Source organism: Pyrgilauda ruficollis, unplaced genomic scaffold, assembly GCF_017590135.1.
Source record: "Pyrgilauda ruficollis isolate IOZ18807 unplaced genomic scaffold, ASM1759013v1 scaffold85, whole genome shotgun sequence".
In the NCBI taxonomy this organism is placed as follows: Eukaryota; Metazoa; Chordata; class Aves; order Passeriformes; family Passeridae; genus Pyrgilauda; species Pyrgilauda ruficollis.
The window spans coordinates 1,766,111-1,831,632 of NW_024530488.1; the positions used below are offsets into that span (position 1 = coordinate 1,766,111).

At 40.7% G+C, this 65,522-nt stretch overlaps 1 protein-coding gene across 1 annotated transcript; it reads left to right on the forward strand.

Moving 5' to 3' along the window:
- The first annotated feature begins 9,412 nt into the window (after positions 1-9,412).
- On the forward strand, positions 9,413-60,660 carry MAOB (monoamine oxidase B). The gene is made up of 16 exons (XM_041487936.1): positions 9,413-9,520; positions 27,362-27,456; positions 28,336-28,473; positions 39,915-40,019; positions 40,731-40,822; positions 44,087-44,228; positions 45,503-45,652; positions 46,287-46,446; positions 47,203-47,299; positions 48,048-48,101; positions 52,067-52,124; positions 53,045-53,142; positions 54,240-54,351; positions 55,885-55,947; positions 56,349-56,510; positions 59,131-60,660. Exons 1-15 carry the CDS (start codon positions 9,475-9,477, stop codon positions 56,502-56,504), a joined length of 1,566 nt encoding a protein of 521 aa, XP_041343870.1. The 5' UTR covers positions 9,413-9,474; the 3' UTR covers positions 56,505-56,510; positions 59,131-60,660.
- Positions 60,661-65,522: the final 4,862 nt, after the last annotated feature.

Genomic DNA, 65,522 nt, shown 5'->3' on the forward strand with positions numbered 1-65,522 from the left:
CAGAAATACAAAATACAAAAATATATATGCCAAATATATTTGATAATTAATCATAGTGTGTTTACTTTGCTTATGTCTACCATTTTCATTGGCCAGTCAATCCCAGGTGAAATGCTGACTTTTCTAATGAACTCAAGGTATTTGAAATCACTAACCAATATTCAAAAGGCCAGCTCTTTCTGGTGTTGTCTATACACATTCTTCAGGTATGAAAGTATGCAAATACACTTGGTTTATTAAAATCTTACCTCAGTGCTAAGGCACTTATGACTGTGAATTCAGAGGACTTGACTGACAGAACTGCTTCAATTGCTTTACTTGACTGACATAGATTAAAAGTCATATTTAATTGTAAAAAGAATTACCAGGTGAGATATTTCTTGTACCTTTGTCCAGGTATTTCTGAACAGGTACCAGTTCCAGAAAACACTGTGACTTAGACAAATGTCTGTCTGTTTGCACATGTTAAGGTTCTTTTCATTTAAAATCATACCTGAAAAGAAAAATAGGTTTTTTTCCACACCCAATTGTTTTAGAATAGCAATAAAAACTGTAACAGAGGCTTTCAGAAAGCAGTCCCTGACAGCAGCAAGAATCGCTCCACTGACCCTTGACATCACCAGAACAAGATTGCAAAATACATCAGTGATCTGCAACACGTCAAGCAAAAATACATGGCAGAAGCAGCAAACAAACCAGCCCCTCCCACCACAGTCTGCAATTCTAAAAACCCCCAACAATGAAACTTATTTTGTGACTTATCTCCAAACTGGTGAAAACATGGAGGATGAATCACCCCTCAGCTGAACAAACCACAAGTGGAAGAACAGTAAGGAGTGTCACTGCTCCCAGCAAAATGCCACAGCGGTTTTCCCAATCACTGTGCTTATGTTGCAGATACATACAGGGAATGAGAGCAAAGACTGAAGGAGTTCAGGCTCACACAACAAAAGGAGAGAACGGCAATAATGTGGAACCAGAAGTAAATAATGCAAAGCAAAACAGACCAAAAGGATGCTAGGGAAGCAGGCAAGACTTCAAAAAGAGCACAGATCCAAACCAGTGCATTGTCTGATCCCAGGGCATCATTTGGAGTTTTGATGGAATATTAGACAATGCTCTCAGGCACATGGTGGGATTCTTGGGGCTGTTTTTTGCAGGGCCAGGAGTTGGACTTTGATGACCCTTGTAGGTCCCTTCCAACTCAGGATATTCTACAATTCTAAGATTTAAAATAAAACAGTGTCTGAACTAGGAAAGTGGATGGAAATAGCCCTGCAGAGTACCCTACTGCTGAGTGCCTGCACACAAAGATTTACAAATACCTGACACATCCCCAGCAGGTATCAACCATTCCCTAGACAGGCATGAGGGAAAGCCATAGCCCCTCCATGTAGAAAGGAGTCAATCAGAAAAATGCACACACTGGCTCAGGACCAAGACTTTGATCCTATCAGAGGAAAGCAGAAGACTCACCTTGATTTTTTTTTTTTTTTTTTTTTTTTTTTTTTTTTTTGCCATCTGTCATGAAATGCAAATTGCCAGAAGATGGAGGATCTCTGCAATTCTACTCCCAAGCCTGAGGACAGTAGGGTCAGGTATTTGAACACGACAAACTTCTGTTTTCACATTGCAACCTAGATGGTTGATATCAGAGATCCTAGGTGATATTCTGGATTCTAGGTGATATTCTGCTTCAAGGATCTAGGTCATGAAGATAGAGCCAGGGCCAGGTGAGGTCTTTAGGTAAAATAGTCAAAGCTGCCCTTGGCCCTGGCAATTCCATTCAATGCAGTCACCAGCAACAACAAGAAACTATATGTCCTGTAGCTGAGGAATGGGACAAAACAAGGGGCCCAGATGCTGTTTGGCTTCTTGATCACATCTGTAAAGTAGCAGCACTTTAAAATACCCTGTTTGGTACTGATCATCTCCTCTAAAATCTGCTATTTGTAAAATACAAGCCACAGTAACACTAACTATGTGCTGGCTACCTCATGAAACCAAAATACTAATAATGAGAAATGTGAGAGAAGATTGAATAATATTTCAATTTGAAAACTATTGTTCACTGTAGGGACAGTAGTTAAAATTCTGATGTATCCAAACTCATTTTTATCACACTGATACTAGAAGATTGGCTTCAACAGGAGATGTGTAAACATAAAATGAATACAGCAGCCTCATTTTGCAGAAAACAAAGAGACTTATGTGTGATCCTAGCTGCCCAACACAGAAGTGCTAGTATAAACAAAGCCCCTTTGCAAGTTCAGCTTATCAAAATAACCAAGCACCTCTAAAGGAGACACCTATAAAATGGAAGACATTAAGCAAAGTTAGCCCTAAATACTTTGAGAGACTAAAAATAGCACGAATATGAAAAGCCCTGCTTATTGTCAGATCCAGATTCTATGAATTTTAAACTATTGTACATCTAGTAAGAGGATATGTATGCAATTTTTAAATTGTTTAGAGGAGGTCTGTGTTTATGGATATGAGTTTAAGAAAGAAGTATGCAAGGAAAATTTGATGAGGAGCTGGACTTTGGAATTTATAGGGTAATTAAAGATTTTGGATGAAGTTTAGGCCTGAAAGGAATGAAAACCGTATATAGAATAAAAAATATAACGTGCATGGAAAATCTAAACAAAACCTCAGAGAACAGGATCAAGCCCTGACCTCAGAAGATTTAGCACAGAAAGATTTGGATTAAAATCAGCACTTGGCAATGCTGGGATTTTGAGTATTTAGAAAACAGTGTCTAAAGGGCAATTATAAGATAAAAACTTGATTCTGGTCCAGCACACAGCTCATGTTGCTTGTGTCTGTGGCTGCACAAAATCTGTGCAGTGACATTAAAAAGGTGCAAGGCTCCAGCCTTTCCATGCTTAAGGGTCCTTTGTGCCCATCCAGGAAGATGTTTCAGCTTTGTCCCAGGGCACTGAGGGACACTGAGGATGAGCAGGACCACACAGACCTTTGCAAGGCAGTCCCAACCTTCCTGAAGGAGAAGGAGCCACGTCATCTTAAGCTCACAGCCTCCTGCTGCTTCTCAGGAGCAAAGATCCTATGGTTTGTACAAAACAAATCCAGTAGTAAGTTTCCAGGAAAGCTTTGTGTTGGTTTCTCCCTTTCTCCTAAGATAGAAGTATAAGATACACTTCTGTCACCTTCACTGGAGAATGGTATGAGTAGCTCTTTGCTCCCCAAGCACATAGCTGGGGTGGGACTGAGTTCACTGGTTCTAATCATCTCAAAGTTTATTCAAGCCAGGTCAATTAAGTGTCCTTTGAGAGAACAGAATCTCAGGAGGAAACTCACCCTGCCTGTCTTGATTAACTGCTCTAGTACAGCATAAATCAGTCTCCAGAACTACCTGTCCCTCCCATGGCCCAGAGAAGGGATCTTGAGAGCCAGTGCAGATGAGCAGCATAAGATGAAATGAATCCCACTGTACAAACAATAACATCTTTACCTTCTCCTCTTTAAATTTTGATTTTTCACTAGCAAGCATATTTCCTAATCTATTAATTATTTTCAGGGCTTTTCACTGAAGCCATTCCAGCTTATACAGGGCCATCTTGGACTGTGGAAATGTGCAGGGAACAACATCCCCCCACTGTTCACAGCAGCATTGCCACGTACACACATTGTAACACCTAATACATGCACAATAACCTCCTTATCAATACATGATAGCCTGTGTCCTGTTGTTCATTACTTTAATTCTTTCCCAAGTTTGCACTGTAGGAGATTCTGGAATATCTTCCTGTATGTTTTTTTCCTTCAGGATAACATGAGGTTTGCTACTGATGATGGGCTATTTTGTCACAGCTAAAAATTAGGGAGTGAGGCAGAAGAAACATGGGGGGGGGGGAAGATAAAGAGAATGAGGAGCCAGAGGAATGCAAACCTAGGAACTTTTGACTCCCATAAAGGTGAAATAAATCAGCAATGAATTAATAATGAAGGCTGGTGGTGGACAGACTGGAAGGGGGCTATCTTTCAAGTGACAGATGGAAACAGTGTGCTGTGACTTCCATAGATGCAAAGCAGCAGGACCATCATGATCAAGAGAAAATAAAATGTCACCAGCCATTAGTCACAAGAAAACATTTGGCATGAGCGAGATGCATAACTTGTCTCTTCAGGAATTCTTCAGATTAGGTTATTGGTGAAGAACATGGTAGATTTTTTTTGCTAAAGGGATGAAAGTGTTCTGTTTCCTCGTGTATTCTGAGGCATGCCAGTGCATTTGCACAGGACATTGTCTGTTTAGAGGTAGGAGATGGAATTTCACTGTTCTCATCTGCCTTGCATCTTTAGGTTTTGCTCATCTAGTTCAAGAGAAAAAGAACTAAGCTCAAACAGATTTTAAACAAGGGTCAGTAAAATAATAGGTATTATATAGCAAGAACTGTTGGCTTTCAGTTCAGAACATGTCTTCTGGTCACTACTTTAAAAACACTGATTATTTTTGAGCAACACTCTTTGATAAGTCTGTTCTTAAGTCCGTCTGAAGCGGCAACATGGTAATTTCTAAGGTACTTTAATTTTTCTAACTGCTTTACTTCTATATAAAACCTTGTTTTCCATTCTGTCATTATCCTTGCCTGTATGGGTGACCTGCAGACCCATTCCCCAGGAATTCTGCATGGCAGGACTGACATTGCCCATGAACAAATGTGAAGTGTCTTTAGAAATTGGCACAAGTCCACATCACAGATGCCATGGCAGCGCCAAGCACCTCTGCATGCAGGTATTCATGCTAATAACAATAGTGAACACTACCACAAACCTGAAAATGAAGTTCTTTTGGAGGAAAATTTTGCAAAAAAAAGAGAAGCAATAGGAAATTGGATCAGCCTGAACTGTAGCTAATTGTCAGGAAGAAATTAGCTGCAGTGCAAGGATGAGCTTGACTTTGGGGAATTAATTTATGTTAGTTTAAGGGTTTTCCCCTGTTTTTTCTTTGTTGGTTACATTAGTAAGTATGCACGTATTTGCATGATTACCATTATTGTTTTTAATCCTTCCATCAGAATGGTGGTTACACCAGTCACAGATTTATAAAAGTGGGCTCATTAGAATAAACAGATGGAAAAGAAACCAGAAGAAGTAGGATATCTGGAATGCTTTGAGACATCACATCAGTTTTCTTCCACTCCTTCTTGGGGTAACATTACACAAACAGTCTTGATGAATGGCTTCTCTGTGAGATCTAATAAGGGAACATGTGACTGACTCCTTGTTGTCTTAGAGCCTACATGGCCTCCCTCCACTGAATGGGAGGCTGCCTCTATACCCTTTGGACCAGGAAGATCCTTAAATCCACAGACAAATGGTAATAATAAGAAAGCTAAAATTATTTTGTTCTAAAACCTTTGCACTTGTATTAAATAATTATGGCATCAGTAGGGACCTAATTTTGGGAGCTGCTCCTGCCTGGGGGTGGGACAGGCCTGGGATTTCACCCTCCCTTGGGGGTCCCCATGATCCTTGTCCCCACCCCCAGGGAACTTCAGGCTGGCTGCGTCAGGGTAGTCAGACCCTTGCTCTGCTCTTGTGCTGCGGCTCTGTGTGCGCTCAGAATGTGAATGTTTGCATTCACTCATTGCTTCTACTAATAGGCTTAATCTTGTAGGTTTTACATTTAATGATCAGTCCTACTTTGAATGCAATCTGATTGATAAAATATTCAATTTTTGCTTATTAGCTCTAGGTGAATGTCAGACTGTGTATGCTGGATTAAAACTCTTCGCTGTTAACATTTACTTCTCCAGTTAACATTCACTTCTCCAGTCATCTTTTTCTTTTTTCCAAGATACATTTCAGTCATGGCTGATGCCACTGTGGAGTGCAGGGACAGAGCAGACAACCTGCTGAGACACCTTGCAGCAGTTTTTCCCTAGTGGAAAGCCTGGCATGCAGCTTATGCTCATTTAATTGTGCAGTATTTCAAAAGCACTGACATGCTTTCACAATTTCTGCACTGATTGCAGAAATGAGGGAAATTTGAAACTGTGTAAAATATATGTTTAGCAACATATTTAAATCTGCCTGTCTTCTGCAACCTCAGTATTCAGCAAGCACGAAGGCACTAAGCAGGAGAACAGCATGGCTTGGTTGCCATGAGGGAGGTGTCAATCCATGTTCACCCCTCCTTTGAGGGATTGTTCACCAGGGATGAAGTGCAAGAACCAGATTCACTGGGGGCCTGAAAGCTCCAAGGCTCAGAGCACGCTCAGGTTATGTCAGGACAGGGGTGGAAAAGGGTGGGAGGAGGATGAACACCCAGAGATCACTGACAGGGACCTGGCACAGTGGGATTTTGCATTCAGACCAGGAATTTAGAAAAATTCCTGGCTTCAATCACATCCCTGCACCTGAAGCAGGTGCTAATACAGTCTGCAGGTAACAGAGGAATCCATTGTGATGCTTTGACTGAAGGTGATGTTAATATCCATTTACTTGCCAGGAAGTTTCAGAGATGTGAACCATCTTGTCCTGAAGAAGAGACTTTCCCTCTGAACATGTTGAAGAAAAACTGTAGCACATAAACAACAAAAAACTGGGTTTTTATAATGCACTACTATTTAAGGAGTAGAAACTGAGAGTATGTGTAATTTAAAAAGCTGCACAGTGGTTTTACCAGCCACTGACCAGTCAGTGATGAATCATGTGCCTAAATTCTACCTCTTACACTTTGTAAATGTGGAGATCTTTGGCTGTGACTCCTACTCCATCAACTTTCCACTAAGTCCTCAAAATTTAGTCCCTGGCTGTTGGTACATTTTCTACCAGAGAGCATAGCTATTGTGCCATTTCATTGCCACAGTGTCAGAGAGCCTAAGAAAATTTATGAAAACAATGTATTTTATCTCAGACAAGCTCTAGTCTGAGGTGAGGAAATGTGTAGGCTCTCAGCTGCTGTGTTTTCACAGAAAGTTTGCTCTGCTTTTAACATCATCCATTCAAAGGATAATATGCCAAAATCCAGGCAGAACACACTTTATCTATTTAATTAGTTAGAACTACATGGGATGAGAGAAGTAATGGAACCATAAAAACCAGGAACTGAATCTTAATGTGATTAGATGTGAGGGTTCCAGACCAAAAAAAAAAAAAAAAAACCGAAAAAACTTTATGCCATTAGAGAGGCATAAAGTTTGTTATTATTTTATTAGAGTTTTTTATTATTTTATTAGAGTTTAATTATTACTTTATTAGAGTTCTGTACACCATTCTGCTCATACCTGTTGAAGACAGATACTTTTGGACTGGGATCTGCATATAAAATTGTTATTAGGATCAGCAAAGGTGTATCCCAATATTTGAGGATCCTAAAGTGCTTGACAAGCATCACAACATTGCAAACAGAAAAGCAAAGAGGGGGACACAGAACCTGTTTAAATGTACCATGGTGTGCTAGCTTTTGTACTGGCTGGGGTTACCATCACATATGGTGTAAACACTTCAGAAGCAGAAGCTACTGAGATGAAAAAAAGAACCTTTGAACCAGACTTATTGCAGGAGAGAGGAGGGAAAAAACACCAACCTGGCTTTGGGAGAAGTTTGGCCAGATCTGGACAGTGCTGGATTTATTCACTAGCAGGATTATATAATGTGTCCATGAACATACAGAAACAGACTTAATGACACTGATTTTTGCTCTTAACAGGAGCAAAACTGTGTCTTAACAGGAGCCTTTTGAGGGCTTTGTGTCCTCCAACACTTCCATGGACCTTCATGGGACGTGCACCACATTCCCTCAAATGCAGGCAACACAGCCTTCTGTTTCAAACACACCATTTATAAAGTTGCTCTAGACAGTGCTGGATTTATTCACTAGCACGATTATATAATGTGTCCATGAACATACAGAAACAGATTTAATGACACTGATTTTTGCTCTGTTGTGTCTTAACAGGAGTCTTTTGAGGGCTTTGTGCCCTCCAACACTTCCATGGACCTTCATGGGACGTGCACCACATTCCCTCAAAGGCAGGCAACACAGCCTTCTGTTTCAAACACACCATTTATAAAGTAAATTAAAAAAATATATTGATTCTTAGAGCCCCAAGAGAAAAATAGGAACCAGAAGAATCCCAGGAATAAGTGTTATATTTTGGAAACATTAAGAGGTTGTGGCACCTGGCATTAAGTACATAAATATAACCATAGCTAACCTTGACAAGAGTCCGTAAAATTACCCATTTCTGCTTTTGGAATAGCCTTCCCCAATTTTCAGTGTTTCATAAGGGATTTGAAATGTCTCTGCAACCATTATTTCTGATAATTTGATAATTGTGTCTCTCTCAGGATAAAGAGGTCTTGGAGTTTGATTTAATCAGACAGATTCTTTCAGAGTAAGAATATGTATTTCAGTTTTAATCTATTTTCTGTACCTTTAATTTTCTTCCCTCCCATTTTGCCTAAAATTGCAGGACTGTACCCATTGTAGTCAATATTTGTGACTTCCATCACAGATTCCTGTCTCTGAACTCCATAAACTCCCACTTGAGACATTATGGAAGAGGGACAGGGAGCTCTCTCCAGACTCTCCCTCAGGGCTGCTTTTTGCAATGTACATCTGGAGGACATGGAGAATGACAGAAATTGAACAAGTGTCTTTGGCTCAGAGGATGTCCTGGAGCTGGGAACTTTGGCTCAGAGGATGTCCTGGAGCTGGGAACTTTGGCTCAGAGGATGTCCTGGAGCTGGGAACCTTCTGCCTTGAGCCTGCTGGGTGTGGGAGGTCAGGTATGACTGACGTGACTGCTGGATGGGATCCCTACAGATAAACCAGATCAAACTTATTTGCATGCTTTGAGCATCCCCAAAGCCACTTCTCCTGGTGCCACCCTCACAGTAAAATAGAAACCTGAGCAGTGGAAGGCCCATTTTAATATATATTTTATTTTAAAATTCGATATTATTTTATAGATTTACATTTTATTTTTCTGGTTCTTCCACTGTCCAGTCCTGGCATCCCCGGAACCTGTGCAATTTTTTCCAGTACCCCTGGGTGTGTAGGGGACCAGCCCGGCGGATTTGATGACACTGTGGCTTCTGGACGAGCCAGTCTTTGCCCTGTGGGGCTGCGAGCCCCTTGGGGGTCACACTCCGCTCTGTGTTCGGAGGCCGGCCTGCAGAGCACGGACACACCTCAGAGTGCCCACCTCGGCAGCCACAGGCCCCAGGGTGGCTGCAGAATGGATTCCAACACAGCCAAGCAGCGAGCCCCCGCCTGCCGCGCCTTGGCAGCCGCGCTGCTCCACCAGGGCCCGATTCCCTGCCCACGGTGAGGGCAGCAGCAGGGAGCCCGGCAGGGCGGTCGCTGGCCGCGGGTCGGTGCCCGGCCCAGCAGGAGCCCCGTTCCGGCCGGGCCCCGCAGCGGGGGCGGCGCCAGCGCGGGGCGGGACCGGCACAGCCCGGCCGGAGCCGCCGCGGGAGCAGCGAGCCCGGAGCGCCATGGCCGAGACATGCGACGTGGTCGTGGTCGGGGGCGGCATCTCAGGTGGGTGCGGGGGCGGCGGGGAGGGCGCGGGGCAGCGCGGCCGGGGATGCGCGACCCCCGCCCGGCCCGGTAAAACCGGCTGAGCACAGCCCCATCGCTCGGGCGGAGTGCCGGGTGGTGCAGGCAGAATTTTATTGTTATTATAAACTATTAGTAATGGCAATTGTAGTGTTATTTTAATTAAATTTATCTTATTTTTATTGTATAATTTACTTTATCTTTGGCTGTATTAGTATTCATTTTTATTCTTATTTATTTTTATCATTATTTAAATTATTATTTATTTCTATTATTATTTATTTTTATTATTATTGATTTCCATTATTATTATTTCCATTATTTTGGAAATACTATTTTTATTTTATTCTTTTATTATTATTCTTTTATTATTTTATTATTATTTCTTTTATTTAATTCTTTTATATTTTTATTATTTTATTCCAAAATTTTTAATTTTTAAATTATCATTTATATCCATTACCATTCATTTTTACTGCTGTTGTTCATTTTAATAATTTTTTTAAAAAATTCAATTTCATTTTATAGATTTACATTTTATTTCTCTGGTTCTTCCACTGTCCAGTCCTGGCATCCCCTGAACCTGTGCAGTTTTTTCCAGTACCCCTGGATCTTCTGGACAAGCAAGGCTAGAAGCACTCAGCATCCTCTGCAGCCAGTGCAGGGGTGTTAGGTAGAGGCCCTCGGTCACATGGGATTAATTTGAATCCTTGGCTGCCTTTTGTTCAGCGCAGGTAGAGGCATAAAGGAAAAATGCCTGAAATCAGCTGGGTGGATAGGAAGTTTCTAGCTCCCCTTTCAGCACAGGTATGGGTTTGAGAGCACGAGCAGCCTGGCAGAATGGACAGACAGCGCTGGGGCCCCGGAGCCTTCTTGCACTTGAGTGACAATCAGCTGTTTTTAACCCAGCCTGGGCTAGAAAACCTCTGTGCCTGCCCACAGTGAATCTCTCCCCTGTGCATTTTGTTCCGAGATACATGTGCTACATAAATTGTGCATGGGCAGTAGATTTTTTTTTTCCCCTGTGCCTTTGGCATATCAACAGTTGCATTTTGGTCCCTTGGTATAGGGAGGTATGGAGTGACAGCTCCTGTGCCATTGGTGATCTCCTCAGAGCAGAGAGTGTGCACACATCCACAGATTCAGCAGTATCTCTGCCAAACCACAAATTACTTATGACCTGTTACAAAATGTGATTTTGTCCATCTGTTTTTCATATGGCTTTTAATTTCCACTATTTATTTATATATAATTCTAGATGTCTGTTTAACTGTCATGTTAAGGTGTGTAGCATGCCGTTTGAATGATATATAAAATGCAGAGACAAAATCATAGGCATTATTTCCTAAGGACGATTCTCTGATAACAAACTGTTGAATAATGTTTGAATGTTTCAAGTATGTTTATACAAACAGCAAAAATTAACCACTGCTTTTCTATAAAGCACAGTGGATTCTGAACACAGTGTTACGGCTAATTTTTAACTTACACCCTGTGTCACAGTGAAACTCAGTTAAAGTAATCAGCCCATGGTAAATGTCTTTTCATGCCTTGTAAACAAAAACATTTCCAGTGGCATGGTTTTGTACAGCAGTGGTGCTCCATTCCCTCTGTTGAATGAGTTGGAGTGAAAGAGTCAGTGTAACAGCTTTTAAACTACCCTTGTTATCCCTGGTTGCCATGGGAATATTTTCGTGGCAGGCCTGCACAGCCCACTTAGGTTTTTCTGGAAGAGCATCAGGACAGGGGAGCAGTGCTGAGCTCTGGTCAATTGTGTGCCTTAGGTTTTTCTGGAAGAGCATCAGGACAGAGGAGCAGTGCTGAGCTCTGGTCAATCGTGTGCTTCACTCTTTGCCACCTGTAGACAGCAGCAAGTGGCAGGGGGAACCAATTATCTGTTTACTTCCCTTTACACTAAATACCCACCAAAATGCTCCTGTTTCGTGCTGTCTTCCCGCAAAGGTTGGAAAAATATACAGGCACAAAAATTGTTATTGGCCAAGTACCCCTCTTCAGTCCCTTTCCTTTAGCTGTGCATACAGCTCCTGCTCACCTCTGATTCCCACTGTCTGTAAGTCATTGAACTTGCAGCCAGATGATGGAACTGTGGTTTTAGATCTCCTTACACTGATTTAAAACCCCTGCTAACATGCACAGCTGCTGCTGAGATCTCTTCTCCTGTCCACCAGAGAGTGAAGTGTATGATTTTTGAAATGAGGCACCCCTTGGAGACTGGTTTGTTGCTGCTCCACAATTCGTGTGTGTTCCTTCAGAAAGTCTCTGGATTTGAGCTGCCTGAGGCTCTTCTGACCAAGGCTCTGTGGTTGCTGCCTGTGAAAACAGCAGAAGGTTCTTGTCACATTGTAGTGTGCTCCAGCCACCTGCTCCAGCCCCAGCAAAGCAGGGAATTGCAGAGCAAACAAAGACTTGCTGTGCCAGCAGGAGGATGCACACAAACAAGTGTCACAGAGCTGCCACTTGGCCATCTCCTTTCTCTCTATTTCTGCAGGTAGAGCAAGCTGTGCATTTGCAGGCTCAGACCCTCTTTGGCAGCAGCTCTGCCTGTCTTTTTATCCAGATGTAATTAGTAGGGTTTAAAATGTAAAGACTGAAATCCTGATCATGAAATAACAGTGCAGAGGTCTTCACAACCCTGGGCAGTCTCTGTTCTTTTATCTGAAGATGCCACTTCCTTTGCTGAATCATTTTTAGTGTCCTTTATTGCAGGTTTGATAAAAGGGAAGAATAAAACTAAGGAACTGGCCAATTTAAATTTTATGTAATGAAAATATACTCAAAATTAGTCTTCACTTCTTTCAAGTCAGAGTAATGGTCTGTGGCTTCGCTGAAGTTGTCAGGTAATCTCAATAATATTGATGATAATGAAGACCTTTGAGGAACAGGAGGATTTACTAAGGGTAGATTCTGTTTTATGGGTAAAACTTCAGCAAAAGCTTTGGAAATTTTTTGCAAATGGTGCAGATTAAAAAGAAATATTTAAAAAGAAAATTTCCCAGAGTCAAAGAGCATATATGAAAATGCTTAGCCACACATTGCGTGCAGTATGCCTGGTACTCAAGAATATTTAGATCAGAAGCATAACAAAAGCTCTTAGAGCTGGAATGTGCATCGTGACAGGTTCTTCTCTTTGCTTAGAGACTCACTTTTACTTTGGAGGGCTCCTTTAGCACGAGGATCAAAACAACTATGAGAAAACTATACAGTTGCAACATCAAACTTGTTTATCTTCTTAATTGAGAAATCAGTGACTTCAAATAAAATCTTGAAATCTGCTCAGAGATTTTCTTTTAAAGACTTTCTCCTTTTGTTTTCAAAAATGTCTTCCTGTCCCTGTTTTTGCCTTGGGAACTGCTTTCCTTGTTTTGTTTTCAAGTAGTTTATCAGATTTTATTCTAATCTTATGCTTAAAAAAATGCATCTCTTAAATCTCTAGTGCACAGATTTTACAATCAAAGTGAGGGTAGTTGAATGTTTTTTCCTTAAAGGTGAAGTCTTTTCTTAATTATAATAAGAAAATTAATACTGTTTGAAGTATGCTTGGTTTTTTGCTGTTCACAAGCAACCTGTCATGTTCCTGTAAGCTTGGAACAAAAACATACTGTAAAATAAAGTAATTCTGTTGTTATGTTGGGTTTACGTATCTATTCTTGCATTATATTGATGCCACTGTGCTCTCTACTGTTCTTAAGCCTCACTTTCAATTTGTGTGACAATTTAATGTGCTGTATAATTACAGTAGCTCTCACTGCAGCTGTGAACCACTGTCAAGTTACTCCAAAAATAAAAACGAAACCGAAACATTCCAAAACAGACCAGGTGTTTTGAGGGCTATTATCTGATGGTATTCTATCTGTTTAAAAATAGACTGATGCAGAGGGCAAGATTGTTTTTTAAAACAGATCTGGGACAAGTTGTAAAAAAACTATAGATGAAATACATAATATTCAGTAGATACTTGTTTCTTTTTGCCCTCTGGTAGTAAATTACAATGTCTCGATACTCCTCCTCTGGAAAGATGGTTCACCAAACAAGACAATCTTTTTGGAGAACATTACTAGCTGGGAATCCTATGCTAGATGTCCATTTGGAGAAGAAAAAAAACCCACAAAACCAAAATTGAGGCATGGGTGGAACAGCTGTTCATGATGAACCAGATTAGATCAGTCAGTGGGAGGACTCTGACCCTCTCCAGGGAATGTCACCCTCTCTGGGATGCACTCTGCCAAAGGGAATCCAGGACATTTTCCTGTCAGTTGGCGTGATGAAGCTCTTGGTTCACATTTTCAGTCACCTGTCTCTCTGTCTGACAGCAAGAATTATTACTTTTGTACTCAACCACTCTCATGGCTAAAGCAGTATGAGCCAGTTAGATGGAATCTGCATTTGACTTTTAGACATTTCACAGAAAAAAAACTTGGCAATGCACAGTAAACAGAACAGAAAGCAGCTGCATAATGTTGTGAAATGGTTGGGTAGCCTAGGCAGCAGGGACAGCTCTTGTAATTCACCGTCTGAGACCTCCTAATTGGTCTGAGAGTTGATTTGATAAGAAGCTTTCCAGCCTACCTGCAGGAGCCATCTCATCTCACAAGGCTCAGGGTGATGCTTCATTAAGGAAAGGTTTTTCATTAGCTTATTTAACCATTATGGAAGGGTGTTGTTAGGGAAAGCTCATTCAGTCTGTTCAGCAAAATGTGAAAACTACCATGGAAGGGGAAAAAAGGTAAGTTAGGATGGTAAAACTTTGGGAAAGGAATTGCTGTTGTATCTATTATGGGAAATATGTTAAGCTATTAAGGGAAATAACTGGTAGGGAACCAAAGCTTATGTGCAGCAGTGGGTGTTAAAGTTACAAATGGGAGAGTCCACAGGATTTTCTTATCTGTGCTGCTGAATGGCTTTTTTTTTTTTTTTTTTTCTTTTTTTTTTGGGCCAACAAGATTTTCAGGAGAGACTTGTAAGCAAGTTCTGTGTATTGTTTGCTTGGACAGCCACCTGCAGGGATGCTTTGAGTTGGTGACATTTGTCAGAGATTGGTCCAGCACTTGACTAGAGCCTAATCACACTGAAGGTGGTGAGTGGTGTTTGTCTGCATTAGGGAGTTGGTTCAGATCAAGTGTGTGATGTTCTGCACTGTTTTTTTCACATAGATATTTCCAGCTGTTTGTCTTGGGAAACTTAGTTTCCTTGATCAAAGATAGTGACATGGAAAGAGTATTTCAATTTTGTGCTCTTCTTCCTTCCATGAAGGCACAGTTAAAAATTGTTTACTTGGTCATCTTTGGACCAGAGATGTGCACCCGCATCCTCTGTGTCCATCCTTTCTGTTTTCTCCTTGCCTACTTCTCTTTCTTTCATTTTCTTGTAGCATCAAGAGTTTGCCAAAAGATCACATTCTGCGTACTTGTGAATCATGATTTGCTCATTTTACTCCTTGGCACCACCAAGTTCAGGAGTTATTTTAGAGAAATGCAATTCATTGTGCTTCCCCTGCTGTAAGGAGTGAACAGTGTCAGTCTCCAGCAAGCCACACGATGTCAGACACCACAGGGACACAGGTCTGGGTTAAACACTGATGCCTGTGGTCCCAGTGGCTGTGAAGAGCAGCCCTCTGCTCTGGCTCCATCCTGGAGCATTCAGGCTGTCTAAGATGATCTCAGGAGTGTGTTGACAAGGATGCTGTTGACTGCTGGAAGTACTCTTACTGTTGTGTGTATGTAGCCTTATCCAAAGCTGGAGAGATGTGCCAAAAAGCTGCGTAATCATGTTTGCACTGCCTAAGAGGCAGCCTGAGCAGTGTGGGCTTACACAGCCCTGACAGTCCCAGAGGTAAACTTCCAGTGCTGCTGTATTATTATAAACCAGCAGAGAGTTTGCTCTATATTTACATATCTTTCGCAGCAGCTGATGACAATGCATTAGGCCTTATGCTTAATTTAATCAATTCAGAAGGCTTTTCTTCTTCAGAAGTTATTATTCTGTATGTAAACAATCTGGGGGATTTTGGCACATTTCCCACTGCCACGGTTTCCTTCTCCCTAACACAACTGACAACTGTAATTAAATAGTTACGTTATTTCATGATAAAAAGCCATGTTGTCTCTCTGCCCCTTCCCAAAAGAGGAGTTGTTTGCCTTTTGTTCTGTCTCTGTTCTTCAGCAGTTATTTCACAGAGTGCACTGATACAGCACTGAAGTTTGTCATGCTTATAAAAGTTTACTGAGCAGGGTCCTAGATTATTGAAGACCTTCCTTTGCATTTCCTTTGCCAACAATATGTCTTGATGTCCTTACAAACCACTCAGGGATGATTCTAAAATCAGTGGTCATTCCTGGGGAATTGTAGTCATAGGACAGTTTGGGCTGAAAGGGACCTCTAAAGGTCATCTATTCCAACTGCCCTGCAATAAGCAGGGACATCTTCAGCTAGATCAGGTTGCTCAGAGCCCTGTCCAACCTGGCCTTGAATGTTTCCACTGCCTCTCCTGTCCAACCTGTTCCAGCATTTCACCATCCTCATTGTTAGAAATTACTTTCTAATCTGAATCTACCCTCTTCTAGTCTAAAAATCATTATCCCTTGTCTTATTGTGACAGGCCCTACTAAGAAATTCATCCTCATATTTCTGATAAACCTCTTTTGGCACTGGGAGCTGTTATATGGTCTTCTCAGAGACCTCTCTTCTGCAGGCTGAACAGCCCATGTTCTCTCAGCCTTTCCTCATAGGAAAGGTCTTTCATCCCTTGGATCATCTCTGTGGGCCTCCTCTGGACCTGCTGAAAGAGGTTCTTATCTTTTTTTGTGGTGAGGACTCCAGGGCTTCAGCCAGGCTTTGGTTTCTTGAGGAAATTCCATTCATCTCAATCAAGTTTCAATCATTTAATTTTTATATAGCCATTTTTTAACTTAACATGATTTTCCTTCTGGGCAGATAACCTATTTCATCCTTGTAAACTTATGTCAGGTGTTATTATCATTGCTGCCTTGAAGGATGGTCAAAATGGGATCATTCATCTAATCCACTGGGTTTTTTTTTTCCTTTGTGGGCTGATCCATGTCTAAGGTTTATAATTTTGTAATGCTGCATTATTCTTCTTCAACATTTTTTTTGCTGTTTTCAGTGATCAGTGAGGCTGCACTACAGGCCATTGGTATTTAAACCATGAATGACTAGCATTCTTCTAAATAACACACCCATGTTCTTGTATTTTGCACAACTTTCTCTGTCCTGTCAGTTTTCTGTTCAAACAGCTTGCTTAAAAGAAAAATCAGTATAAAGTTCACTTGGAAAACCATATTTTCTCCACAAACCATTATTTGGTTTGGGGCTGGAAGGGAAGAGAAAGAAGAATGGTCATCAGGGTCTCATTTGGGGAGACCCTGAGTTCTGGATAAGGTAGTAATAGAAGAGGTGCTGAAAAGTGCCTGTCAAGCCAGAGAGGAGTTGCATTGACCTAGTCAAGAAACATTGATAATATTATTTATGGGAAGAGCTTCTGATTCTGCGCCACCCACAGCTCCACAAGACTCAACTGTGTGAGTTTTGTGGGCTCTTGACAGCATCAGGAGCAGCAGCAGCAGTGGTTGGAGAGCAAGGAACCACCCAGGGAAATAATGGGCATTGGGATTTTTGTAGGGGCTCTGTGTGTGATTGTGTGAAAGGAGAGCAAGGGATAGGATGGGGGAAAGCAAAGTGAAAACCATCCCTGGAAGAATGGGTGGTCTCTAGTCTAGAAAGTCTGAGACCTTGTGGGTTACTTCTAGTAGCTGGCACATCTGGCAAAATAAATGACAGATGCATTAATTTTTATCACTGAAGAGTCTGGCTCTGGCTCATTAGAGGCTTGGGCATCTTGCAAGGATTAAGTTATGGTGGTGACCTGGCTTCTGTTGGCACTTCATTTTCAGGTGTTTACAAAGTTCCCTGAAATTTTGATTCATTTTAAAGCTGCTCATCTTACAGATATTACTTTGTACTGTTCAACTGTTTCATGCTTTTCAGTTTCACCCAGCTGGAAGTGAGGAGGGTGGGAGGAAAGATGCCCCTGTAGCCTCCTGCCTCCCAGGTAGCTGCTCTTTATCTTGATGGTATAATTCATATATAAAACATTGAATTGAGTCTGTTCAGTTGACTGCACACAGCAACAGCTGATCAAACAGCAGGTTCATGCTGTGCACCATGATTACCTGGATTACTAGGATAGCTTGAGTATAAACTGGGCTCATTTTTGCTTGAGTGATAAATCTGTGTTTGAATGTATTAAATATTGCAGCAAGACACCTCTTTTGTTCCAATATGAATTAATTTTTTATGAGGTAGCTTGGCCAGAGGCTGAATCAGTGCATTATGCTAAATAATGAGCACAAATGAGGAAAGGAAAGGGTGTAAATGCTTTTTTTTCCCCACTTTAGATTCTTTCATGTTTCCCTCACCATTTTTGCCCCTACACATTCTATTAGAATGGTACAAATCTAGTGGTAGCAGTTTTTCTTTCATAGCAGTGATGTTTTTATGAACTGTTTGGCTCAAGCTTCCTCCTGCCTGCACTTAGAGGTGGATGGATGGATGGATGGATGGATGGATGGATGGATGGATGGATGGATGGATGGATGGATGGAAGTCACAAGTCATCTTATTTACTGGCTCTCTTTTGGGGTTCTCTAGATGACATGTACATTCTCAGCCTTTGGTATCTCAACTGGGGAATGATTTGGGCTTTCAGCAGGGTTCATCTTAATTTTTTCGTTGTTCAAATAAATAAAATGTTCACAAATCCTTGTAGGCTTTACAATTTAGCCTCTGTGAGTGTGTGCACACCTACTTGTATATGTGGGCTATGATGATGATAGGAATTTCCAAAGAGTCTCTGGGGCGTGGCTGTTTGGAAGTGGCATTGAGAGGTGCTCAATATAAATCTGTAATTGTTATGTGCTATTTGTGTGAAAATAGTTAGCTGAAGTTCAATTAAAATGTGAAACAAAATGGGCAGCCATGGAATGAGGACATGATGAGTCTGCTGAGCTTTGCTGTTGCCCAGCCTGGCTTAGGTGAACACGTGTGAGTCATTAGATACTGAGAAATCTGGGAAATTACATGTTAATCTTTAATTTCAAGGTATGAGAATGATAGTCTGTTTATTTTTTAAGTTCACTTCTTCCAGTTGATTTTGTTTTTTGAGCATTTACTTTTCTCAGAGGACTAAAGAAAATGAATTTGTTGCTTGAGAACAAGCAAGACTTGGCAAAACAGATAAGCATTTCTCTTCTGAGGCAACTGTTGCATAATTTTACAAAATTTAGCATTTCTGTGCATTTAAGCATTTCTCTTCTGAGGCAACTGTTGCATAATTTTACAAAATTTTCCAGATGCAGCTTAGCCTTTTTTTTTCCCACATTGCTGTGTATGGAAGGCAAAACTATTCTTCAGAGTAAATCTGACTGGCATTTTATTTGCTTGTGGATCTCTTCATAGTAGTAATGCCTAAAAGGATGCCTTTAGGAAAGTGCCTGTATAGACCCTCAGCCAGTTCACTGTGCTCAGCTTTATTTGATCCAGTGCTATGATCTGTTTGCTGTAGCACTTTCAGTTCTCTCTATCCTTTTTTTTCCCCTTTATTTTTTTCTGTTGTGTTTCAAGGCAGCCCAGACTGTAAACTAGCAGAAAGGGATGCCTAAGCTAAAGGAGGCCCTGGGACTGAGGGTGTGTGATAATATCAGAGTATAAATGATAATTATATTATTTATATTGTTAATAATATTAACGTTTTCAGTATATCCTGGAGCCATAACAAAGGACACACAGAATGTGTTTGGGTTTTTTACCTGACTGAAGCCTAGAAGAAGACTTCTGACATGCTATAAAGTGTGAGGTGGCCATGGCTGTTCATGACAAGTCCATTAAATGAAGAGAACACAGTAAATGATTGATACTAGAAATACTCAACCTTTGAAAATCTGGAGTGCCCAGTTTTGTCAATATGAAGTTTCGAGGGGAACTTCAGATGTGAAAGTGAAGTGGAAACGAGGGAAGCCTTGGGCAGAACAGCTGTGCATTCAGTGCTTAAGCCTGGGTACCACTGAACCAAAGATGTTTGGTTTCCACCCAAATGCCACAAATTGTCTTCATCCCATGCTTGGCAGAGCTTGAGCTTAACACCCCACAACTTTGGTCATCCCACTTATATCTGCCCAGGCTCTGTATCACTCAACCAGCTGCAATGCTTGGGACAAGCATTGGCTGAATGTTTGCAATTCTGATTTTAAGAACTTAGTAAATGCTGCTCCCTGCACTGTGGATGGATCATCCAGGAGCTCTTGCAGGGAGATCACAGAAAGCTGGGACTAGAGTTTATGCTGCCATGAAGTCCCATTAACTCATGGGGATGCTCATATTGACCTCAGTGACAAAATTACAGAATTAGAGCTCAGACAGAAAAACTCATTGCCTTAGCTAGACAATGAAATGCCAACAGAAATAAATTATATTTGCTCATAGAGTGCTGTATCTTAGGCAGAAATGTTAGGTCTTTTGTACAAATATTTTAAGTAAATGTACATTTTAAGCAGATAGGTTGATAATGTCTCTTTTTCCTCCTTGGGGTTTCTGAAACTGTAATTTTGTTGTTTTCCTAAGCTCTGTAATGTTCTAGGTGAGTGATACTAATTTTAATGGCATTAATTGCAGCACAGTGATACAGTTTAGGAAAACAGAGTATCTCTCCCCATAGCAAAAATACTTGGGTCAAAAAAGAGTTGCTTTGCTAGTTTTCACTGTACTGTTTAGGCATGAAGGTAAGGCATGATGAGAGTGACAACTTACATTGGCCCAGGTCTACCATGGTTTTAGGTTCTGAACTGTAATTTTTGAATTTTCTTCGGTAAGATTGAGTCAGAAATCTAAATTACTATTGTTAAGATGGCCCAAATTAGAGAAGTTAAAAGGTTGCCTTCACAATGAAGGCACAGTATTCTTCACAAGAGCAAAATTCCTTGACCTTTCCATAATGTGAGGAACCTTACAAAACAATCCTGTACGACCTTAACTCACCCAGACCCTGGGCCAACACAGGTTTTGCTTTGTTGTCTTGCTTTTTGTTTTATTTACAATCCATATCTACAATGCCTTGCAGGCATTGTTGTCTCAAGCCATTATTTCAATTTAAACATTTTAGCTGGCTGATGATGAGTGATGGAGCTAAAGGTGACCAGCGCCAGGTTCAATCTCTCAGTGGTGGAGCAGTAATCAGATTGTGTTCATTAGAGCACAGACAAGACCAAGGCTATTAAATTGCAGTTTCTGGCACAGAAATGCAATGAAGAAGCTGTGGAGCACCAAGGAGAAATCCCACTGGTGCAACATTTCTGCTTGGCTGTGGGTGAGGTCTTCTCCCTGCTCCTGCCCTCCATCCCTCCAGGGTCACAGTGACATGGAAACCGTCGCTAATGCTGATGGCACTGAATTGCAGGATGTTGTGGGGACATTTCTTAGAAGGAGGTCAGAGAGCCCTGAGTATAAACAAGGACGAGTTTTGTTTGAATTTTTGAGTAATTAGGTCAAAGCAACAGCAAACTGGATTCTTCCGCTAACCAATGTAATTTTTATGTGCTTGAAACTTAATTCCTGATTTGATGGAGAGTTTTTTCTCTTTCCCCCACAAATTATCTCACCTGCTTGGGGCATATTCCTCTCAGTTTCTTCTTACTGACCTCATTCACTGCAACTGTCTTGACCACTAATGGTGATGTTCTCCCCAAATGTTCTTCTGCAGTATTAACAGACGGATTCTGTTTCTTTGGGTACAGTGCAGCAGTTTTGACCAAATTAATATATTTGCTGTATGTATTTTGCAAGTATTCCTAAGCATCAAAGATGGTAGGTCAGGGATACTGTACAAAGACATCTAGTAGTGAGGAAAGTTGTATTTCCCATGTCATCCTGCAGCAATACCAGCTTCTATCACTTTTTGTAGGTTTTGACAGATTTCCTGGAGTTTTTTCTTAATATTTTGGATACTTCAGGTGGGGATTTTTAAATTTATTTATTTGGGCTCGGGTTTATTTTTAGTGGGTTTTTTTTTGAGATTCATCACTTAAATTAAGAAAAGAAGTTAAATTCATGGTATCTCTGCTCAAGATGAGACTTATATTCAAGATCAAGAAGAAGAATACAAAGAATAAATACTAAAATAACAGTTTTAGTGTATTAAATATCCATGGACAACATGCATCTGTTGAATAATTGAATAATTCTGTTAAAAATACTTGAGTTCATCTACTTCAGACTCTGAAGTCTTACTTGTCTGTGTATAATCAGTTGTGATATGTTTCCTTTTTTTGCTGTCAGTCTTGTGAAACATTTTTGCATCCCACAATTTCTCTATTAACCCCAGGGCAGAGGGCTGTGCTTGTTCTGCAGGCTGTGTTATCCCATTTCCAAGGTGCATTTTTGGGCACCTGATGCTGAGCCTGGTGCAATGTTGGTTCACTGCTCTGGGCTGAACCAAGGCTGCTCTGCCCTCTGGCTCTGTGCAAAGCAGCATCTGCTACCTGACATCTCTGCAGATTCAGTCATTTAGATGTGGCTGAACAGGTTGACAACCAGGAAAAAAACAAAACAAAAAGCACTTTGCAAACATACCTTTTGTGTCAAAATAAATACAGGGAGGAAAATGTTGGCAAATTCCATGAATTGGAGGAAGTTCTGCATTAAGACCTGCAAGTTAATACAGCACAAGTACAATGGCAGCATTTCTTCCTACTCAATGTATAATTTTAGTCAAAGGGAGGAATTTTTTATGGTTATAAGGTGAACATTTTTTTTTTGTGCCAGCCATTTTAGAAGCTATTAATTGAATGCCTGTGGCTTAGAATTTTCTTTGCTCCTTCCATGAACTAAAATTTAGAATTTGTAGATGGTTTTTATAATTATATAAGAGAAGCAATTTTTTTTCCTAGAAAAGAGATAATAATTATGGAGGAACATGATTAAGTAGTGAGTAATGCAGAGGAAGTGCAGCAGGAATGCCTTCAGAAATTTACAGCTTTACAGAGATGCAACTTCCAGTCATGCCTTTCTAGTGTTTTTTTTTTTTTTTCTGAAATGCTAAGATTAAAAGGTGTTTCACTAAAATTGCTGATTCCAGGCAGAATAGAATGGTGTTATTAAATTTCAGTTTTTTTAGAAAATATACTTTAAAATACTCTTTAGATAGTCAAATATATTTGATTATTGGGCTACATTATAGGGCACTCCAATGAAAAATGAGACTCTTCTCACATTTGCCAATTCAAATATAAATATCATAAATATAATATTTATATTATATATAATACAAGTATATGTAATCTAAATAAACACACACATATATATGTATATAAATAAGCATATATATTGAAGGTTGGGCTCTGTGATCTTTGAATTATTTCTAAGCTTAATGATTCTGTGATTCTACAAAATAGCAGTTTGGAATTTGCCCTAGCATAAATATTTAAGATTCTCTGTTTTAAAAAAGAATTAAAAATCTATAAATATGATAAATATAATATTTATATTATATATAATACAAGTATATGTAATCTAAATAAACACACACATATATATGTATATAAATAAGCATATATATTGAAGGTTGGACTCTATGATCTTTGAATTATTTCTAAGATTAATGATTCTGTGATGCTACGAAATAGCAGTTTGGACTTTGCCCTAGCATAAATATTTAAGATTCTCTGTTTTAAAAAAGAATTAAAAATCTGAATTAGTCATTCTCTCAGGATGAGAATACTGTTGATGTTAGAAAGTGAGGTTGTAATGAAGCTGTGTAGTGAAATGATGCGATTTAAGAGGTTTAGTAGGTACAGAGACATCAAACAAGAAAGAAAGAAGTTGGAACTGAAGATGAAATAATTACTGTGATGATTACATTTGAGTCCAATCTGTGTGAATGCAGAGTGCTGCACGATGGGGAAAGAAATGATTTTCGTGACTTGAACTTGTGTTATAAGATTCTGGGGGAGGCAATCTCCCACCAGCATCTCTGGGTGGCTGCCTTGGGTACCGGGTTGCCATGGTGACAGATGGAGGCTTGCCCGGTTAAGCATCCTCTAAACACCGTGGTATTTTCAGTCTGGGGCTTCAAATAATCATCTTTGCTTCTTTGTTGTTTGCATTAATTAGCTGACTATTGGTTCTTTGAGAAGAACTGCAGGTGAGGCTGCTTTACTGTGTGATTTCTGCTGTATCTCTCTCTGTGTATTTATATAGGGCTCTCTGTGGCCCCTGGGAGAAAGCTGACCTGCGCTGGAAACTGCGCCCAATTTCTGTCTTCTGCAAAGTGGTGGCAAAAGTGGCTGAGCCCTTATATTGCAATTCAGATCTGATTCTACTGAAATGCTCCTGGGGAGCAGGGAAAACTGCTTCTGGGTGACAAAACACTGTGCATAGGAGCAATAATAGCATCAGTCACAGTTTTGGATGGTTTTTGCATTTGAATGCAGCACTTTGCCTTGCTTGTGAGGAATGGGGGCAATATCAAATATCTGCCTTTTGTTAGTGGTGTTTTAAAGTGGCAGGTAAGCCAGAGGCAGTGCTGGAATGTGAAACATGTGAAGGGTTAAACTTCTCAATAGGAGACCTTATATCATGTGTGACTGATTTTTCCAGGCTTTGCTTCACAGCCACTGTGTGTGCTCTGTCTGCAACAACTGAGGCACAGGGAGACCACTCTGCCTCTTGCTCAGAAAAGAGGTTGTGGTTTGTGGGGTTTTCTGCAGCAGCTGTTAGTTTGTGAAATGGAAACCTCAACCTCATGCCCCAATATTCACATTCTAGTGTTCATTTCCATTTTAATATGCTTTTGTTGCTGTTCCTGGTGCCTTCCCTGCCCTTGTACTACTTTGGCTCAGAGCTCTCCTTCCACAACATCCAGTCCCCTCCCTGTTATTATAGTGACAGTCCAAGAGCCCCTCTGGGGCCTTTGGTCCAGCTCCAGGAACAGGTATGGAGTGATGTGGCAGTACTGTGATTCCCAGTGTGTGAGGTACCAAAAACCAGCAACATTCCCACCTGACACTTGCACTATAATGTGGTATTTGTCACCAGCAGCCTTGAGTTATCCTGTTCTGTGTGTGCTGAGAGACCTCCTCTGGTCATTTGCTGTTCCCTCTGACCCTCCTGAGCCTCTGCCTTTGCTTCTTCCATCTTTTTCCTGTTATGTGTTTGTGATGATTTCTGCACCAAACTTGGGCCCAGAACAGAGCTGTGAAGTGGCTGAGAGGAAGGAGGGGACCACCAGCCCTTGAACTGATCACGTGATGCTTGGTTTGGGAACTCTGCAGACTGCATCTTCCAGTCCCCAAGGACACATCCCTCCCCGTGTAGAGATCAGATCTGCTGGAGGATGGGCATGGACAGGGCAGTGAGATATAACAAACCTTATCCTTGCCTCAACACTGTTCTGGTTTTCTGTTTTTGCTTCAGGAAAGAGGAAACTCCTGTCCATCTTTAACAAGTCCATGTGTGAATGTAGCAGGGGGTGGGGGAAAGGTGGCACATGCCCCAAAATGGGGAGTAAATCTTAAGTAGGTGCAATCAGGTGGATGAAAGGTGCAGGAGGAAACGAGGAGGTGGTACCTGGGCTGCCAGTCAGCTGCAGTTCAGTGGAATCTAGAGAGTTACCCTTTTACAAACTTCTCTCTTGGTTCAGCTCCTGGGAATAAACTGCCTTTGCTCCCAGCTGCACTGCAGTGTTTATTCATTAGATTTTAATAAAGAAAGTCAAATCTCATATCCCTTAATCAATGTTGGTAACTGAATGCTATTAATTGATTACTCAATACCTGTTAGCATGAAAAGCCAGCAGAGACCTTCAGTGACAACAGCCTTCAGTTTATGCATTCATTCTGTAAATTATTAATAACTGCTATTGATTGTCTCCCGACTGATGAAATATTTGTCTTTTTTGAGTGGTAACTTCTTTATTTCTTTGACAGATAAGCCAGATTTATTTAGGAGATTTTTTGCTTATTTTTTCTCCAGGAGCCAATCTCTCTTTGCAAGTTGTTTGAAGGGGTTGTCCATGTTTACATACCATGGCTGTTTCTGTATTATGTTCTTCCTTGGTATCTTCAAATATTTTTGCATGTAGTCAAGGCCACTGATCCAGCCAGATGTTTTTGCAATATAATTTCCTCAGCAGGAAGTACAGAAAGACCTTTATCAGTTTCATTACTGGTTTTCTCACCAATACTTATGTGAAAACCCAAGATAAATAAGCCCATGAAACGGGGGGATAAAAAAAAGGCAGTATGTTTTAATGGAAACATCTGCAGCTGTTCTTCAGAAAATGTCAAATTCTGTAGAAACATAGGTCTCTACACTATTGTGACTTTTTTTTCCTGTCTTTTTAATTATTTTTTTTTTTTTAATGGGGAAAGAAAAAGCTGAACTGCAGCAAATTGCAGCAGTTTCACTACAGGGAAGGGGACAGGACTGAGTTCTCCTACTCCCAGTCCATGAGTTGGTGACCAGAATGTTCTGTAGCCTCTCCCCAGGACTGCTATATTTTCCTCCTTTTCATTTCATTCAGTCCTGCCATGTTAGCTTGGGCCATCTGTTTTTGCTGTCAGTTCTTTTTGCCATTTCTTCCACGGCTGCTTTCTGCTTGGAACAATCTGTTTGGATGACAACTCAAAAACTGCATGTACTAGGACACACAGAGGGAGCTGATTGCATTCTCATGGTAACAAGGCAGGGAGCCAGAAAGGATAGATAAATTATGATGTATGAGTGTGGCTTCCAGCCTGGCCTCTTGCTGAACTTTACTCAGCACATCCTGTTGGTTCAAAAAGATGATACAACCTGCTAGAATATAACTCCTGTCCTACTAGAAATTCACATGTGGCCAAAGTAAGCACCTCAGTTTATTTAAATCTCAGTTTGTGTGCTGAACTAAAAGGCAGAGATGATCTTAGGAAGTTGAGAAGGTCTGGATTCCCTCCAGGTACACCCTTTCTAGCTCTCTTCGTTCCCACAGCAGCTTGACACACTTGCAGCAGGGCTTGACTCTGATATTTTCCACTGCAATTGTGAGCATTTATGACATCACAACTAAAAAGAGATATTGCCTCCTCTATTTTTACTGTTCCTTCACTTGGGTGTCTCAGCTTCAAGAGTCACAAGATGGAAATAAAATGTATTCAAAAATGGATGAGAAAAAAGCAATTTTTTGGGGTAGACTTAACCATACTTTTAATTCTTGTTGCCACACACAGCTGCACATTCTATTTCTTAGTCAGACCATGTGTTCTTCTGGAGATGAAACCCCTGACCTGACTGTGTGGGAACTTTGCTACTGTACTTCAAAATATTCAGAACTGGAAAGCAGAGACATAGAACAAGTGTCAGGAAAACTTCACAAATTTAGGACAATCCTAATAATACTTCTTCCTTTTTTGTTGTTGTTGGGGTTATAAACAATTAAATGTTGGGGAGGACAGCTTTCTGTTTAGAAGCAGTAAAGTTTGTAAGTTCCCTGCCTGGCTGGGTGACCAAGTGCTGGCTGATGCATCAGAATTTCTGAGCCTGTGGTGCAAAACTTGCTCAGCACATGTAAAATTGGACAACAAACTCTAATTAGATGGCTTCAGTTCCACTTAGTGATTATTGGGTTTTGGGGGTTTTAATTCCACCACCTCACCACTCTGGCATAGTGTTTGAATGAAAAATTCAGGGTTTGGATGGACAGCTATGAGTGCAGTGCATACGCAAAAGTATTCTTGAATTGCTTTTCTTTTTATCTTTTAGGTCTCTCAGCAGCCAAGCTACTGACTGAGTCAGGCTTGAATGTGGTGTTGCTGGAAGCCAATGACAGAGTTGGGGGAAGAACTTTCACCGTAAGGGTAATTATCCCCAGAGCCATTTATATACTGCATATTCATACTTACAGTGTGTGCCATGTGAGGGAAAATTTCTAAAGAACCAGCAGGTGGGAAATTTCCTGATTGTGTATCAATAAGAGAAGGGAAAGACTGATATAATGGTAGGGACAGAATATTTCTGTGATCTTCAGGCTCCGGAGTCATCCATCTGGGAAGGAGAGCAAAATAAGCTAAGTTTGAAATTAATTTCTTGGGGAAAGACACTGCAGAAAGCTCTGTGGAAAAAACACCCATGAGGCCAGCAATGCTGTGAAGAGTCTTGAGCTGAGCTGTGGCATGGCCCATACAGAATGGTGTAGGGCCACTCTGTGAGTGTCACTCACTCTGTGAGTGCCAGGGCTGGTTGGGAACTGGAACAGCCATGTCTCCCTTCACTCCTTTCTTCTTTCTGTCTTGACATGGGACACCCCTTCTCACTCTGCCCATTAGAAAATCTTGCTTGTGCTGCTTTGTAGGATGGTGTGTTTTAAACTGGTCATTGGTGAGGTGCCTGACTGAGAAAGAGCTGCACAGATGTCTCTGAATCTTTCCTCTCTCTGCCTGCCAGGTTCTTTCCTCTTTTTAAGGCTGTCATGTAACAATGGGTCACCTATTCTGGTTATGAACTCCAAATTATAATCAACATGCTGGTTATGAACTCAGTATTCACCACACCAGAACTCTACCAAAGAATTTGTTTTCCTTGGGGAGAAGAATCTTAGCCAAAGTGCTCTGGGAGTATTTAATTTCATTTTGATTTTGTTCCTCTGGATTGCTCTTTTAAGTTGAGTGCTATTTACAAAGGGCTTGTCTCTTATGGTTTTGTGGTTTTCTTCTTCCCTGTTGTGTGTGATAAACCAGAATAAGCAAGTTAAATACGTGGACCTTGGAGGAGCTTACGTGGGGCCAACACAGAATCGTCTCCTGAGGCTCTCTAAAGAGCTGGGAATAGAGACATACAAAGTGAATGAAGTTGAGCACCTGATTCACCATGTCAAGGTAAGAGATGTTCTCAAGCTGCTGCTGTAAACATGAACATTGTATTGATGTTTTTCTCCTTGTTTTCCACTCTTGCTGCAGTGAAGAATACCTGTTTGAGCATGCAGCATCTGAGTTTGTTGGTTACAAAAATAAGTGTGTTGATAATGAAATCACCAACAGATTACTATACTAGTACAAATTATGAGACACGCATATTTATTTGTGTACCCTGTGGGTGCATCCTGTTAGCTCATGCCTTGGTTTTTGGTCTCGCCTCATAGTTGAAAGCTCTCAAAAAACTTCCTTGTTTATGAACAATGCAGCTGTGACTCTTCTGTGCAGGCCAGCTCTGATATGCACTGCCCAAGGAGTCTGAAAATCCCTTTCAGAAGTCCTGGATGTATCTCCAGGGGAGCTGAAGGTCTCTCAGGATGGGCTTCCTAAACCAGTGACATTTATTATGCTGATGAAAGAAATGTGAAAGGCTGTGTCTGGTTGTGCTGATGAGGAGACTTAACATGCAGAGTAGCAAAATAGTAACTGCAAAAGGCTCTGGGAATCAGACAGTCTTGTGGAGACAGATCTGAGCCTCCACATGGTCTGAAATAGAACAGCTATGGCAAAGCTGTTAAAAAGCCCACGTATTCTCAGCAGTCATTCTCCAAAAGAGCATCCTTTCTCCTTTTCTGATACAGACCAGTGTTGCAATTGCACAGAAAGGAAACTTTCCTTGTTAGACCCAAGGAAGTTAACTCTGGGTTTCATTATGTGCTTAGGAAAAGCCATTGGGCAATGACTAGCAAAATATTTGTAGTTGATGTTTGGTCAAAGGTTAAAGACATTGACAGTTTTTTAAAAGAGCAGTAGAGAAAAAATGTCCTGTCATGTTTTCCATTATTTTTTCCACTCAATTGTTGTAAAAAAAAGTGTTCTCAAAGTGATTTGCTATGGTGGCTGTTTGTAATTACCATTTCTGTAGTAGAACTAATGGATACTTCCACACTGCTCTGTTTTGTGTGCCTCTGGCATCATCTTCAAAGCCAAATGTTCTGTTTGTTCACTGTATTTAGCCTTCAAATCTCCCTGACAGTGATAGGAGGTGATGCCACGAGGGAAACACTTGACATGGCCAGTCAGGATGCCCAGCTTTTCAGGGCAACCTGCTGTCCTGAAAAGCATGATGGCATTCCAAAATACTGCCAGAAATCACTGTTTATTGGGGTTGTTCCCAGTCAAATGTTGCAAGTCTCCAAGGAGAGAGATTCCAGCTGCTGGCTGGGTACTCCCAAGCCATGCTAAGACCCTAAAGGTTATATGGAAACAGTTTGTAGGCTTAATTGCCTGTAGGAGTTCCTGAAGAGAAGAAGGAGAGAACTGTGTGCCAGAACTCCTGGTAGCCAAGGAAGAGGTAAAGAGAAGAGATAATTCCACAGTCAGCTTCACATCCTTTACATTTTGTAATTTCATTCATTTAAAATCCTTTATTTCCATTTTTCTCCTGTGTTTATACAGTTGTGGGGAATCATTTACATAGCTGAAGAATTACTCACAGTTAAATAATTGGCATGTGAGCACTATATAATAAATATATACACACACACTGTCTTGTGGCCAAATCTTCAGCATTTCATGTATTTTCAACGCATTCCTTGCAGGTTTCTGAGCCATGTGGCTTGTCCATGGTTTCCCTGAAAACGAGCAGTTCTTGTGTGCTTCTTGAAATCTAGGCAGTGCTCCCAGGTTGTAGATTCAAAGTACACAAAGGGCTGTGTCTCCTGTGTGAATTTGAACTCACATGCTAACCCAAGCTTTGTGGCTGTGGTCAAGTGTAATTAAATTCTGGACCACAAAATGATCCGAAACCTAAAGGTTTTAATTCTCCTTTTGCTACACAAAAATCAGGCATCACAGTGTAAAATCAGCCTCTGTTTTTACTTATACCCAAAGGCAAAATAAAGCCTTTCATAGTTAATTAAATTCATTTTAGAGGCTTTTTAATACAAGTAATATATGCAGCTTCTTTGTACTACAAAATGAAAAGAATGCATTTTGTTGATCTCTGGGTGGGTCTCTGCTAATTAGGCTTTACCAACTTGATTGGGTTGCATGGTTCTTTTCTCCTTTAATCTTTTTTAATGCCAGGTTCTATTGTGAGATTATTTTTGGTCTTGCTTATATTACGTGTGATATCTTCACAGAAGCTCAAAATTACGTTTCTTGCCCTACATTTTTTTTTCTTTTCCCTCCACTTGTTAAGCAGCCTTTTTCCTGGTCTTTGAAAAGAGATTAGTATGTTCTTTTCATTTTTGTAAATACTGGTTCATCAGCCTTAGTGAGAAAATTAGTATAGCTCTGTAAGTAGTATTTGGTAGGCAAATTGCTGCCTGAACACCACTGATTTTTCAATAGCCTAACTGAAATTAGGTTCATAAATCCAAATTTAAGAAGCAAAAGCAGCACTGTCTGAGAAGTCATCATCTCCTAACAGTTCTCCCAGTGGAATGGTAGGTAGATGCAAAATCTGTAAAAATGCTTCTCAAAATGAGTTAACTTCTTAGCTGCCCAGGAGAGGATTCAGGGTTCTACCTTAGATATGCAAATTTGCTACTTTTGACTAGTGGTGTTTATTTTCCTCACCAAAATGACAGTTTTTGTCTTTTAAAAAAGCAAAGCTAGGAGCATGTAGTCCCAGTAATTTTTACCATGTAACAGTCTCTGGAAAGAATGAAATATGAAAACGTGCTAATTATTGTAGGAGTTTAATTAACAAATCTTCCTTTTTAATTCAAGCTGTACTTCACTTCTGTGGAGTCTCATTAGCCATGTCAACTTTCTGCATTTTAAACCACAGATTTACCATATTTTCAGTTGTAACACAGGTTCATTCTGCAAAGTAACTGTGGAACTGTTTTGCTCTGCTATCCCAAGTCTCTGTGAGGAAACATTTATTTGTATGAATGGCTTGCCCAGTGAATGTTTTTACATGATTCTTTCATGTGCTGTGAGGATGATCCACTCTTTGTCCAGCTGTGGTGCCAAGTGAACATCCTCTGATCCTATTTTCTACCAGATCTTTTTATGGGATAATGCCATTGATCTTCCTGCAAATTTCTTATAAAAAATGGTAGAAATACTTGTTCCTTCTAATCTCTGTGTTGTCTCAGGGCAGGCTGTGGATAGTGCTAACAGCTGTCCGAGGTCGCTGGCTATTTTCACAGCCTGTTGCACTGAAACATTCCTCATGTGATTATAATTGAGCTGTTTCTTTAGCACTAAAAAGTCCCCATTGCCCCAGCACTCATCCTGGGGGTCTTTCAGGTTAAGATGCTGGGGGAAACATGAAGCATCCCTTCCCCAGTCACTGGAAAAATTCTTGACAGCAATGTGCCACCACATCATTACCTCAGTTAAGTTCCCTGTAAGAGGATGGAATTTCCTCATGCTCATCCCTCTGCCAGCAGCACTGGCTGGAGGTGTCTGAATGCATGTCATGCCCACTTGAAGTTTGGCACCACTTTCATACAAAGATAAATAATTGACAGCTCTGGGGAGAGTGATAATGTGAACCCTGCCTGCAGCACCTCATGCAGGTGAATATTTAATCCTGTGCACACAGTACTTTTAACCAGGACCCAAATCTGCACTGATTTTGCCAGGTTACCTACTGATCTACAGTAGACTTGCAGAACAAAATTTTACAGCCCTCTTGGGTGTCATTCATTTTCATCACTATTGTGCTTATTAAAATGCAGTTTGCAGTGGTCTTGTTCATGAATTAGAAATATGATGGTGGCGTTGGATTGGGATTTAATTAGCAGCTGGATAAGTGACTGCTGTGTGTAAAGCTGCAGAATTTAGTGGTGTTTCTTCTGTGCACTGAAGCTAAGCAATGTGATTTATTTAAGCTTTTCACCTGCTTTGTCTGCAAGTCTAAGGGCAGTATCTTTTGGCATAGTCTGTAGTATAGAACATAACTGCTTAAATGCATTTTTGAATGACTTGATAAAAGTGATTTTGTTGTTCTTTGTATATTTCAATTAGAGTGCAGTCAGAGAATGGAAAGACTGTGAGACTCAGTAGCTATCAGTTTAAGTGAGGTGAAATAGCCTTGTGTCTTTTGTTTTCTCTCCTTTTTGCTGACAATTTGTGAACAAGAATTTGGGGAACTGGGAAGAGGACATATGAATGGTGGGCATCTGCTGTCTTGAAAGAGAAGCCAAGTAAACTGAAAGACACTTAAATTGCTGCAGGGTCTTTATAGCGTCACGTGTCATTAGTGGAACACAGATCTCTGTTATTTTCACACTTTACTGGAGATGAGGATGCAGACATTCCTGCCACAAGATGCTGTGTCATTGTCACACCCACTTGTAGCTTCAGAAGTGAGTCTGAGGTTGGCCAGGTTCAAGTTGGTGAAAGCATCTTCCAGACCCCCAGAAGGGATATCCTTCAGTCAGAGGATGAAGAGCAGCTTTTGGCAGGAATATAAGAAAAGCTGGACTTGTTTGGTCTCACTGGACCTGCCCTGTAAATAGAGGGGCATCTTCTCTTTTCTCCATGCCAGCCAGTTAGCAGTATTTGCGAGAAGAAATCTCCTAATTAGGACTTTTTGAATTAAAATACAGATATTTGTATTAAAGCAGCTTAAAAGAAGCAATTATGGGCAGCAAATCTGCAAAGTGATCTCTGTTAGGGGGGCTGTAAAGGCAGGGTCTTGCAAAGGGTGTTTATTGATCAGGAAGACTGAATGGAAGGCTGGAAGCTGTGACCTAATGGTAGCATGAGGATGAAAGCAGTAAGAAAAAGGAACTGTGAATAAAGTATGCATTTCTTAATTAAATTTAAGGGGAAAAAATCTTTCTGAGTCTTAGCTTTCCCAGACTCCATGGTCTGTTTGTGTGGAGACAAGGAAAAGGACTTCTGCTCCCACCTAGATTTTTTAATTGTGGCTGATGGGAGAAAAGCTTCATTGCATCTGATTGTAGAACTGATTTTTGTTTCCCTTGTGAAGCTGATTAATGTCTACAGGAAAACAGAATTAGAGAAATGTATATTTAATACTGGAACAACTCGCTGGCATACTGGGTTTCACGTGTCTGTAAAATTTTATGTAAGTTTTCATATTTTTAGTGACTCCAAAATAATGTCCTATGTAAACCCAGTGTTCTAGTTGTGTCTCTTCTCAGTTATACTGTGGGCAGATGCTCTTTTGAAGGCTTTCTTTTAAATGAGGCTGGCATACTGGGTTTCACGTCTGTAAAATTTTATGTGAATTTTCATATTTTTAGTGACTCCAAAATCATGTCCTATGTAAACCCAGTGTTCTAGTTGTGTCTCTTCTCAGTTATACTGTGGGCAGATGCTCTTTTGAAGGCTTTCTTTTAAATGAAGCTCCACCTTTCTTTTGTTTTCATTTATTTATGCCCCATTATCTGCTTTTTAGAAGGGAAGAAAAATTTTTCTTAAGACTAATTCTAGAAATACTGAATAGTTTTCAACTGATTTTATCCATTTTGTTGACTAGTTTAATTCAGGAGTTGAAAGCCACATACAAGCCCAGTATCAAAGAGTATTTAGAAACAAAGTCCCTATAAATCTGTTCTTCATAAGATACCTTAAGGTTTTATTTCTGAAGATGTTTTTCAGCATCTGAAAACAAAAGAAAAAATCTCATTCTAGTAGGAAGGACAGTTGGTTAATTATTTTCAGAGCTCATTGGAACAAATAGTTATATATATATATAGTTATATATAGATTTTAAATTCAGAGCAGATCCTCAAGATCTTCAATTTCACTTTTTATATCACTTCAGTGCTGTTTCTCTAATTCTGGGGTTTTTTTTCAGGTATGACAAGTATTTAATAAATTGCAAGACCAGTGCAGCAGAGTGAAGATGGACTTTATTTCCATAATACCAGAAACAAGTTGTTCCCAATTAGCTCCTTTCCTTTTCAGAATGCATATTTCAAGCCACTGTGTCTGGCTCTGCAACACTTAAAATGGAATTCGTTTTCTTAATGAAATGTTGGCATCCACAGCTGATGAACTCAAATTAAAATCTCATTCTAGTAGGAAGGAGAGTTGGTTAATTATTTTCAGAGCTGATTGGAACAAATAGTTATGTATTTATATAGTTATATATAGACTTTAAATTCAGAGCAGATCCTCAAGATCCTCAATTTCACTTTTTATATCACTTCAGTGCTGTTTCTCTAATTCTGGGGTTTTTTTTCAGGTATGACAAGTATTTAATAAATTGCATGACCAGTGCAGCAGAGTGAAGATGGACTTTATTTCCATAATACCAGAAACAAGTTGTTCCCAATTAGCTCCTTTCCTTTTCAGAATGCATATTTCAAGCCACTGTGTCTGGCTCTGCAACACTTAAAATGGAATTCGTTTTCTTAATGAAATGTTGGCATCCACAGCTGATGAACTCAAATATTGAAAGATATTTGGATGAAATTTTGGCATGTTTTAATATTCTAGCTTTGCACCATCAGTTATAAGGTTTTTTTTCCTGCTGCAATTGTATTTTCTAACCTATAGATCGTCTTACCTTTAGAATATCTGTCAGTATAGTAAGCAGCCGAGCATTTGAGATCCTGAACAGTTCTGTAATGAAGGGAGCTTTATTGAAGCTCATCTTTGTTACAGTTTCTAAGTAGCTTGTAAAATCCCTCTCATTTTGGTCCAGCTGCTTGCCACTTTTTAATTGAGAATTATGATTACACGAGGGGCTTAGTTTCAAAAATGTCTTTTTAGAAGTTATGAATTAAAAACAAAAAAAAAAAAAACCAACCAACCAAAAAAACCCCAAAAAACAACAAACACACACACCCCAAAAGGCCCCCCCCCCAAAAAAAAAAAAAAACAAGACCAAAATTATACTTATATATATGAGAAACAGCATCTGAGACAGGTTCAGAGTTACAGCCTGAAGTGATGCTTTTCTGTTTCTGACTTTCCTTGTCACTGCTTGGGTCTTATGGTTCCTGAGCTTTGTATGAACGACATTTCTGGGGTTTTAATCTGAGAAAAGTGGGTGTGTGTGCTGTACCAGTGCTGTGAATCAGCAGAGGGCACTACGTGCCAATAAACCTGTCTGGCTGTGAATTAACATGCAGAGTGACAGACTTGGTGAAGTGAGCCTCAGTTAGTCCAAGGTTTAGATGGTTTAGCTGAGGGAATATCTGTGCTCAGCGAGAGCTGACTTTATTTATAAGATGTTTATACTGTGCTATGAAAAATGCATGGATCGTTGTCACCAGGGGCTTCCGTTCACAGTGCTGCATCTCACTCTGGCACTATCTGGGTACATAATGTTTAGGGGAGCCTGAAGTTGTCCTGGGCCTGCAAAAGCAGGTTTTCTCCTGAGAATCCCACTCTGCATTAAGATATTTCCTGGCAGTCCTTTCTCATTTGCTCACTGTCACCTTCACAGGAGAAGTCGTATGAGATCTGGTCCCTCTGCCCCCCTGAGTGGTGGGGCTGATATTCAAGGGGCTGCTGATATTCAGTTGCCATGTTATGGGGTTTTTGCCCCTGTAATAACCCATTTCTTAAGTCAGCTATTTGAACTGAAACAGACCTGGTGTATAAAGAAATCTTATTTCTGCACGACTTACACGGGTCCATCATAACTCAGGCAAATGTCGGTTGACGTGAAGCAGATGGCTGACAAAAATCTCTTGGGAATTGTAAAGTTTGTGACAAACACTGGGTTTCTCATTTCCCTGCTGGTTTATTCCTGGGACAGCTGGGTTGTAAGAGTTTCCTCCCTGTAGTTTCATCTTCTTCAGTGAGCTTTAGCCCCCACTGCAGCAGCAGCCTTTGTGAGCAGCAAGCGATCCATGCAATGGCACGTAGATCTGCAAGTGCTGATGCTGCTGTTGTGGGTTTTTTGGGGGCATTGTAAGTGGCATCATGAAACCATTTCTGAAATTCTTATATACAAATAAAAAAAGGGTAAGAAATACTTCTGAACATCATAGAACTGGTGTTGAAATACCATGTCAAATGCTTAGAAGGGATGGTTATTGTTGATGGTTTTATACAGCTCTGATTTAGGTTTAGAAATATTTGAAAAGGAAATGTTTTGTGCATCTTGGGGCACACGAGTGCCTTGTTATTCTTTAGAGATTACACACCACCAGGAGGCACAGGGAATGCTATTCCCAGCAAATAAGCAAATTTTGCCTAAATATCAAAAAGGTTTTTTTGTATTTGCAAAAATGCAAATTCAGCACGAGTGAAGCTGAAATGTTTTGGTTTGTTGGTAACTACTCAGAGCCATCTGTAGTCTTTCTTTGCTGCTGCTAATTTTGCTTCTGTGTAGAGCCTAGTCTGGCAGTCTCTTCTCAAACAAAATTCTGATTGACAGCTCCTGGAGTTTTGTTTGTGCAAGAAATAAGGATCAGGCCTTAGGAGATGCCTTAGGAGCTCATGAAAGTAACTTTCACAGTAAACTCGCTAACTTTGATGGCTGTTTTTATTTTTTTTCAGGTAGGAGTTTGTTCGTGTTCTTTATGAGACTTACCACCCCAGATTCCTACACAAGAGGCATACCCAGGGTTTTGCTTTTGGCAGTTCAAATGCAGTGAAATAGAAGAACAGTAAAACAGAAATATGGTTTGTGTGTCTCTCAGCCGTGCGCTCATGAGGAAGCACTGCAGGGAATTCATAAGACTTGAGTTCACTCAGAGGGGATAACTGGGTTAGGGTTGCCTCTGGCAGACCAGGAAGCTCAGAACAAAATCAATAATTAGAATAACCCATTCTGATGCTGTCCTGGTTTTCTTGAGCACAGCAGTATGCTTGTTTCATAACCTAAATTTGGGAAATAACAGGTACTTGAAACCAAACTGATAAGCTCTGCCTTTGGAATACTTACAGGATGCTGACACTAGTGGAGGCTCCAGAATGCAGAAGAAGCCACAGTAAAACTGATTTTTTTTTTTTGAAGCCATAGGGCCAGTTATGGAATTCTAATGTGCCCCAAATATCTAAAAGATAATTTGCAACATGCTTCAGATGTTATCACATGAGATAGGAAGGCACTTGGTCTGAGAGGTTTTGCTCTTCTCTCACAGCCCTTTGGCAGCCAAGTATGAATTGATGTGTGCCCCAGTGTAAATTGATTCCATGTGAAGAGATTCCATAGTAATACCCAAATGTTCATGCTGGAACCAAATGCCTCTGATGAAGCAAACGCTTTCTGTTCATCTCCATCTGCTGGGATATATTTTCCTGATTCCAGATTTTGTTTTCCTGATTCCAGTATTTTCATACAGTTGAGTTCAAAAAATGTAGAAATGCGCTTTGATTTCATGCTGAATGAAAAAAATAATAAAGACAATCTTCCATTTTCTGAGTGAACATGTGCCATAATGTCCATCCTTAAATTGGAACTGCTAGGTGGAAGGTTTTCAACCTTGGTACCTCTGGCACATGAAGTGACTGGGGATCTTCTCTGGCTGTAACGAAACTTATGATTGAAAATTTTTGAAAATTTTATTTTGGCATTGTAAAACACATAATTTATCCTCCACAACACTGCAAAATTAAATTATTGCCTTGTAGCTGCTTCTTGTCCATTTACCAGATAATTAAATCCTTTCCTCTCCATTTTGCTTTTTTCCTAACTCTCATTGCCTTGGTGTTTTTGACAAGGATTCCATTAGGGTCTTCTGTCCATAAAAACAAGGTGCAAAAACAGTTTCTTCTTCACTTTCTCTGATCTGTTTGGGAGTTTTGTAAACTAATTTTCTCTTATTCACTCGTGTTTGATTTTTTTTCTTATTGATTGATTATCCTTTTTTTTTTTTTTAATTGATAGTCCTCAAAGTTATTTGCCAGCATTTTTCAAAGTTATATCTCATTTTGTTATTTCTAGACCAAGTTTTGAGTGTTTCAGGATCCCTTTGTGCCCTTTTACTGTATCTTCTGGTGCTTGCAGACACCTGCAAATTTGAGTAATGTGTTCTCTGTCCCTTCTTTCATAGTATTAATAAAGAGCCTAAATCAAATCAGGCCTGACATTTCTTTGAGTAAGTGGTCTTTGGATACTTCTCTTGAAAAAGACACTTCTTGTTGCTACCTGGTTATAAATATTAAATCTTGGTGCAGTATGATTTTGTTAAGCCAGTGTAAATACTTTTTTAATGATGAATTGGTGTGGCACTGCATCAAATATATATTAAAAGTTAGTACTTCTACTGTTTGACATTCATGCTCATGCAGTCAACACTTAAATACATAATTTAATATAAAATTTGAAAAATCAGCTGTGGCATGCAATATGGCCTTTATTATTTATCTATCTTATGGACTCCATAATGCATTGTGAAAAAACAAGTACTCAGATAATGCAATGAGCCTTTCTTCATGAATTTTTAAAGCTATTAGGCTGCCATCCATATAGTCAGACAGGGAAATCCCATGTAAATAAAACAGCTCTACAAATTACCCATTGTCTTCCGCTCTTAGTTAAGCTAGACTTTCTGAACATCTAGTAATGGAGATTTAGATACAAAAAAATCTGACTATTAAATACGTAATGATATAATTAGGACATTGGGATGTCCCACTCTGTAATTTACAGCTAGGGGTCTTGGGCTGGAAGAATAAGTCTACTCAGTAAATGCTACATTTTCTGCAGTGCTGGTAATTGTTAGGTTAGCTGAGACTTTTTTTTGCCCAGGAAGGTCTCTGAGCTATGATTTAGTGTATAATAAAGCTTACCACCACTACTTTTGTCTGATTTTGAAAGGAGAAAAAAAACAACCCCAAACTGCTAAATGCAATTAACAGTCACATGTTTTCATGAACAATTCAAAGGGAAAAATAAGTTAAATAAATAAATAAATAAATAAATAATCTCCTTTTCAGTAGTGAATAACCAATTTTTCAACTCAGTCAAACAATGCTGTTTCATCTCATTTTTTTTCTGGTCTGATATTAGTGACTCCACTGCAGTGTGTTAGTTTATTTGCCCGGAAATGCTGAATGTGAAGCTTTGAAGGTAAAGTATCAGTTCTGCACTGGCTTGCTGAAGTCTGACTTGCTAATTCAGCTGTTTATCACACTAAATTGCACATGCAGAAGAACAGGAATGACAGAATAACCACCCAGAGCTGGTTTCCAGGATCATGTTCAGGTAACCTTTGAGTATCTCTGAGGATGGAAGACACCAGAGCTTCTCTGGGCAATGAGTGCCCGTGCTCAGGCAGCCTCGTGATGGAAAAGCATTTCCTGGAGTTCAGAAGGCACCCCCTGTATTTTTGTCCTGTGTCCTGCACACACAGACAGTGACCCATCAGAAGCTGTCACATGGAGTTATTAAATTTGTGGTTTTTGTGAACACTGAACCTTTTGGTGCTGTTTCCCACACATGGAACCCATGATTATGGTTGTCTTTTAGGGTTTTAAATGAAGTTTGTTTGTTTTTCATCCTTTAGGGTAAATCTTACACCTTTAAAGGCCCATTCCCTCCTATGTGGAATCCCTTGGCCTACCTGGACTACAACAACCTATGGAGGACCATGGATGAGATGGGAAAGGAGGTATGGCATGAGCACTGCAGCTGAATCAGCTCAGCTTGTCTCCATGAGGGGCAGAGGGGAGGGATGAGGATGCAGACAGGCAAAGCTGCTCTGCCTGGGACAAACCCAGTGCTGGCAATAGCAGCTGCACATTTTGATGGCCAGAGCACATCTGAGAGCGGCCACCTGGCAAGCTCTTCTGAATCCTGTGCTGCTGAGGCTGTCTGCACACATCCTTTTGTTTTCCTGGTAATGGGAATGTCAAAGTTTATGCCTGTGATTGATTTTTACCACTTTTCCTGATGATTTGGTAAGTAGTATTTTAAGAGGCTTGCAGAACTCAAACATTTCCCTTTTCTACCCTGAAATTCAGCTTGTCTGGATTCATTCTTAACTTGTTCTAGTTTTTTACCAGTTTTCCATTGACTGAGCTACAAAATTTGAGAAGAGGTTGCTTTTACTTGTCTAGATAAATGTGAGAGATATGGAATAACTTAGAGGCAATTCTTAACTCTAAAACTGTTCTCTATTTTTCAATCTAAAAAAAAAAAAAAAAGAATAATGTTAAAACAAGCAAACAAACAAACCCCCTCCCCCAAAAGCATTCTCTGTTAAGTTCAATGTTGCCTACTAGAAATTTGAAGGCTGAATTAGCATTTTAAGACAAGATTATTTGTATTTCTTTGGCACTCATTCACTTGCTGATAAATGCTTTTCTTTATGTTTCCTTAGATTCCCAATGAAGCTCCATGGAAGGCTCCACGTGCAGAAGAATGGGACAAAATGACTATGCAAGATTTCATAGATAAAATATGCTGGACAAAGTAAGAAACTTTTTAATGTGAAATATAATGGCTTATATTTATATACTTTAGAGGTAAATAAACATTACTGCTTTTCAAACAGGTTTAGCTATGACTAAAATACAACTCTTTTAAAGAAAGGTGTGAGAAAGTTCTCTAATAAAGGACCACAACACCTGTCAGCACACTCAGTAGATTCTGTTACATTTCCCTAACTTTTTAGACAAAAATAAAAATAAAATCTATTTGGGAAGAGTTGTTTCTGAAGAGATGGAGAGTACCCTGATCTGTTATGTGCACTTTCCTGCTCTTTACTGTGTGTTCAGCCTTTCAGAGAAAAGTGTTATGATTACAGCAGGTTTTTGAATCAAACTCTTGATGGAACAACACACATTTATTCTGTGCTGGACCAGCTGATTTTACCAAAGTGCTATAAAGATAACATTTGTCTTTCAGTAGCACTAAATCACTTTAGAACTCATTATTCTATTGTTAAGCTTTTGCAATATTGGGAAACTGAAATGCTTCCTGTTTTTATGTATACATCAAAGCAATTTTTCTTTACTTGCCATTCAACAGCAGTTTGATTGTTTTTCTTCTCACTGAAGGGGAAAAAAAAAGCCCATTAATCCTGGTTGCTGTAGAGCAGATTGATTTCTACAGGAACCTTTTCAGAATTACTGAGTATCTGACACGTGGCTGCCGTGAGCTGGAGCTTGGTGAAGAAACCTGTTAGTGCCCACTAGCACTGCTGCTGTCACTGACATTTTTATGGGACATTTTCTGGCTTCAGGCAGCCTCTAGAGAGCAACATGGCCTTTGTTGTTCGTGTTGGGTCTGTTGGAGTGAGTCCAGATGAGGCCACAAAGATGATCTGAGGGCTGGAGCACCTCTGCTGTGAAGATGGCTCAGAGGATTGTTTAGCCTGGAGAAAATAAGGCTTCAGAGAGACTTTAGAGCACCTTCCAGTGCCTAAAGGGGCTACAGGAGAGCTGGAGAGGGACTGTGAACAAGGACATTAGTAATAGGACAAGGGGTTCTGACTTTACAGTGAGAGAGGGCAGGGTTAAATTTAATATTTGTGAGAATTTTTTTTTTTACCACAAGGGTGATAAAGCACTGGCACATGTTACCCAGAGAAGCTGTGGAACACTTCCCATCCATGGAAGTGTCCAAGGGCAGGGTGGAAGCCACCTGGTCTAGTGGAAGGTCTCTCTGCCCATGACAGGGAGGTTGGAACTGGAAGTGATAAAGGACACTTTAAGTTCTTTCACCATTCTGTAGTTCTGTGACTATTAATGGACAACAGGCTGTTGTCCAAAACCTGGAATCTTCTGGTTCATGGTTTTGCTCTCACAAGAGTGGCCATTGCACAGAAATATATAGGAAATCTTTCTCATTTGTGCCATGGTCCATATTGAGTAAAACCAAATGGAAGTGTGTGCTGACAGCTGTGCTGGCCCGCTGAGCCTTGGACAGGGTGAGGACCTGTGCAAGTGAGCAAAACACCACACACTGGTGCTCACTCCACATCCAATAGCTCATGTGACTACAGTTATGTTTTTTCCAGCTCTGATGGAATAAGAGTTGACATTTTACCTGAATATTGGCATAAGCTGAGATGCTTTTCAGATTTTATATGTGCATCTTGGCTTGATTTGCTCTGTAGATTGAGGTAGCAGGTAGCAGGCTGCAGAAATGTCCCACCCTGGAAGGTAATGATCCAGAAGGGCAATCTTCTACTCTTTCCTCTTATCTAACAGACTGGACACGTTTGCTTTTGGCTAGAGCTGCATGCTGGAAATATCCTGAGTGCTCTTGGTTGAAATCATACTGCCATTTCTAGATAAAACATCAGGAACTGAAATGCAATGGGAGAAGGTGGCAGAATCTGGTAGAATGTAACCACCATGTAATAGCATCTGCTTATAAAGTATTAATAAATACATATACATTAGGCAAAATATCTCACAGAATTTATAGTATTTTACAGTATGTGTTTATACAGATGAAAAACTTATAAAAATTTACTATATTATTTTTGGCTGTCAAGAATAAATTCACAATGCACCCATATTTCAGAAAATGGACCAGCTTTGTACTTGAGTGGGACTTTGCATTTTTAGAAAGGAAAGAAGATTCCTTTTCCTGTATAGATCTAGTGTTCTTTGAAACAGTATGTTAGACTTCTTTTTGGTTTTTTTTGTTTTGTTTTTTTTTTTTAAGTTTGAAGACTTGAAAAAAGAAAGAAGCAACCAGAAGTGGATTCTGCACTGGCTTTGATGCTTTGCATATGAAGTATCTATAGAATCTTCATCCCTGTTAATTACAATGCAGTTAAACTGAGCATCTTCTGGTCCTGTCTGTGTCTCTTAAAACTCCTCCTCAGAGTGAAGGCAGAGGGAATATTTACTTATAACAGGAGGAGTATTTCTCTGAGTCTTAACTAATCCTCTGTCTTAGTGCACCCCAAAATCTTATACAGTAATTTACAGTAGAGTTGCTATGAAAGAACAGGTCACAGGACATGAAGCAGTGATTCCTTTTCAGACACAGGTCAATTTTCTGTTTCTGTGTTCATTGCCACTGGATACCAGGACACTGTTTAAAATACTGAGTTGAGCCACCAAAAGTACCCTTCCCTTTTTCTTGCCAGACTCTGGCATGAATGCTGTCACTTCTGCTATGGCTTCCTACTTATACTTCTTTCCTTGTTGTGTTCCATCTGCAAAACTCCCTGAGCAGAGGATTGGGCAATGAATGGATGCTGACTAATCCACAGACCTTAGATAATTATCTTAGAAAAGACCTCTAACTTTTTTTTTTATGATGGGTTTTGAATAATCTCTGTGCTGTGTTCTTGAGAGGACAGGCATTCAGCAGGGGCAGACAGAGATGCAGATCTGGTTTATAACCCAGGAATGGGGGACAGGGTGGTTTTGGAGTCCAGTGAAGACAGGAGGGCTTGCTGTGCTTAGTCCTGAGGCCAGGATGACAGGCTAACTTTGCATTAGTAGCATGAAGTGATATAATCTTGAGCTTTGTCTCTCAATGTCCTAATTTTTCTGGAATACAGGAATGTTTCATTAATAGTTTTTTGCAGGATTACTTGAAAAATGTTGCATAAAAGGAATTGATAATTCCTTACTTCAGCTGAAATTAAGGAATCCTTTGCCCCCACAGTGAAAGAAAAGGTTGCCAAAGAGCAGCTCCTGCCTACTCAAGAACAATCTTGTCAGCATTATTCTGGTTTTAAATTAACTAGCTTTCTTGTCTTTGTTGCAGAGCTGCCAAGAGTTTTGCAACTCTATTTGTGAATGTGGATGTCACTTCTGAACCCCACGAGGTCTCTGCCCTTTGGTTTTTGTGGTATGTGAAGCAGTGTGGGGGCACAGCACGAATTTTCTCAACAACCAACGGGGGCCAGGTACTGTCAGCCATCACCTCCTGCAGCTCTTGGCAGGACCTGATTTAATTTCATTTTTTTATGGTTTATTTTAGTACAGAGACATCCATGACTTTTCAGCAAGTAGCATACTGATAACTATTTTTATTAATTTACTCTTTTATCTGGATCTTGCAAAACTAGTGTTGAAGATTGCTCCCTACCGATGGCATTGCCCCCAGGGATCAGGAGATTTGTATCTGGATTTTTTTTTTGGATACAGATTAAAGCATTTGCTTTGCTTATCCTCAGTGAAAAGAAAAAAATTTACTTATGCTTATTTCTGTCACAAGGCTGGAGCCATCCTTAGCACTGCAGAAGCACTTAATGGAGATGGCAATGTCAGCTGCAAGTTAATACTAAAAATGTAGCCCAGAGCTGGGTTCCTAAGATGCAAATTTCCAAGCATTAACACCATTAAGATTTTAAAATCAGTCTAAAGAAAATGAACACCCCTGCTTAAATAGGGTATGGCTTTGAAATGTTTGCAGTCTGGTACATTAGAGCTGCTTCTGCATTTGAAGAAAGTAAAGACTCTGTTAATGGTCTTCTACTTGAGAAGTGCAAATTTCACTAATTGTATTAGAAATGGATATATTTTTAGAAATGCTAATTATTTAATCATAAATAAAAATGCAAATACATTAACCATATTAAAATGCATAAATATGCATAGATAAGCAATTACTGTAGGTAATTTAAGTTAAATATGTTTAATTAAATATTATTTGAATTCTGTACTATTCTGAATTCTGTACTATGTTAGAGATGATTTGAATTTAAGTTAGGTTGAATTACATAGTGCAGCAGACATTTTTGATGTGAGCTGTGTTACTTCTTACACCTTGGTATTTATTATGAAGATCAGGTTTCCTGGTCCTGATACACAGAGCTCTGCAGGGATGAGTGAGCTCAGAGAAAGGTTTGAAGGTTTAAGCACTTTTCAGAAGACTTCCTGATTCACACAGGGCTGTAGAATCTTTTTGGAGACCACATTTGGAGAAAGAATTTTCTTACAAGGTTACTATTACTTTTAGTTTTGACTATAGTTCAAATGGTGGTCAAATATGGGAAGGATTTGAGAAGCTGATGGAAAAAGAAAGTAAAATTGGTGCATTTCCAGGTGAGACTGCAAAAATTCCCAAAAATGTTTTGATAACAAAGAAGGGGGTTTGTTTTGAATGCTGAGAGAAATGCTTGCCATGATACACTCTCCACAAGCACTGCTCTGCTGAGCTGTTGTGTGTGTGTTTCAGGAGAGGAAGTTTCTTGGGGGCTCTGGGCAGATCAGTGAGAAGATGATGGAGCGCCTGGGGGGGCGGGTGAGGCTGCGCAAGCCGGTGGTGCGCATCGACCAGACCGGGGACGGCGTCATCGTGGAGACCCTGGACCATGAGCTATATGAGGTGATGGCATGTCCAGCAAGAAGTCATTAGTGGTGGCTACAAAACCTTTAGCTTTTCCTTTTTGACTTCTCCAAAGTGCTGTACAAAAATACAGCAGAGATTTAAGCGGCTGTGACAGAAAGTCGCGCGTTTCTCATTGTCCCGAAGTAACAGCAGCGTGGGAGCTTTAAAGCGCTGCCTAAAAGCAGAGCGTGGATTCAGACTTTTCCTTTCCTGGCATCTCTTTGTGTTCAGTTACCTTCTGAATTAGAGGGTAATTGTAAAGGTGTAAAATGTAATGTAGCAACAAACTTTCAGTGAAAAACACCATAAGCTTTGCTTCCAAGTTGTAACAGAGGAGTCCAGATGGAAGGGAGGCCAGTGGACTCTTAGAGCACAGTGCTTTCTTTTGAACACCAGGGGAAGGGCAGCTGCCCATCATTTGAGCAGATGGCTGTTTGTGTGATGCTTGTTTGTTATTTAATGAGCAGCATTTTGTGAGGGTTTAGTTTTGCAGTTCTTGTGCTAAATGCCAAGATTGCTCCACAAGATACACCCTGCAGCCTGCCCAGATGTCCTCCAAGACCATTAGATCAGTATACTTGGGCTGAAGTAGGGGAGAATGTATTTGACTTATGGATAATTTCTTTTCCAGGGAAAATACGTGATCAGTGCCATTCCTCCAGCTCTTTGTTTGAAGATTCACTTCAACCCACCTTTGCCCCCAATGAGGAACCAGCTCATCAACAGAATCCCCATGGGCTCAGTCATCAAGTGCATCGTGTACTACAAGGAAACTTTCTGGAGGAAGAAGGGTATTGCATTTTAATGGAAAGGAATAGTAGTGACAGAGAGAGGGAAGAGGGTACCTGGCAACAGAACAGACTCTTTGTTCAGAGCGTGCTAATCCTTAGAAGGAGACATTGTATTCTTCTATGCCTTTTTTGCCTTCCCCTGTGAGAGAAACGTGAGAGTTCAGTTGGGAGGAGAGGGTGGGTGAGGGAATGAAAAAGGAGGAAGTCGTGAAGGGAGAATTCCTGCCTGTTGCTTATTGCTCTGGTTGTTCTGTTGTCCTCTCCTTGAGTGGCACCTGTGTGTGGGATGAGCCTCTCTCACTTGTGCAGGGTTGTAAATGTACAAGTGATCTGTGTTGAAAGGATCTGCAAAAATGCTGCTTGCTGGATGGACTGGTCAGCATTAATTGAAGGTGCTTTCCCAGAGACATCCCCAGCTGGGCTAGTCATCCTGGGCTCCTCTGACATGCTGAATGCTTCCATCATAACTCTGCTTTAGGAATTTGCTGACTCCAAGGCAAACTGCAATGCAGTAACACCCACTTCTCATTATTGGCTATAATGAGCCCACATCTGTTTGCCTACAAATATCACCCACCCCCCACCTTTGTAAGTGAACTTGAGGGTTCTGGATTCTGTCATAGTAGTCATAGTCATGTTCTGGCTATTAGTCTTGGGATGGATCAGCAGGAGGTGACTGAGTATTTTACAGTTTCTTGGAATCTCCTGTGTTTTGATTCATGGATCATGGCTGCTTTTCCACCTTGTTCTTACCAGGGTATTGTGGTACAATGATCATTGAAGATGAGGAAGCTGCAATTGGTCTAACACTTGATGACACTAAGCCTGATGGCAGCTTTCCTGCCATAATAGGGTAAGGGACAAAGAAAGTGTCTTGTCTCGTTAATGCTTTTTATTTTGTCTTAGAGGCAACAATTGAAGTGGAAAACCTGATACTTTTAAAAGAAAATACTTAAAAAATAAGTAAAAGTTGAATTTCTTAGTGCATGGTGATGTTTTATGATTGTTTTATTTCAGAATTTTCCTCTGTGATTTCATTGCTAATTAAAAAAAATAAATTCTACTTAACTTTCAACTTTTATCACTGTAATTGTTTGCCTTTGTGTGTAGCAAAGTACAAACTTGGAGAAGAGGAAAGGAAAGAGAAGAAAAAAGAGGATGATTGCAAAAATGTAAAGTTTTCTCTAAGTACTTCAGTTCTTAAATGAAATTTGTTTTCTAGAATTAAATTTTATTTTGTTCTGGTTATTTTAGCAACCAGAGAATATGATCAGTCTTAAAAGTTTTATTAAAAAATGATTTCCAGCTCAATCCCAGGTGTTGTGTCATTGCTATATGCCTGCACCCAAGGCTGTATGAAATTAAAGTAATTGGGAAACAGCTCATGCAAATATTCTAACATGAATTTCAGAGTGGTTCCTTCCTAAATGAGTCCTGCAAGCAGCAGGTAGAGCATTGTGCAGAAAGGTGAAATGGATATTTTTATTAGAGACCCTAAAGCTATTACTGTGAATCACAGCATCTCATCATAAGTTACTGGCATTTTAAATAATGCAGGAAATGTAGCAGCATAATGGAGTAAATTTTTTGTGGTCTTACAGCTTCATTCTTGCTCGGAAGTGCAGAAGACTGACAGGTCTCACGAAAGAAGAAAGGTAAGTACAAACCCTGGAGATCTGTGTGGAATTGGAGTCAAAATTTTGTTATAAATGACCAGAGCAGGAAAAAAATGCCCTGATTTGAAGGAAGTTGTCTGTAAGCTTGTGCCAGTAAGCTGACATAAAGGAAGAAGATGCCTTACTTTGTTTTGCATGAAGGACCCAGAGAATTCCCACATAGCTCTTGCCCTTTGGAAACACTCTGGTCCTGGTTCTTATTTTCCACAAGGCTTCTCTGTTTATGTGACTCTTTCTAAGGAACAGCTCCAAGGTGCTCAGTATGAAAGTAGTTTAGATATTCTGCTGGAAACTGTCCAGGACCAGCCTCCTCCTCCTACTGCTGCCTCCCTGGCTTCCTGCAGGTGCCTTGAGCTCTTGGAAAGTTTGTCAGAAGGGAAAGGTTTGGCCTCTGTGTTTGATTTTATCTTTATTTTCTGTTCACCCTGGAGAGTCCTTTTAGTGTCTGTAACTTAGTGCAACTTGAACCTGTAGCTGCCACGAGCAAGCTTCAGCATCACAGAAAGCTGCCTCCATCTCTGGACCCTGAGTGTAGGGAAAAAAATGCCCTTCAGGCACAGATGAAGGTCATTTTACTGTCTTCTTGAAACAAATCTCTGCACAGAGTGGTGCTCTTTGGTATATTACTAAAATGGAATTTATAAAGTAATGATTTTTTTTTATTTTCCATCACACTGATTCACTGTATCTGATCAAATCAAAGCTGCAAGTAGAAACGGTGGATTATGAGGAGGGCTTTGTTTTGACAGGGAGAAAATACATTTGATTTTAAAATATGATAAAGGAGCAGTGTGCCCAAGTAAGCATTTTTACAGTAATAGCTGGTCTAACTAGAGAAGATGCAGTCATCTCAGATAGTCTGGCAGTCTGGGGATAATGGGTCTAAATGGAGCTGTTTATGTCCAGCCTTTTCAAATGACAGCCTGGTACCACAGAGCCCTTTTAATTTTGGCAGCAATGGACGAGCACTGAGGCTTTGAGATAGAGGCCCAGCAGGTGCCATATGATAAAAGTCATGTAGGTGCTCTGAAACCCAGTGTGCCCAAAACTTTGAGCCATCCTGAGCACCAAATGTTGTCTTACACTGTGTGTAAATATCCTCGATATAACTGAATGTTTGCAGTCCTTGAGAACAGCTTTTCTTTCTATGAAATTAGGGTCTGTCCTGGCTGTTTGCAAGGCACCATCCTTTTCCCTGGGCATTAAAAGCACTGGCACAATTACCTGACTCTGCTGCTGCCAGCAGCCAGGTTTTACACAGGAGTTTTGAACTCTTTTCTGTTGTGGAGTAAACCTTAGGCTAGGAGGGACTTGGCCTTGGTAAAGAATGGTTATGGAATGTGCTGGCTGTGCCCTGGAGCAGGGCTGCCTCTGGCTCCAGCAGTCTTAGCCACAGCCCAAAAAGGCAGGAACCTGCTGGGCTCCACTCCTGTCCTCCCAAGAGTGGAGGGGAGGAGTAGAATTTGGGGTCCAGGAGAAGGCAGAACATGAACCCACACCTTCTCCCGGTGTACACTCAGAGTGCAACCAGTTTGTATCATTTAGATGAGGGCTGTGGTGTTGCAGGGAGGGATCTGTTCTGAGCACAGGCTTCTTGTGACACCCTGCAGAGAGTGAACCTTGCTGAGATGCTGTGCTCACCTACCAACACAACCTGGGCTCTCAGGGCTCTCACACCCTTCATGGTGCTGGGGACAGGGTGAGGGTTTTGGTATTCCTTGGCTATGAAGAGTAGGATGTAGAGTCTGTGGCAGCTATCCTAAATCATGACTTGGAAGCTGTGGGAGAGGATGGAAATCTTTTTACAGCTAACTGTAAGCTAACTTTCAGCCAGACTGAAAGAAGTAAATTTCACTGCTGCCTCCCAGCTGGCCTTCCCAGATCAGGTGCCAGTGGTGAGATTGTGCCCAGCCTTTCAGAGCTGTGCAGTGAAGGCTGTGGCATCCCACACTGCTGTGGAGTCAGAGACCAGGAAAGGGGCTGAGTGCCTGCACTTCCTCCACACTGGGCACAGTGGGACTCTCAACAGGAGCCTGCCTTGGTAGCTCCAGGCATAACATTCCTCTTATTTAGTGCTTATAGCAATTTCACAGCTGAGCCCAAAGCCAAGAAATGAGGATTTTACTAACTGCATATTCCATGTAGTGCTATTATGTTCCATACTAGCATTAACTAAAAGTCCATTAATAAGAATTTCTTTAAATTTCTCTAGGACAAAAAATGCACATTTTGCACCAGCAAGATGCAAAGATTGCTCTTATTAGGGGTAATGTCCTCAGTGATTGATTTATGTTGATACAATTCAATCCTTTAGAAACTGTTGGTTTGGTTTTGTTTGCTCATTTGGGTTTTCTTTTCTTGTCAAATAATACCCTATTACTGATGAATAATTCCTTCAATGTTTACACTTCTTAAGAGCCTGAAGAAGCCCTTGACCTGAAATTTAATATTTTCCTTTGCACAGCTGTCTTAAATGAACTAATCCTGTGTTTGCAATGTACTCAGCACACAGCTGTGAACTTGCACCTCTGTGGAGCCCTGCAGCTGGCCACAAGTGACAATACCTACCTGTCACTGGTATGCCATTTCCAGGCTCCCTGGAGGGTCTGCAAGTCATTGTGGAAAAAGGACAGGGCACAGGCAGGTCTAGAGGGGTCTTTCTCATCCCTGCCATGGTGCTGGGAGGAGAAGATGGGTCCCAAGGTGATAACTCACTTTCCTGTGGAGCCCTGTGGTGTTTCTGACCTGCCCTGAAAGGAGGAATTGATGGCATTTGTGAGACATCAGCAAAGGCTTGGCTGGACCCTGCTGTTCAAATGGCTTTGTTCTCTTCAGGCACTGTGTAGGTGCTGGTGGTCTGCAGAGCACAGTGCTCACCCCACTTATGGAAAAACTGGGAAATCACCCTTTTCCTTATGGCTGTTGCTGGATTTGTGTCACTCCTGACTGCAGGGGAATGTTCATATTCAGGTCCTGGAGCTCTCTGAGCCTTCCTGGCCTGTCACTGCTTCTGGAGCAGGCTGACCCTTGTCCTGTGCCCCAGGGCAAAAGGAAGGGGCTGTTTCCATCCCCTTGCTGCTGCTGGGCTCTACACCAGCCAGCAGCAAAACCACCCCAGGGCCACAGCTCTTCCTGAACTGTAGCAACCTTCACTTTCTTGCTCAAGCTCCAACCTGCATGTGAGGACACCTTCAAGGCCCTTCAAGTCATCCTGTTTCTCTTCATCCTCTTTCCATGGCATTCTTTGAGTTCAGCTGCTCATGGGTGTAGCTGGGCTCATGTAGAGCTGGGTTGCCTCTTGCAGCAATTATGTGTGGTTTCCTCACATGCTTTTATAGCTGAAAGAGTAGCCCTCACAGTTTCAGAGCTGGGACTTCTGTGTTTCTGTGCCCAGCATGGCTTTTTGTAGAGCCGTGGATTTTCTTCCAGAATTAAATGTCTTTCCAGAGCTATGTTTGCTTTCCATAATTGTTATTTCATTCTGATCTTCTTGCTTTTGGGAATTAATGCAGCATGGCTAAGAGCGAGACCCAAGAGCTTGTAGGAACAAACTGAATTGCACTTGGGGTTTGCAACAGAATGAAGTACATTTGATGATTTACAGACTTATAAACTTAAAACAGGAGGAAATTTTATATAAACAGAAATGAAGTACTGATTCCCTGAGAGCCACAGAGACCATTTGGGTAATTTGAGGGTTTGGGCTGCTGGAGTTGTCTTGAGAGAACAGCTTGCAAAACTGCTGTGAAACCAGCACTTATACAGCACAGGACCTTGGGTTATTTCTAGTGATCCAGAGGCTGATGAATTGGGAGAGATCCTAAAGAGCTGGAACCTCAAATTCAAGCAGATACAATACTTGTCCTCTTAGAAGCAGGGTATATTGGAAGTGATTTGTTTTCTCTTTCCTCACACTGAAGCTTTCTGTTGCTTTTTTCTCACAGAAAGACGAGGCTGTGTGAGCTCTATGCAAAGGTTCTGGGATCAGAGGAAGCTTTACATGTAAGCACAAAATCTCTGAAAAGGCACGTTTGGGAAAGGTACCAGCTGTGGGAGCACTTGCTGCCCTCACTAGGGGAGTGGAGAGAAGATTATGGCAAACCTTGGGTTGGGTTTGGCAGTGAGGATAAAAATGAGCTTTGTGAACATTAATGAAACATTTAAAGGTGTTTTTGTTGATATATTCTTGTCCAGCTCCATGGCTGGGATTCTCAGTGCTTGCCACCATAAAGCTCAGCTGCTGTCATGCAAGACAGGCTTGCTTTCCCTCTCTGTCCATGTTGTGTCTTCTCTCTTACTAGCTGTTAAGATCCACTGCTGCACGTGTTGGGTTGTTTTTCTTTTGCCTTTCCCTTGCCTTCTCTTCCCTGTAAAGGTAAATGACTGTTAGAGTTTGTGTGATCTCACACTTAGATTATGTGATTAATGCTACTCATACTTTTAAGAACAATTTTACAGAGTTCAAAGTTGTAGACACCAGTCTGGAGAGCACATGATTTTCAACACAATGATATTGTACACAGAACTATGCAAGTGCCACATTTTGCATTTTTAACAGTGTATATTTGTACCCAGTGTACACATTACAAGTATTACAACTGCATACACTGGAGGTTAATTTTGCTTTACGTGGCTCAAAGTATGTGCACAAAGCATAAATTAACATTGACAGATTAAGAGGATTATGCTCTACAATGGCCAGATTAACTAGTTTTTTAGACAGTGTATTCCTATTTTTAAAAAATCAGGGCTTATTGTGTTGAGTTCATGCTGCATTAAGAGATTTGTTAAATGTGCTCATCTTGTCAGACGTTGACATGCAACAAATGATAAACTGTTCTTCTCTGCTCTCTCCTCAGTTCTGTTAATAACTTTCCTGAGACTTTGTCCTTTCCCTGAGTGAATTAATCTCTGTTTTACAGCCTGTGCATTATGAAGAGAAGAACTGGTGTGAAGAGCAGTATTCTGGGGGCTGCTACACAGCCTACTTCCCACCAGGCATAATGACTCAGTATGGAAGGTACAGTGTCTATTTATAGTGGGCTTTGGAGTGCTAAGATAAGACCAAGTTAATAAATATCCTCAGAAAGGGCCATAAATCCTCTGTCACTGTTCGCTTCATACCTTTGAGATCACTGGGGGATGTTTGAAACAGATGGAATAACCTTCCACTTGTCTGGTGGGATTTATGGTGGATGAGTACAGTATCATGAGGGGCTTTTATCCACTCCTGTTGTTTGGTGAGTTCAGCTGAGGAGGTTCTGGAAAGCAGCTGGGAAGCTTCCATAGTCTGCTGACAAAAATGGCTTTGGGTATTTGAGATCACTGTAACCACTTCAAGCACACCTTTAGCTGATAATTTAAAAAACTGACAGAGACTTAGCTCTTGCTGACATTGATGGTAATGAGTGATTTCTTTAGACTATTCCTTTCTTTTTGGCAGTGAAAACTTAATATAAGTGATCAATGTGCCATTGTGTTCAGTCCTTTCCCACTTAAGTTTTTGCATGAAAATAAGATTTACCAAGAAGAAAAAGACTTACTTCAGACTGGTGATTTTAATGTGGTAGAAGAGCCATACTTCTGAAGTTTAAGTTCTTATAATTTAAAAGTAACTTAGAGCAACAAAGACGTTATAACAGAGAGCTTATGGAGGCCTTAGTATATGAAGTAATTAAAATGGTAATTATTGCAGATTCTGGCAAAAATAGAGTTAAAACAATGCTTTTTGTTTATTTACTTATTGCTTCAAATATTGTGGGGATATATTTCAGAATGCTGCACTGTGCACTAAGGCCTGGCATTGGTACTTATGCCATGGGCTGCATCTGTGAGATAGTGTAAGTCTCATCTCAAAGTAGTGTAAGTCTCATCCTCAGAATTGTCCTTTTCACCTGTAGTTGTCATTTTCACCTATGAACAATGTAAACATTTTAAAAATGTAAACACTGGTGTGTTCACTGTAAGAAATTAAATGCAACCCAGACTCCTCCTCCAGCTCCACTCACCCAGTGCTATTATCTTCAAGTGCTTGCTGTCATTTAAAACATTTTTATTCCAGCTATTTGAGTTCTTTCCTGATACAGCTGATGTGACTTTTTGCTTGTCCCCCTCCAGGATCATTCGGCAGCCCGTTGGCAGGATTTATTTTGCTGGCACAGAGACAGCCACTGAGTGGAGTGGGTACATGGAGGGGGCTGTCCAGGCTGGAGAAAGAGCAGCCAGAGAGGTACAGGTGCTCAGGGGACACTGTAAAATGTCCTGTGGAAAATGAAAGATCTTGTGGTTGGAGGGGAAATGAGAACTGAGTGTTGACAGCTTCGGGTGTTCTGAATCTTGGTGCACATCCCTGCAAAGGGGATTGACTTCAAAAAAGATGCAGGTTTTGCACTTAGATTTGGAATGTTAGGAAGGGCTCTGGCTATTTTGTCAAACTCTCCCCTTGTTTCTAGGATTAAATTCTTTCTTCTTTTACAGAAGTCCCAAACTGTCCCCCTGACATTTTTATCCCAAATCTGTTAATCATTGTACTGAGAGATGCTGGCTGTTAGAGCATGGGAACAGCTCAGTCCTGCAGCTCTGCACACCAAGCCAGGCCCTTCCTCAGTGTTTCCAACACAGTGATGTTCCACTGAGACAGCCTTAACACAGAGTCACTAAACAAGGACTTAGATATTTTTCTTCTGAGAAAATGCCAATTTCCTGAGTGTTTTCCACAACATTACAGTTTATGGAGCAGAAAAAAAAAATTAATCTTTGTTTTATGAGGTGAAGGGAACCTCGTGGCTAAAAACTAGTCAAGGAACACAAATTGTCCCAGAAGGAATGTGGAGAGTTCATCTAGCCCATGCTTCTACCCCAAGAGACAGAGAACAATTATTCATAAATTATCCCGTTTGAGAAAGTTATACCTAAGATGCTCCTGAAAAGATCCAGAGGTCTCAGGACCTCTCTAATATAAGGACATTACAGCAGAGTCTCCTCAGCAGAGGACTAAACAAGTGCACTTGACTGGTAAAAATTTTGATATTTTCCTTTCCTTATTTACTTATGAAAGGAAACTGTGTTGAAAATTCAGTGCTTCTCACTCTCCTTCATTAAAAGTTCACATTGTCCACGAGTCTTGTCTACACTAAAAGCCCCTTCTAAAAGATGTTAAATCTTAAATCTACAAATGATTGGAATATAGGAAACATTATTATCACCATCTCCATTTTATTTCACTGTAGGAGAAACTAATCTTGCTATCTTCCCCTACTGATCTCTGCTATCTTTGATACTCTGAATGGGAACTTTCCCATTGCAAGGGTTTTAGTTTTGCTTTTCTCTGGCTGAAAGTAGTGGTCTGTCATCATGCCCAGGATGTTGTTCCTCTTCCTACATCATGATAAAATTTGCAAAACAAGCTGTTCCTTGTAGCTGGTGTCTTCATGCCTCACTTTGCCATGAGTGTCTGCTTAACTCTTAGTCATAATCACATTATCCTGTTCCCTGGGACTGGCAAAATTCCAGGATCTGCCATGGACTAAGTAATCATAAAGAGATTTTTCTGTTTTTATGTTCCACTAGGAGGAGTGTCTTATTAAATATCAGCCTTCCCCAGAAATAAGTTGTAAAAAGTTGAGAATTTGAATACACTGTGATTTATGTGCTCAGTCATCATGCCATTTTTAAACAACAATTGAAGCCAGCTTTTTTTTTTTTTTTTTTTTTTTGTCTTGAAGGACCAATGGTACTTATTGAGAATGTTATTTATTTTCAGATACTGTTTGCTATGAAGAAAATCCCAGACAGTGAAATTTGGAAGCCAGAACCTGAATCGGTTGTAAGTATTTATGTAGATAAAATGGATTGGGGTTTTCTTCTGCTGTTTTGCTGATGAGATAAATTTTTTTTTGTCTGTTTTTATATAAGTTCACTGAATCGAAGCCACAATAAACTTCCCCTAATTCACCAAAATTTCCCTTCCCTAAAAAAGGAAGAGGATAGAAACCCATCTGACAAGTCTGTAAGGCAGGGATGGAAAGAGCTGCAGTTCTTAGCTGGGCTGTGAATCCTTTCCCTGTGTGTGTTCTTCCCTTTCACTGAGCAGAAAATCTGGATATACTCCTTCTTGATAAGATATTACTGCTTCAACCCAGTTCTGTTCCTGCTGCAGAGATCTCTTGATTTGTATCCCTCCTCACAGTGGAGATGGTATGTGGGTAATGGATGCTCTCCCCACAGGATGTGCCAGCTTTGCCCATCACTACAACCTTCTGGGAGAGGAACTTGCCATCTGTGCCAGGACTGCTAAAGCTGATTGGATTTTCCACTTTCTTCACCTCTGTGGCTGCAGCTGGGTTATTTGCCTACAAAAAGGGAGTTCTGGTTCGAAACTGAAAAAAGGTGCCAACTCAATGCCTCACAATTGAGGGATTTTCTCTTTTTTTCCAAGGGATTTTCTCTTTCTTTTCTCTCTTTTTTTTTTTTTTTTTTTCCTTTTTTTGTTATGTACTTTTCTGTCTCCAAAATCTGAGGAAGAGGTGAAAACAATAGAGAAAATAGGCAAGAGGGAAGGGATGTAGTAAAGGCATCCATATTGAAAAAGAACTCCCAGAGTCCAGGACTACTTCTAGCAATAACTTCTTGGTTGTTTAATTTCTGGAGTACCAAGTGTTATCACCTTGAGGTTTTGAACCAAATCTCAGAACAGAAGTGACAAAATACCTCTCTGAAGTCTATTCTGGTGATTTCTGGTTGGTTTTACTCTTATGTCAAACCAGACCCTGAAACCCAAGTCTCCACAGGCCCTATTTGTACTGTACAGTACAACAAAATCTCTAGTTATAAACAAAGGATTTCTGCCTTCCTGTGGGGTAGACTGAGAAAAGAAATCCACAGCTTACAGAATAATCAGATAGCTCATGCAAATTACTGGCAAGAAACTGTTTATGTTTTTATTTCTTTCCCAGGGAGCACCTAAGGGACAAGCCAAGCTAAATTTATCCATCTGAACTATGCAACCATAGGATGCTGGCATTTCCAGTGGCATATATGTCCTACAGTGAGCTAAAGGACAATAGTTCAGCTGTGTTTTACAATGTGGTTGAATTTCAGGCTCCGCAGGTGTGTCCACAGCTGCCTGGCACAGCAGAGCTCCTGTCCAGTGGAGTCTGTCCCTGTGAGCACCTTGAGGCTGTCTCTTGCCTGCTAGGGCACAATGGGCTTGAAGATGTAGTGTTGGCATTAAACAAACAAAACAAAACAAAATAAAACAAAAACAAACAAACAAAAAAAAACCCAACTTATTTGCCCCCAAACTCTTGCTTCATGCTGCTTCATGCTGAACACGGATTTGCTGATTCAGAGTTTTGATCTTTCCTAACAACCATATTGATGGGATTAGCACTTCCATTTCTGCCTGCTGTGCTGTGTTGCACTGACTATGCACTTTTGATAACTAATAAGGGATCTAAATGCTAGTGAGATCAAAGAGAACTGTGGATTGGAGAGTCACATGCAAGTGCTTCTGCTCTCCACAGCTTGGTGCTGTTAAAAAAAAAAAAAAAATAAAAAAATCCACCCACCAAAACCTCAGTGCCTACTTGTCAGTGTGTTGGTATCTTGTTCTAGATATTTCTGTTGTTACCTGTGCACAAGATGAAACAGGGAGACACAGGTATGGCTGAGAACAAGATCTGGTGCACATGAAGTTGGAGATGTCTGGAATTTTTCAGAGCCTCTTTGCTGCACTTCTCTCTTCAAGGAGTAGCAATTTATACGTAAAAAAAAATATTGGATTGCAGTAAAGAGCCGTGGAGGGAAGTATAATAATAACTTCAGCAACTGGTGTGAACAGACGGTGGAGGAGCTGTATCACCAGTCCCAGGCAGAGTTTTTGGGCTAGCATCTGATCTTACTTGTGTAGAGCAGTACTTTGTTCTCCAAATAGTCCCATGGAAATGCACTGAACTGCTTGGAAAGCTGTAATATTTGTGAGCAGCACCTCGCTTTCTGGCCCTTAGGTTTTGTTCTTTTTAACTTGATGTGCTGGTTAAGCATCATCTTGTAGCAGCAGCTTGGATTTTATCACAAATGAATAGCCTCATAACAGCCTTTTAAAATGCATGGGGGAACTTTTCAGGCATAAAGATCTTTAAGGCAGAGGAGGAGTGCAGCAGTGTGCATATGGCCTCTCTGGTTGTATCACATGGAGCTCTAATTTGCTGGGACATTTGCCTACTGCAGAGAGCTTCTATGTGGCTTTCTCTCCCTGTGATTTATTTACTACATGAATTAGGAACTGAAAGCTGAATGGAAAATTCAGAGCTTTGGCAACTCACACAATTCTCAGGCCAGAAATAAACACAGGAACCTAAATTTGGGAAGACATTTTTGAAGTCCTGGCCCCAATATTTGTAAGTGCTAGACAGTGAATACATACATTACATATAAAGAGCTGCTGCATTTGCAGATGATTTTTTCTGCCAAAACTGTTTGGAATTCAGGTCCTGCTTCTGCCCTAGAAATGCACCACATTCTCTAAAGGGGAGCAAATTCATGAAACTAATGAGGATAAATCGGTTTTATTCACATCCAAAATGTATTTCTCTCTTCTTTGCTCCTGAACCTCGCAGAAGTTTTTCCCAGTTTAACAAGATCATGTTGTGTGCCACAGGGGGAGAAATTCCAATCAAAACCAGAAATTAGGTAGTTAAAACTGAACTGAATCATAACTTAAGCTTTTCATGAGATTGGCCAATTAAAGAAAAATATTATTTTTACTTTCTTATACTTAATTTCAAAGTGAAAGAAAAATGGAAAAAAAAATAAGGCAATCCCACAAAGCATTTCTCATCTTATTCTGCCACAACTAAAGTAGGTGAGACAGGGATTTATTTAAAATAATTTATTAAAAATAAATTTAGATTCCCTGAAATTTCTAATCAAATCTGGTTGGAGCTGGGAGGGTCTGAATTGTGATGTCTGTATTAACACTCTAAAATCTCTGTCTTCTTCCTTTCAGACTGCCAAAGCTTTTGGAAAGCCCTCTCTGTCTTTACAGCCATGTCTTGCTATGATTGTGCTGTGGACCTTACCACCACTATGGGATTTAAAAAGGATTTGGCACTGTTTTCTCAACATTTCCACGCAAAAGGAATACGTGGCACCTTGTGTACATGGATGCCAGCGTGATGAGGGAATTGACAAATGGAGGTAGAGAATCAAGCTGCTTTCCTATGGGTAGAGGGAACTGTTAGCACTGGCTTACATTTTTGAAATTAAAATTCATGCCAACCCTTTGAAGAGAGGAATGAAGTCTGTTTTAATGGATAACCAGTCGTGCTGTATTCTTAATTTATTAACACATTTGATGAGACAACTGCTATCATGAAAGTTCCAAGAGTTTACCAGCTTTGTAAAATGTACTATAGGAACAACCATGGAAATAATTGTATTTGTCTCTTACAAACTGAACTGTGTTACCATGCATATTTTGTAATGCTCATAAGAGTTTACAAAGAAAAAAAAGAAATTTACTTTCTTGTACACTGTTCTGATAGCCACTGTGCATTGCAAGGAATGATGGGTCATGGCATAAAAATCTGTGTTAACCAAAGTAATTGAAATCTAATTGCATAAACAACTCAACAAAAACAAGGATGTGAGCAATCTGAGGCAGCCCCCTTGTCTTCCCTTTAATTTGTGCATTTTTTCCCCAGTGCAGATCTTGATTCCAAATAGCACATCTGCTCTCAATACAAAGACATTAATCAAGTAATTAAGTTCCTCTTTGAGCATTGTCCATCACTGGAACCCGTGGCCTGGACAAGAAACTATAGGGCTTAAAGAAATCTTTCTGTGTCCACAGTGAGACTGTTGTTTCACTGAAGTAGGCTTCACAGATGTGCAGAAGTTTTAAGATTTTTTTCCCCTTTTTTGAGACATGAAAAAATAATATTTTTGAGGAAAAAGGAATTGTATGACCTCCAGAAGTACTAGGGAGTCAAGACTAAATAACAGACCTGCCACTGCTCTTGGGCAAGAAGCAAACCCCCTCAAATCACAGGTGACAAACATGCACAAATAACCCTGACCTATGTTCAAATGAACTAACATTCCCTCTCCTGTCTCCACCACCTTAAGATCGCCCTGATCTTCCTTCTGTTGAAGAACAGAGTGTAAAAATGAGACAGCCAAAGCAGCCTGGCTTTCCAAGTGTCTCTGCAGTGAATTCGTTTAGGCGTTGTCTTAGACTGCCGCTTGTAGCGTGTCTGCTGTGCTCCCGTGCAGCTCAGTGCTCAGTGGTGCCTGCCTCTGTGTTTTGGAAAACAAATTTAAAAAGAGTGACTTCACTTTGCAGGAATATATATGCTGTGTGTGTGATGAATTTGTGCCTTTTATAACTGTAGCATTTTCTAAAGTGCCTCTGTGGTGACTGTCTCCCTTGGTTTCCTTCTTCAGCTCTCTTTTAAATAGTCTCTGCAGATATTTTTATCTGACAGCTGTGAAATTTTTTTAACCTTAATTAGAATCAATAAATATTGTCATGTCACATGTGTTGTTTGAGGCTTTTCTTTTGTGGAGGCCCCTTTTGACTTGCTTGTAGTGGTATTACTTACTGACACAGCATTTTGCATTTCACGCTGAAACCTGTGAGGTAACTTCAGCTTTTCTTATTAAATAAAGCTCTGTAAAGAAAAGGAGAGTATAAAAGAAAAAAAAAGCACAAACTCACCCAAGCAACCCCCCCAAAACAGTGCAAAAAAACTCCATTCCACCCCTTAAATACACAATTAAAATAAAAAATCAAACCACATTTGGTAGTAGTATAGATGACCAACTCTCTTACACTTAAGAACTATTTTTTATTATTATAGGGCAGGTGGCTCAAACTGAACATAAGAAGAAACAGATCTTGTACCAAATACTGTGTGATGTAAACATAAAAACCCTAGAAGAAAAGAGAGACCAAAGTCACCTAATTTCACCCACTAGCTCAGTGTCAGTGCTAGAGAGATAATGGAGCTGAAGAACAAATTTACTTCGGGGAAGGGACCCGTGTTGCACAAAACTGTTGGCCATGAATACTGGAGGAAGTGTAACCATCCATGTGAAAAACATCTGAAGTGTGCAGTGCTTTCTGTATAGGCTTAACTTTCAGCATTACAAGTCATAAAGGAGCACAAATACAATGAAAGCAAACGCCCTCAACTAATCCTTCACATATTTTCTAAAGCATCTGTCCACTAAGAAACGTGTCAGAACCAGCAATGCATTTCACAGCCCTCAAAGCAGCCAGCAAGTGGTTATGCCTCTAAAACATTGCTGCTCTGTTGGGTTTGCATGGCCTGGTTTTGGAAGCAGTGGGGCTACAGGGATGGTTTCTCTGAGAAGCTTCTGGAAGCTTCCCCCATGTCCAGCCTTTTTGGTGATGAAACCCAGGATCATGAGGATTTTCAGATAAGGATGGTAATTGGGGAAGTTTGGGCAAAATGTGGACTGAACAATGTTAGAGAGTAGAATGTTCATGGTGAATTTTTGCTGTAATTGTGGTGAAGGCACAAGGGATAGATTTTGTGTAAATTGCCAATTTTTGTTCTGTGTTGTGATGATGTGACTTTGATTTTTGTGTGGGGAACTTTTCTCTTGCTTTGTTTGGTTGGTTTTGTTGATGTGAGGGCAGATTTTGTGATGAATGTGGATTTTAATGATAATTCTTAAATAGTTAAATATGTGATTCACAGAAGTGAGGGGTGGAAAGTGGAGTCAGATTTGACCTACCTTTTTAACCCTTTGTTCAGACATATCCTGGAGCATCCCAGAAGACATAACTGAAATGGTATTACTATTAATTTAGTTATTTACAAAGCTTCAGTGTGCATTTCAAAGAGACTGTGTCAGCCAAGGGGTGCTTCATTATTTCCATCAGTCCAGCATAGAGAAAATTAATGTAGACAGATTAATACAGAAGAAATCAATTTTGTTTAACATCTATAAAAGATACAAATATGATTTCCCAAGAAACCAATTAAAAATCCCACTCATTGTTTAGAAGAGGATCAGATGTGTGTGCAAATTATTTGGCTAAATCATGCAAAACTCAGTGCTACAAGAGCTGAGAATAATTTTTTCTTCTTGTCTTGTATAATTGTATCAATTGCTCATCTGGAGCAGATCCCAAAATGTTGGAGGGACTGATGAGTTTTGCCTTCTGGCTCAAGGCAGGATAAATTCTCCCTGAACCTGTGGAATTGCCTCAGAAAAAAAACAAAAATCCAAGAATGATAGGCCTCGGATGGTAGAGCCAAAGTACAGTTTGGATTTTGCTGGAAAAAAGACACATTTTTTCTCAGGTTGGTCCTGCTCTGTGGTGTGGCTGTGGAAGGGGGCTCCTCATCCTCATCTGCTGTTTAAACCCATGCAGGTACTGTAGGACTCCTACAGACATGTCCTTCTCTCTCTGTGTCCATGTAGGAGGGATGGAAGGGATTTTGAAATGCAGTTATTGGGTGGAATTGACTTGTATGTCACTTTTCCTGCAAAGAGCATGTATTTACCCACCTAGAGGGCAACTCATGAGCCAAAACTCAGTTGCCTTGTGCCTCTCAGACACTCGAGGGCACCTTGTTCAGCCTCCAGCTGCTGCCCCAAAAGGAGGCAGCTCTTCCAGAGCCCCAAGAGAAACATCCTAAAGCAGCCCAGCCCTGCAGCACAGATGATCTTTGGGTATCAAACAAGGCAGCTTCTACCTCCCACCAACTGCTGATGGCAATTAGGTACTTCTTGGGCGGTGAGCTTTGAAGAAATGCACCAGGGATGATGTGGGCTCTGTGAGTCTAACATGTTTCATGTTAATATCTGCACATATATTGTGTTAATGCACAGCTCTCCTTTACCCAGGCAGGCTGGAGATGAATTTGCTTGTCATTGGAAACAGAGCCATGATATTCTAGTCATAACATTAGCAGAGTTTGCTAGAAAAGCCTTCAGTTAGCAGCTGAGTGCCAAGATAAGCTGTAAAAAAATACACCTGAGTAAGAGGCTTTGTAAGTTGATTTTAGTGTGCAAGATTTGTACAGTCAGTAGCAATAAGCTATTCTGAAGCTAGGCTAGAAAAAGCTAAAAAAATAATTTAAAAAAATCATAGAATAGTTTGGGTTGGAGGGGAGGTAGAAAGGGGATCTTTCTAGGTCACCCAGCCCAAACCCCCTGCCATGGGCAGGGACATTTTCAACTCGACCAGGGTGCTCAGAGCCCCATCCAGCCCAGCCTTGAACATTTCCAGGAATGGGTCATCTACAACTTCTCTGGGAACCAGTTCCCTTGTTTCACCCTATATCTAATCTAAATCTGTCTTCTTTTAGTATAACCCCTTTGTTCTACCATGACAAGCCCTGCTAAAAAGTCCCTTCCCAGCCCTTTCAGGTACTGGAGGGTTCTCTGAGGTCTCCCCAGAGCTATCTCTTCCCCAGGCTGAACAACCCCAGTTCTCTCAGCCTGTTCTTAGAGGAAAGGTGCCCCAGTCCTGCCACCAGCTTAGTGACCCTCCCCTGGGCCCACTCCAGCAGGTCCACGTCTTTCCTGCTGTCAAAATACCTGTGAAACACACGCTGCTTCATCCTCTGGGACTGTACCCAGTGCCAAGCTGGCTCATCCCAGTTCTCCATTCCTCCTGGCACTGCTGAAAGAGGCAAACCAACCAAGTTGTTTTGAGTCCAAGCTGGTCTCACCCCGTGTTTTGACAGAAAATGAGATGCTGTTTCTAATTTAGAAGCAAAAGGTATTAGCTTTCTTCCAGGGCTGGTTTTTTGCTATGTGCACAGTGAGTTTTCTGATAGCAAGGTTTCTAATCCTTTCTTAGCTGAACAGCCCTAACAAAATAATTCATATCCATCCAGTTCTATTTACTCTGACATCTACAGGCTGTGTGTAGACTCCTTCCCACCATCCCTGCAGCTTTGTGGGGGAGAAAAACCTCATCCAAATCCAAGTGATCCATTCATCTACAGGACCTACAGGAGAAAGGGCCTGAGCAAACACAGATCAGCCCCATCTGCCCAAGGGCAAAACGTCATGGAATTTTAGCAGTGACTTTGAGAGGGGGAGTGTCTCTGAGTGCCATTTCCCTGCTGCTGCAGAACTCCAAGAAGCACTTGAGGAAGTGGTACCCAGGAGAAACATCAGGCTTTGAATGATTTGGTTTGTCAAGTGGCTCTGTTTGCCCCTCTGCCTACTGGGATTTAACACTGCACTCGAATATGCTCTGGTGCTTGGCTGGCAGGGAGCAGGGAACAGGAAACATATCAATAATGCACTGAGGCATCCTTGTCAGCCCTCAGGCTGTGCCCAATTTGCATATGCTCCAAGCTGTAAGAAAACACTTTGCACAGCAGTGTTGCATTTAGCAGAAATTACATTATAATTTCAGATGTAGAAACTTCTATTCCACGTCTGAGGCAGGGAGGTGTCCCATTGGGCTGTGCAGTCATTATCTTAAACAATTGAAATGCATGCTTGTACTTCATCAAAATCACGGGAAGACATTACTCCAGCCTCCACTTGCCATTTCAGTCCAAAGTGGAACAAGACTATTTAACTAAATTAGAAACTATATTATTTCCCAATAATTCCTTATGAGATGGAGTTTGGCCAGAGCAATTTTTCAGAGTGTGCATATTTGAGCCAGCACTTCTATCCATCTCTGCAAAGCAAATTGCCCCCACAGAAACTCCCTTCTTTGAGAAAGGGAATGCCCAGGTGCGTTTAGGATCTGTGCTCACACTTTTCTTCCAACTCCTTTGTGCTGCCAAGCAGGAGACAGGACTCGAGTTTCCCTTGGGAGGAAGTTTTGCAGTGCTGGCAGGGGCTCGGTGTCCTGGTTTAGGGCAAATATGGGACAAAACCTCCAAAAGGGCCCCCCCAGAAAGCAAACCCACACGGCCCCTCCCCGCTACTGGTTCAGGAAGGATTCCTTGGAGAGAAGTGGAAAGAACCTGTTTATTTGACAGGCAAAACGCCCGCAGCATGCAAAATGAACAATACCAGATGACAACACTTTCACCACTCTGAAAAGGATGACAAATTCAGAAAGTCTTTCCTGGGAGTGGTTGCTCTGTTGTTGCTCCCTCCGGCACTGGGGATGGCTGCTGCAGCCACAAGATGTAAACTCTCGGTGTTTCCCAGGTCCCAGTCCAGAGCAGGTTTGGATGGTTCCAAAAAGGGAAAGGAAAAACAGTCCAGGGAAAAATTTGGACTGCTTAGCTGAACTAACTAACGAGCAGAAGCAAAAAGCAAGAGCAAAGCAGGAGCACAGCAGAAGCAAGAGCAAAGCAAAAAGCCAGAGCTGCACTGTGTACTGCCCCATCTCCGTGTCCTGCCAGCCGTGGGGGAGCAGGCTGATAACAAAACACCAAA

Coding starts and splice junctions, on each gene's coding strand:
- MAOB (XM_041487936.1), top strand. CDS start 9,475: ATGGCCGAGACATGCGACGTGGTCGTGGTCGGGGGCGGCATCTCAG. Junction 44,229..45,502: donor CAACAACCAACGGGGGCCAG/GTACTGTCAGCC, acceptor TGTGTGTTTCAG/GAGAGGAAGTTTCTTGGGGG. Junction 48,102..52,066: donor GGTCTCACGAAAGAAGAAAG/GTAAGTACAAAC, acceptor TTTTTCTCACAG/AAAGACGAGGCTGTGTGAGC.